Genomic DNA, 71,866 nt, shown 5'->3' on the forward strand with positions numbered 1-71,866 from the left:
GCTCATGTTAATTGAACTTTTTTTAACGTTAATGAGTAAATTGGTTGAACAATAGAGCTAATGCCTGCTGTCCCAGATCTGCTCCCTCTCTGAGGGCCGTGGGGACAGCAGGAGAAATCACAGCTACCCTTCAGCCTTTTCCCACATCAACACTGGCAGTAATGAGACTGGATAAGGACACGCAAATCCTCCCTCTGAGACCACATCTAAAGTCTCCTCTCCTCATCGAGCACCAGTCCCTCAGCACTCACAACACGAACACTGTGTGCTTTTAAGATACGCTGAACACTCCCACTCACACACGTTCATGCAGTCTCAACACAAATATAATAACCTGATAGAATCAATACTGAAGTATCAATAGTTCCAATCTAGACCAATCCTTCCTTTTGAGAATCTATCCACATAAAAAATTAGTACCATATATATATATATATAATTATGTTTTTTCATATCATTTTGTACATTGAAAGTCATGCATAGCTCTGTCTTGGTCATGTATATTATACATATAATTACGTATGTATGTACTCACTGAGCACACTGAGCACTTTTTAAGAACACTAATTCATACTGGGTAGGGCCATCTTTTGCTTTTAAAACAGCAATTCTTTGTGACATGAACTCTACAAAATGTTGAAACATTCCTTTGGCATTCTCCATGTCCATGATAACATGATCATATCATGCAATTCCTGCTGATTTTTCAGGATTGGATTTATCTATTGGATTCAGATCCGGTGACTAGGAAGGCCCTTAAAGAACACTGAACTCATTGTCATGTTCATAAAGCTAGTTTGAGATGACTTTTGCTTTCTGACTGGGTGCATTATTATGCTGAAAGTAGTCATTAGAAGATCTGTGTAAATTTGCGTAAAAATATGTATATACATATATATATATATATATATATATATTTGCAGACACCTGTTCATCCAACATTTTTCCTGTGAAATCATGGGTTGTCCCCTGCAGTAACAGTCTCTGCTATTCTGGGAAGGCTTTATACTAGATGTTGGAAAACTGCAGTGAGGATCTGATTGCGTTCAGCCACATGAGAATAAGTGAGATCAGGTGCTGATGTTGGATGATTAGTTCTGGATCACAAATGCCAAGTACCGAAGGTACTGAATTTAGCTCTATTGCTCCAAAGAATGCAGTTCCACTCCTCCAAAGCCCAATGCTGGGGTGCTTTGTTATGTTGTTTGATTTGCCAAAAAACAGGTACACGTGCCCCCCAGTGCACTTGTCTTCTCATTCTGAACTAGGCATCATGCTGGACTTTAAAGAAGACCTTGTAACTTGTTCCACTGGTCACAGACTGGTACGAATGGTGGTGAGACTTTATCTATTTCATGCTCATTATGCTTAAAATTAAAGGGAAAAACACTCTTGTGTGATCGTTTGTGATCAAGTCTATCACTACAAGGTTGTGCTCAGCCAAAGCATTAAGGCAATGTGAACAGATATTTAAAACTAAATGTACAAAAAAGAAAGTACAAGTTACTCATTCAAAATCATGTACACAGGCATAAACAACAAACAAACTCATAACAAATGAAGGAATCAGCTGCCTCAGTCAGACTTGTCTGACATCATTGGCAGAAGCTATTTGGCTAAGAAGTTAGTTTTTATCACTTATCATATTAAATCAAGTTAAGATATTAAATATTTTAGCCACATGGCACTTTAGATTTTTTAAAACAAAACAATAGAAATCCTAATTTGATTAGATATTACATTATGAAAATGAAAAACGAAAAAACTTAAATTTATACAAGGTGTCAGTACACTAATTCTTACCACTTCAGTACAAGTTCTGTGGCATTTTTCCTTCTTATACTGGATTAAGATGTGTTTTGCTCATGAATGGGTTAAAATCCTTTGTTATACTGCCATCTAGTGTAAGTAAAACTGATCTCTCAGAATCATTGTGTTCCTTTTCAAATATTTTTTCACAAGTTTTGGGTAACTAAATGGTAAAAATATAGTCATTATAGTCATTCAGAGTGTTTTGATGTGAGAAATTCAGAATTGTTCACAGTGGTGGTGATAGGAACTAGACATCTAATGCTTCCGAAAGGTCCCTCACCCAAAGTTACTATTATGTGAAATATTTATGTTTTGGCATAAAACCTCTTTTATTATTCAGGTGTACCACTATTTTATCATTATCAATATTATACACAATCAGCAGTAACATTAAAACCACCTCCTTGTTTCTACACTCCTTGTACATTTTATCAGCTCCATTTACCATATAGGTACACTTTGTAGTTCTCCAATTAGACTGTGGTCCATCTGTTTCTCTGCGTAATTTGTTAGCTTCCTAACTGTACACTCTTTTAGACACTCCTACCTCTCTCTCTCTCTCTCTCTCTATATATATATATAGAGAGAGAGAGAGAGAGAGTGAGAGAGAGAGAGAGAGAGAGAGAGGTATATATACACACAGCACTTGTACCAGTGCAAAACACACTAACACGCCACTACCCAAACGATACCTGCTCTGTGGTGGTCGTGTGGGGGTCCTGACCGTTGAAGAACGGGTTGAAGGTAGGATAACCAATTATGAAAGGAAACAGATGGACTACAGTCTGTAATTGTAGAGCTACAAAGTGCACCTCTGTGGTAAGTGGATCTGATAAAATGGACAATGAGTGTAGAAACAAGGAGGCGCTTTTAATGTTATGGCTGATTGATATTATAAACAAATTAAGAAGATGTATAAGTTCACCAGTCGTTTTGGTCAGGAGATAAAATGGCTACATTTGTGTTGTAATCATCATGAGCCCTGGTTCCCATCACCACCACTACAAAGAAATCAGACAGCAGGTTTCTACATTTCACGTCGAAGCATTCTGAATGACTGTTTACATCACAACGATTTAACTAGGCAGAAATTTGCCAATTATTTCTAAAGCAAATACACATTTTTTGCAATGGGAGCAAAAACAATAATGGCAATGCTGCCCTCTAGTGGAAGAACATGTTAAGAATTGATCTTTTTCTCACCGAAAATGCAGAGAACATGACGAATAAACTTTTGGAAACATTTCTTTTATTCAGGTTTTGATTTGTGATTGTCAGTGCACCTTGGGTTTAAGCATAGTTGTGTATCTGTGTTCACTGTGTGGTTTGATAGCTGGTTTATTGAGGTCTATTCAGTGGAATGTGACAGTGGAAAGGTCACAGTCTGTAACAGGGGTCAAACACAAGGTGCAGCTTTTTTTTTTTAAGTCATCATTCAAATAGAACACATCAATACTGACAACACTCAAACTGACCACTTTTTCAATCACGTGTCTACGATCACCAATCCCAGTTGTAAGGTATGAAGATGCTCCTTTCATCCAGTGTGGGACTATATCAGTAAAATAATCAATCGTAGTTAAATAAAACTCTGTTTGGATAAAATACTGTTTGGACAAGGATTCTCTCCTTTGGGGAAACAAGGCTTTCAAGCATGGCGAAATACTCAGGATAATGAAAAATAACAGTAAAGCAGACACTGCACTGGACTGAACTAATTATGAATTTCATGCATCTTGAACACGTCCCAGATCTGTGTTCTCCTCTGAGATAAAACCCTGTTGTGAGTGATGGGGGGTACTAAATTATACCAGCACACATACATGCACGCACAAACAAACACAGACACACACACACACACACAAATCTCTAGCCCTGCTAACAGTGCCCTGTGCGTTGAGCATATAGAGACCCTGGGAAGAGTGTAAACTTTGACTTGTGTAAACCTGAGGTCACCCATTATCAGTCTGCAGAGGCCAGAGGAGTTAAAGTGCCCTTAGCAGGTTAAGAATGGGGGCAGAACAGCATTTCTGAGACTTTTGGAAGACGTGAAATTATTTGTACCAGAGCAATGGCCTGCTACAAGACACAACCGCACCTCAGCCTGAAACATGGGCATCTAGGGCTACGGTCACATTACAAGCCTTACTGCTCAACTCCATTTTCAACCTGGATGGTTCACATTCATGTTTCTAAGTGACCCAGATCTCTCTTTAAAGGGACATTCTGGCCTAAAACTAGCATTTAACACATTATTTGTTATGTATTCTGTAGCACAGAATTATCCCTCTAAGCCTCATCAGATTGATGGAATTAATTAATTTTTTGTGTTTTTGTCTATTACTCACTCACTTAATATCCAACATGCTTCGCATAACGCAATGGCATCATACAATTTTTGGGAATCTCTACGCCGCTCACGTGACATAGCACTAAATGTGGTTGTTAAACCTAAATTAACTTGGTTGTTAAAATTATGTTTAAGAAATCATTCAAATATCCACAGCAAAGCACTTGTAGTCTGTCAAAATGCACTTCCACCTTCAAGATACATTACAAAAGGGTCTTCCTCATCTTTGGACAAGTAAATCTCACTTTAGAGACTACTGTAAGACCACTGTCAGGGTCAAGTGAGCATGTTTATAACAGGTGTGACGATACATTTTTCATTTTGGCCGGAGTGTTCCTTTAATGTGAACAAACAACATCTAAATCATAAACAACGACAAATGAAAGAACTAGCAGAACAAGCCTTCACCACAAAACCTACTCGCTCTGAAAAGCTAGTTTGCTGTTCATAATCAAGCTGAAAAGGCCATAAAAAGGGCCACAAGCATTGCTTTAAGAGCCATTATCAGCACTAACTTCAAGCTAGGTGCTGTTGCAGCACTCCCAACACTGGATGATGACAGTAACGTGCACACACAAAAACATAAAGTCCGATCTGACCTTTCTTATTATGGTCGCATGGTCTTGAGTCAGACATGTTTCCGATCTAGAATCGCATATGAAAGCGGTTCTGATCTGGATTGCAACAATCAGATTTTTGTGTTCACACAGCTCTGAAAAACCACATCCATGTTACACTAAAGCAAAAAAAATGGATTTGTGCCGCTTCTGCCTGGTAATGTGAACGCAGCCCATGTCTACAGTTGCAACAGACTGAAATTGCTACAACCAAGACTTCTGAAGTTGGTCGTAGTCTCAGACATAAAACTAAGGAATGTGTTAACTGGGTGGAAAGAAGATAAGCAAAACCAGTTTCAGTTCGAGCCAATTTTTAGTGGCCTACAATGGCAGAATAACTCAGGATTAATAGTAAATGCATACTCTTATTGGCACGATGCATCAAATATCAAAGAACATGTAAGCCCTGATAAACAATCCAAAAGAAAATTTAGCAGATGTGAAATACAGTCATGACAACAAGCAGGAAAAGGTGAAAAATGAAATGTTATCTCTTTCTGTTAATATAAAAATATGTTAAATTGAGGTCTCTTCTTTTGCATGTGAGGTAAAGGAGAGCTTATCTATCTTTACACCCTGTACTTAAAAAAGCTTTCTCATGTGATCAGCTTATCTAGGAAAAAAATAGAGATGCACAGTGCAAGGCCTGCGTTTGTACGGGTGATTTAGTGGGTGAATGTGTTTTTTTTTCAGCTTTAAGGTAACCAAAACAATCAAATACTATCAAGGAGTGCAGTGAAGTTTAGATAAAAATATATACGACTCATTTAAGATCAATGATAGCACCACGGAGAGCAGAGATATTAACTAAGCACTGGAATAGTACATTCATTATACTAGTCATTGTATTCATATATGGGATTCCTATGCCATTTTGGAGCATGACACAGTGAAGCCTACTTACATTAGCTGTGAGCTCTCCAGGATTCAAATCATATTTGTACATTAAAATAATATTTATATATATAGTAAATATACTGCTATATGTGAAACAGTTGTATATAAAAAAATCTGACCTTCGGTCAAAGTTTAGTAACACAATAATCATGTAGAAAAATATGACATCTTGACTTTTTCAAACAACTACTGTATATACGGCAGCTACAACTTCTATTCTCATTTAAATGCTAAAACAATCATAATAATACAAAGAACAATCTAAAAAAATTAAATAAAAAAAAAAAGAAAATCACAAGGGCTACATTACTCATGACTTGGCAAAGCCCTTCGACCCAAAGCCGAGTTCAGCCATGTTTAAGCTAGAATCAGCTAGTACACACTCGAGTCATTGCATCTCTCAGTTGAGCTACAGCTTAATTCTAGTAATGCTTATTGCTTAAGATGAGTGTTGTATTGGGGGGTTGTCTTGTCTAGTGTGCAGAGTGAGATGAAATCACAAGTATGTACTGAGAAAGCTTTAGTGGCCATAGATGGGTAAAAAGGAGGGAGTGCAACAATGGACATTGACTCCACAGATTAAAGGCCAGATGATAGATCTACAGAGTAATTTCCTATGAATACCCATATAGTGACTGTCCAAAATAAACATTTTTCCCTTTGTTTTTTTCTACAGAATCTGAACACAATTTTGATTCCATAATGGATGGACCAATAGAAATGCTCCAAAATTATTTTGCAAAAAAATCTTGTTGCAATAACTTCCATTAAAAGTTAAGAGCGTTTTTGTCTTCTCCTATAAAGTTACTATATTGGAGTTTATTTTTGGAGCATGACAATATTCTTCTGTTCAGTTTTGATCATGTTTCTGCAGCATAGCTTTTGATTTCAGGTCTTGAGACTTCTGATAAAACTAAGACACAAAACAAAGCGAAGATGTGAGTGGACTCACCAGTTACTGAATAAGCATTTGGAGAAAGTTAGGTATCATATGGTCATTCTGGACTCAAGAGGTACTTTCGCTTTCATTCTGCTCCACAGATTCCATCTGGCACTGTCAGAATAGGCTACATGGGTGATATCAATGAGTATGTTGGTAAATCTAGCTCTTGCTGAACCAATCGCAAAAACCAATATACACTATGTCCAAAAGTAGACACCTGCTCATCCAACGTTTCTTTCATCACAGCACAAGAGCAATAGTGAGGCAGGAACTGATGTTGGATGATTAGTTCTGGATCACAAACGCCACTCCAACTTATCCCAAAGGTATTGGATTGAGCTCCATCACTCCAGAGAACACAGATCTACTGCTCCGCAGCCTCGTGCTAGGCTCTAGCTTGGCATCGGTCACTGTAACCTTAGGCTCACAGGCAGTTGCTCCAGAGCGTCCCATTCTATTAGCAATGCTTTTTCATGGAGACTGTACAAGCTCTGTGTGAACAACTAGACACCTGTGTCAGCAAAGAGTGCACCTTAAAGAAACTCAATTCACTAATTAGAAGGGGTGTCTGAATACTTCTGGACATGGTGTACAGTCAATAATAAAACTCTGTTAGTGCCAATCTCAAGTGCTTTGGGCACTTCTACATTTTTTTTAATCAACCTCCGTGTCCTCTACTTCAAATATCACTAAACATGAACCACTGCCCTTGCAGCTCATCAGAACATGTTAATATGGCTTGATTAAAGGATTACTATTCGGTCAGTGCCAAACTGAATCCAAGAAGGAAAATGGGGCAAACCCTTACAAGATTTGGACCAGGCTAACTCAGGACAGTATTCAGAGGTAGAATCCACATACAAAGTTAACTGTGTGCATACTCTAAAGAAGCAATGGCAGATTTGCATGTAAATTACGGCATGTCTATCTACAGTATGAACACAGTCGTGAGATAGGCACTGGTCTCCATAGCACTCCTGTCCTGCTTTCTACCCTCCTGTGGCCACCTCATCAATCTATGGGCCCCTGGAAGATGAGGCGAGTGAAGCCGGGGCTGCCCGACAGCGGTGCGGAGCAGAAGGGGCAAGCGGGGCGGAAGGCGTGGGTCCCGTGGGGCAGGGGTGTCTCGGCCCAGTACCGGGCCGTCCTCTCTGAGCACACATGGCCGCAGGGCACGAAGGCATGAGTGGGGGCGCCAGCGTCCATGTAAAAAGCCGGTTCGCAGCCAAGCCACAGGGGCACGTAAGGCCCCACTGTTCGGCACAGGGGGCACTCCCGCCGCCCGCCCGTGCCCCCGCTTGCCCCTTCATCCCGGTCGCGGGTGCGTTCGGGCCTCTGGCCCCAGTCGTGTCTGCCATGGACATGGCCGCAAGCGAGGTAGGCCCAGGGCTGACGCTCCTCCAGGCTGTGGCTGCGGGGCAGGCTAGGGAAGGCCAGGGTGCTCAGACCCACAGGGCACTGCGGCCGGGCTGCGTTCAGCTCTAGACGCAGGGCGTCCAGGTGGCGCAAGGTGGGTGCTTTGAGTAGGCCTTCAGCAGTGCGCCACAGCAAGGTGGCTCCACACAGGTCCACCAGAGAGCCATCCTGCAGGGCACTGCTCTCACCCAGGGCCTAGTGGAGGACAGGAAAATTGATTGACAAAAACACCCAACAGCCAAGAAATTGCAATAAAAATTCAACACAGACCTTTCATAATATCTGTGGCAATTACAGTAAAGAGAACTGCTGTGTGTGCTGATGGGGGCATGGGGGGTTGGGTTTGAGGGGGACTGCTCTACAATCAGCTAACAACCTTTCTAGCGAGTCATTCTCAAAAGGATATAAAACTGGTATTCAGGGAATAATGCTGTGCTAAAACCTAAAGTGAAGGTGTCACATGAGCTGTTTTGCTATCTACCAATAACAGTGTTCCAATATACATACAGCCAATAGGAAGTGAGGAAGCCTATTGGCATGTTAAATCATTGCCCACAGCTTCATGTAAATACCAGCTATGCTTTATATGTATAGTCATACACAAAAGTTTGGGCACCCCTGGTCAAGTTAAATATTTTGTTGATTAAAATAAGTTAACACTACACAGAACACCCTTTTGCACATGTTAACACACAATTACTGTTTATTAGATGAATGTAACATATCAGAATACATAAAATGTGCCATGTGCAAAAGTTACGGCACATTTCATATACTTTTTATATTCCCTGCCACCCCAATATGATAAAACCCACAAATAAACAGTAATTGTGCACTGAAACTGCAGGATGTGTTAACTTATTGTCACCTAGAAAATCAACCGAGGCTGTCCAAACTTTTCATTACAATTTTATATGTGTGAATGCTAATTAATGATGATTATTTATGTTATTACATATATCTGCATACACATATATAAAATAATAAAACAATATAAAAATGATAAAAAACTTCCATGGGGTACAGTTAAATCACAAACATTAGACAAATGTAATGGATGAGTTTCTTTTTTTTTACTTAAATATTAATTTTTTTAACTGTATTACATTATGCATGCATTATGCATACGATGATGGTTGGCCACAGACACTGACTAAAGGTGTGATGGCATCTGACAGTCAGCTTGCTGTATCAGGGTCCTTAACCCAGTGAGGTTAAACTGTTTTTGACACCAGAAACTCAGTGTAAACAAAATTAAGGCCTTAGAATGACATGTAACTACATTTAGAATTAGGCCTACAACAATTTTTTGAGAAGAACATGCAGCCAGGTTTGTTTTAGAAGCTTCCGTGCTTAAGCTACTACTGTATTTTTTAAATCCTTCATTTCTGTAATCACCAAATATATTTTTTTGGGCTGTTTCTCCGTGACCTGTTTCTACACAGACCTTTAAGGGACAGTATTAAGGGAATGAACGTATTAACTAGGTTGTGACAGTGTTTACCAGTTGTCCACGAATGGGGCCGGATCTGGTCTCTCTCAGGGTGTAGACGTCTCCACAGACAGAAATCTCTCTCCACATGCCCTGCTTTGACTCTTCTGGGAAACCCTGCGGATGCATCACCAGCACTCCGTTGGTGGTGAGCCCATCCATCTGACCATCTGCGTTCTTCCATTTGGTGGCTTTTTCCTGCAGGAAGAGATTGATCATTACGTGTACAATTATAGACATGATGTTTCAGGCACTAGCATTTTATGAAGTAAGAAGCAAAGCTCAAAAATGACACAACGTTAAAGTTTTTGAAGAATACCAACCCCAAGGAAAATGTTTTTAGAAGAGTCAAAGCCAGCTGCATAAATACGGGCAGTGTAGGGGGGGTTCCGTTCACAGACCACCCTGCAAGCAAAGCGTGAGATGGTGCTTGGGGCAACAGAAGAGTCTTCACTTTCTTTCGATCCACCTGGTGTATCAGTCACCACAAAGTCTATGGGGCTTTCAGTGGAGCGGCCAATCTAAAGGCAAAGACAGGACAAGTGACTTCTTACCATTTTCTAAAAAGCTTATAAACTGTGTACTTTGCACATATCTTACTTAATAGTTGATCTCATCTTTAAATCTGCCATCTTTGATGAATGCATCAGAGTTTGTCACTGAAAATGTCGACCAAGTGACAAAACAAATTCTACATGAAATGTTTTGAAAGTACTGTGTGCTGGTAACCTTCACACCCCTGGAGAAAATTAGTTAAGATTTATACTACTATTACTACTACTTCTAATAATAATTATAACAATAATAATAATAATAAAAATAATCTTTATTTATATAGCACTTTTCATGCCAGTGGCAGCTCAGTGTGCTTTACAGACAGGTGATTAAGCTTAACAAGAATAGAAGAAATTATGAGTACTAATTTAAAATCATAAGAAAGACACAGGTCAAATGAGAAAGACAAATACCAAGAGACGTAGAGTTTTAATTAAACGCTTCTTAGCTTCTTAAAAGTGTCTAATAAAAGGTGAAATTGAGTCCCACAGTTTAGAAGCATAATAACCGAAAGAGTCTCTCCAAGTTTTCTGTATTTTACAAAAGGTATTTGCAGAAGGTCAGTATCTGCAGATCTAAGATCACGAGCTGGAACATAAACAGAACATTCTATGATGTAAGCAGGTGCATTAAGGTAATTTAGAGCCTTAAAAACTAGGAGCTGAACTTCAAATTTTATCCTGAAAGATACAGCTACCCCATGCAGCTCTTTTAAAACACAAGTAATATGAGCTCTCTTTTTTGTTTTTGTTAAGATGCGTGCTTTTATTCATTTTAAAACTTCTCATCCAGCAACTACTATTTCTTAAGTAAAACATTATTTGTTCAAAAGTATCTAGATGTCTTATCAGTGAATTCAGCTACTTTAAGGTGCACCCATTTATTGATACAGGTTGCAGTCTGCATGAACTCCACAAAACAGCACTGGCAGTAGAATTGGACACTGGCGCAGCTGCACATGAGCCTAAGGTTACCATGCTCAATGCCAGGAATGAGCTAGAGGGGCATAAAGTCCCCCTGCACTGGGCTGTGGAGAAGTGGAACTGTGTTCTCTGGAGTGAGGGTGCACCATTCAGTACCTCTGGGATAAGTTGGAGTGACATTTGTGATCCAGAACTAATCATTCAAAATCAGTATCTGACTCCACTGAGGCTCTTATGGCTAAATGCAATCAAATCCTCACAGCAATCTTCCAACATCTGATGTAGAGCCTTCCCAGAACAGAATAGCCTGTTATTGCAGCAAAGGGGACAAACTCCCTATTAATACCCCTGATTTCAGAAGAATTTTTGTATAAGCAGGTGTAGTAAACTTTTGGGCATTTAGTGTATGTTGAAACCAATAGGTGGGTTACAAGCAGAGGTGGGTAGAGTAGCCAACACCCACACTTGTTACTTCTGTGAAATAATAGCTCAAGTAAACAAGTCCAGCAGAAGATTGAAAGTAGCACTAATACTACTTAGTACATCCAGCATCTATCAGCACAGGAACTAAAGTTTATTATGTGCTGTTCTTCTCCTTTTGAAGAACTGTGGGTTTAAAATTAAATAATACATTTCAAAATGCACTTTGTGACAAATCACAAAGCCGTACAGATGCTGGCAACGGTGTAACATAATGAAAACTTAGTGACTAATGTAAAATGTAACTGAGTGAAAAGTAGATTACTTTCCCCTCAAAAAATGTTTCTTCTGAAATATGGTCTTAATATGGAGTTTATCCATCCCTTTGCTGCAGAAACAGCCTCTACTCTGGGAAGACTGTAGAGATAGGAACATTGCTGTGAGGATCTGACTGCATTCAGCAACAAGAGAAATCATGTATCAGCAATGTTTAAAGCACTTTGGCACTTTAAAGTAGCTACATTACACTAGGTATCTGGATACAATGCTTAAAGCAAGGAAATATTCTGTGCCTGAAATGTGTTCAGGGGTTAGGAGAAAGTATAGAAGAAAGGGGTGTTCCCCCATGTTTATTAACAAAACAAACAAATATACAGCAACAAATAGTACAATAAGAAATGTACCATCAACGTATGGTAATTGTATCCAAGTCCCAGCACAACTCTGAAAGCCATAATGAACATCCAATATGTGTATTCATCAATCATTTCTGTAAACAGCGTGGGCGGCCTACTGTTGTCAAACAATTGCCAATTCAGTCCAAAAGATTGCGACAATGATATGAAAACAAAATGAATCGTTTATTAATTCCAGGGCCTTTTTAAAGTAGCATGGTTCTTTATGACTGGATACATACATATACAACCATATTGTTGCTATGAGACAGTTAAAAAATACACAAGTATATTTTCCATAGATATATAACTTTACTTAAGCAATAAGCCATGAGAGGTCGTGCTTTTCTGTGGTTTTATCACAGGAGGAAGGTGGCTCACAGCGCAAAGCAGAGTAGTAGAATGTTTGATCGTTTATCACTGTATATTGAGGTCATTTCACAAACTTTTAAAAAAAAATTCATATAATAATGAACATATTATTGCATAGCAGTGTTTAATGCAAAAACCTTTGCTTTAGGAGTACTTTTTGGTCATCAAATTACTACCACGAGTCTTATTTAGCACCAAGCTAACAGCGCCCCTTTTCCTACCCTGGGGCTGAATCTTAACAGCTCCAGCAGGAATTGAAACACTGGCTTCTGCACACCAACAGTGCATAATATAGCTAACAGATAGCCATTTGGGATTCAGCCACATCCATACTCAATAAACAAAATATTAGAATTTAAAAGCGTACATAGCACACTATTTAGGGAGGATGAATCTGTTTGAGTTTAACGTTACTTAAGGTAGATCTGACTGAAACACAGACATTTGAAGTGTTAGCCATTCAAGTGACTTATATAGTCGTTGTACAGTGAAGTATATCATAAGTACTTTAAATTAAGACTGTGACATTAATGCTGGAGTTTTTTAGCGTATTTGCTGTATTTTAGCTGGTTAGCTCGATGACCAGCCTAGTTCTAGTTAAGAAAGTGGGTTGTCAGCCCCTGGGTTTAAACAAAAATGGGTTTTTACATCATCAGTATGCTTGGTGCTCAACATGGGCAGCATTACAGCCAAATTAATCCATTAACAGCACAAGGGTTTTTTGTGAGTAATACAAAATTCAGCTGTTGTGAGGCAGTTGTAGGTGCACATATATTGAGTATTTTTAAAACGGCTTCGAACATCTCAGCCAATCAGATTTTAGGACCGGAGCTAAAACATAGTGTAATACGTGCCTGAGTAACTGTAACTAGTTACTACCCCCTAAAAAAAGACTCTACCAAGAATAGCCTGTGCACACCAATAATTCAGAAATTAATGTTGCTCAGCAGTTCTCGGGCCTTCCGCCTAGTGACTGCTGGGATAGGCTCCAGCTCCCCCCGTGACCCAGAAAGATAAGCGGCTTAGAAGATGTGGTGTGTGTGTGTGTGTGTGTGTGTGTGTGTGTGTGTGTGGTTCTCGGTGTCTCACCTGGAACATATCTGTGTCGTTGTCATGGCAGTATTCCACCACCACAGTCTGATTCCTAGAGAGGGTGAAGGAGATACTGTGCTGACCCCTGCTGTTCACCGCCTGAAAGAAAAGGTCAGACCTATTCATTAATTAAACTCAGCGCTATAGTATACACCATTATAGCCAGAAGATCATATACATTCTTTTAAAAAAGGTACAAAATGACTGATTTAAATAGGCAAATAAAACAGCCTTCAAGATGTTCAAACTAACCTACTAACCTATTCATTCTACTTGTTTATCTACTCTTGTAACATTAAGCCACACACCTTGCTGTCTTGAGGGTTGCTGAGGATATGCACAGTGCTTGGTTTGACACCATTAGCCTTTGCTCTCCTGTACAGAGCAAAGCGACTCCTCTTCCGACCCTTATCTCCACCAGGAAGGGAGCCATTGTACCTGGAGATCAACAAGAGACACTTATTTAGATAGATATTTAGACTTAAAGGAAATTAGGGTGCTAAAGTAGCAGAAAAAACTGTATATTACATACACATAATAAGTAGACACAATTACACATACTACACATACACATCTTTACAATTTATTTATAGTGAAGTGTATTTACCCTTGGCCATATAACCAACAACAATAAATAACATTTTTTTTCAATTAAGAGTCAGAGAGTTTTCAATAAAGAGCCAGACTATTCTTTGTCATTTTCTATGCTCATGTATCAGTACCTATTAAGTAAACATTACATAAACTCAACAAATAATATCTGAAATCATAGAAATACTATAAAATGTTATGTCACAAGATGTTTTATTTTTTTCCAAAGGAATGGCATTTGGGTTTCTCCTTTATACAACTAAAATCCACTGAAGCAGACGTATATAAAAAGGAGGCAGTCAGAAACGAAAAAAGGCTGTTATTTTGTCTTTAACAACAAAGCCTTTGTACTATAACACGTCTTGGGTGGCGTTACCTGGCCAAGCAATGAATGCCACCACACATGGTATTAGTAGAAAACATGTCTGATCTAGTCTTAGGCTCAGTGGTTAGACTGCATACCTTCACAGAGTAAACAGGGGGAATTCATTGCCAGTTCTTGAATAATAAGGCTATGGAAAACTTTCAGTTAAGAGGTTTTGAGATATTTTGAGCCAATCAGATGCACGTGGCACCCATAATAGGTATAGAGGGCTTCAGTGTCCCACGCGCTCCACTTCTTAGAGGGATCTGAATGCTTTGTACACAGTAACTCAGTTTGGCATCCAGTCTCTACAGCCTGCAGTTTGCTGCTGATGCCACAGAAAGACTCTTTTGTTCTTCTTGCAGCTATCAGTGACAAACAGCACAACTGAGGCAAAGCATGGGAAACTGATGAGATATTCACCCAGTTAGTACTTTAAGGCCCCTAGAGACAATCATAACCCTGCCCTATGAGTTAACATATTTTTCCAGTACATTTCATGAAACAAGTTAGATTCCAATAATTAAAAATCTGATTGATAAACAGAAAATGCAAATGTCTGAAACCATTTCAGGTAGGGCTAGGCAATATGACGATGTGTAATTGTTACCATGACAAATTTAATTTTTTGAGTATATCACGGGCACCGGCAATGCTTTTTGAACAACTGCATGTATAACAAACACTTATTTAGAGCAATTATAGAGAACCTGTAAATAACAACAACATAGCAACTTCATAAACTGCATAGTAACAAACACTTAACTAGATGTCAGCCTATAATGCTGTCATCTTGTTTCATTCATTTTTATAAAATTTTCCTCCTGTTCCTTCTTAAATAGCGAATTTTTGGAAATGCTGAATTAAACAAAGTCACTATACTTTTTAGCCCTTTTTAAAAGGGCCATTATCATGGGAAACTGTGTGTGTGTACGTGTGTGTGTGTGTGTGTGTGTGTGCTCAGCTTACAGAATTTTAGCCCCATCCATTTACACTAAAGTTTTAGAGAGTGTTTTAGCCTGGCTTTTTGAATCAAGCACAATACAGGGCAGTCAATCAGAACAGAACTTATTTACATACGTCAGTGTTAAGGTCATAGTAATAAACACAGCCTGTTCCATTCTAAGAGATATAGAGAAGTTGGATAATGATCATGTAAAAATGAAATAGGACTGTATTTGGCCATGAACTCATGCAAAGTCCTAAGTGGACATCAGGGAAAACAATAAAATATAACAAGCCTACAGTATATGGGCCTCTAATTTGTCTCTTCTGTTTTGCTGGTGCATTTTATCCATTCCAACTTGTTCACAAACCTCAGAAAAGCTAAATATTGTGAAACATACTGTGCACTGTCAAAATGTCTCCATGTATTGTGATGTTCACTCTTAGTTTCAGGTTGCTGGCTGTGTGACTGAACTAAAATGTCTGCATGGTTTGAGGTGAGCAGTGGTGCAAATACATTGACTGTGTCCAGACTGGTCAATGTGCCAGTTCAGCAATGCACAGTGAGACAGCAGAGACAGAAGAGCGGCACAGCAGAACTAGTGCTCGCATGAGTGCGCACGCACGCACACACACACACACCCAGAATGAAAAATTCAAATACTTTCTCCCCTGTATGTCCATGCTGACCTAAAACACTTGAGATGTAGCAATGTGTGTCACTTGTCTGATGCAAGTGAATATATCCTATACCAATACCTGAAAAGCCAAAATCATTGTGATCTATAAAGGCCGAATTATACCTCTGTGTTTGCATGTCTGTGAACTAGTGCTATCAAGGTTAATGCATTAATAATGTAATAACTGATTAATAATTTAGTAACACCAATAATAAAGACAAATGTGATTAATTGCAATTAACTACAACAAACTATTTACAGATCTGCTGCGAACACGTGGAGAGAAAAAAGCCTGTTTCTGCTCTTCTTCTGGTTTGGGTCAAATGTGGTTTAGGTCTCAATGCTACCCTATCAGCATTTGTTTCACTCAAAGCTTTGCAAATTCACACAACATGTAGTTAAAATTTTGGAGATGTGCAAGTGGTGATCTTTGCGAGCGACGCTTACCCAGGAACGCTTTATCTGCACCTCATCACGGATAAGTTTGTGTGCATCTTCACAGAGGTAGAAATCAGCCTTATTTCAGACAAAGACCAGACAACTAGTGCAGCCTCAGGGGTCAACTCACATAGAAATATTCAAACAAACTTGAACACTTAAATTTGTAAAACCACTTAATAGGAATGAAAAATCGAAATGTTTCACTGCTTTGTCAAATTCAAGTCCACATGGTACTGAAACCTCTTTATATAACATATAATACATCACACCAGTGCAAAAATCTATGACCTACATGCCTGCTTAAAGTTGTCATTACTGCACCTCTCTTTCCACAGAACAAATTGAAGCACTGTGTGCCATCGTAATTAAACCAATGCAATTATTTGTACATCAACTGATGTACAACATAGTCAAGTGACGCAGAGCATGATCATTTGTCCTTTTGGATTTGCTCTTGTTTCATGTTAAATTCTATGAATGTAGCTCAAGTATAACTTTTTAAAAGGGCCGTGCATCCTACCAAAATCCAGCACTCACTCAATACACAGCATCAACCAATGAGTCATTAGTTTCGATTTCTGCTCCACAGTATTGCTTGGACACGTTCCAGGACATAACTAGATTCAGGCTACCGCTCGAATCAAACTCACTTTACAATTGAGTTTCAGGGACCGCATGGTCTGATCTTGGAATACTGAAAGTCTGGCAGATAACAAATATGGACGGCTGTATTATTTAGAATGTAACACTACAGTGTCAGCACTACATTAACCAACAAACAGCTGCATAAAGCTAATTAAACTCACAGCAGGACTTGAACCGAATCCTCAAATTTTAACTGACTCATTTTTATTTGTGTTCTTTGTGAACTGGTTTAGTCATGTTTTTTACACCTTGAAAGATAAACAGTGGAAAGTAAACATCACTGCTAGCTTGGCACTAACATAACACTGATATTTCCATAGAACCGCAAGCAGAAATTACTACCATCACAGCAGTCATAATCAAGCAAGACATAACCTAACAATGTCTACATAAACACTGTTACGTAACGATAGGCATGGTTCATGAAATGACTTCCCAGATTTCTCAAAATGACTTCAAAAATGACCTAAAATGCATTAAATGAAACATCAAATGAACATTTTTATGCCTTTTTTTTCCACATTATTGGAGGAGGTTTAAGAGAATATAATCATAGGCACTCCAGCCCAGACTACATCTGAACTAGGGATGCACTGATACCTACTATTTTTTTGGACCAAGTACAAATATGTTTTTTAGTACTCGCCAACAAGAAGTCCGATACCATAAGTGACCTAATAGAACCTAAAGATTGACTGAAGCTGGCCTAGTTCTAGGGTACGACTCTATAGAGAAAGCATTTTGATTAAAAAAGAAAAACAAAGATTTCCAGACAACTAACAATAGTGAATTTCAACACCATTCATGACCAAATAAAAGAGCTAAAGAAATCTGATTTCAAGAAGCCTCAACAAAAATTATGTAGCGACTAAAGAAACTGATGAGAAGTAATGAGATGTATTTCCATTCAGTTCCACTCTGAATAGAGGAGCACTCATGTCTTGAGTTTTACAGCTCTAGGAAGTTATGGTTTCCTGTTTACTAAGAGACATTCATTTGCTTATGCTCCAGGAAAATACTGCCTAAAGTGTAATCAGGCAAATATTAGTTGTTGATTTTACACGAAATACAGTTTTTCCAAATATATATATATCATTATATAGAGCTTTCAATGGGATACAACAAAGTAAGCAATCATTTTTTTGAATCATAAAGGAACATAAATGAAGTGGCTTTGTACCATTGATAACGATGTAAATGAATAAAACGTAAAGCCATTACTTTGCATTACTTTTTTGCTTCATAGAAATAAACATTAAAATCATTATGGACACACTTTTGTCACACACATCTTCAGACCAGATGTAGCTATAACTACACTATTAACACATATGAGCTAATTTCTCCAGTGTTGAATGCGTCACAACATGACAGACCTGGCCAAAGACCCAACAACAGGCAGTGCAACCCATGAAGTCTGATAACTAGTAGGACTGACAAACAGGGGCCACACCAACAGGAAACTTATACATAGTTAGAACAGGCCGTGCTGGCCTATGAACACAATAACTTCAGAAACTCAAGTGAGCACCTTAACCTTAGTATTAAATCACTGCAGGTTTATCTTGTTGTGCGAGATGAACATCTATAGCAAACATGCTGATACCAAAGGACAATTTTCTTTCAAGATCCCATCAGATGCATATTTCCCAGTATAGAAGAACATTTGTCTACCATTTCCAGGCTTGGTCTCATATTTATGATGCAGAGTGAGAACACTGATCTAATGTTTTTCTATTCTGTGTTAAATGTAAGAGGCCTAAACTGATCCCAGATAAGCATCTTGATGAATGTGGGTCCAGGATTATGTCCCAGTTTTGTACTATGTAGTAGTTTGTGCAGTTATGGGTGGCTTATATAATGATATTTCATTGTTATTGGGATAATTATGACACAATATACTTTCCTGAACATATTGTGGTTATTTTTATTCCAAAGAGAGCATAAATTAGTTATGTTTAACTCAATTTGTATGAACCAGTATTCTAAATGTAGTGAAATTGTGTGTACAATTCAATTGCATCAGTCTGTAAAATAAAAATGAATAAATGAAAAAAAAAAAATGTACCAATAGTTTTGATACCTTTTTTAAATGTGGTACTACTTATGCGTATTTGTCTGTTCCAATTTGTAAATAAACCTCACAGAAACGAAATATCATGAGGTATATTGGGTCTTAGTGTACAGTGACAGTATTTCTTTGCCATACTGCCCACCCTTATGTGTAGAATGCTGTAAAAGAGTGTGGAACCTGAACCTTTTTCTCTCTTGAGTTGATGTTATTTTGAAGCCCACAGTATTTTAGTAGGCAACCACAACTAGAACCTGATCAATAAGTGCCAATAGCACTAACACCAATCACATTTTTTGTTCCTTTAGAGAACCCAAGCCTTTAGTAACTGAGCTACAGTCTACCATTTACCATCACAAGTGCAGCTCAGCTGTTCTTGCTCAGGCTACTTCTGAACACGTTGCTAGCTAACGTTACAGCCGTCTTTCCTGAACCATTCCCTGAACTCTAACACAGAGGAAACCGTGAACCTCAGAGGATCCTCTAGAGCCTCTAAAGGAAGGCTAAGACACAGGATAGCCATGTGCACCCCCGAAACTAGCTCCTTACTCACCCGAGTATCACCAGTTCGCCGTATTTCACCGGATCTTTAGAGCGGGCATGTTCGTCCTGATTCGGCGACAACATGGGACTGAAAAGCGTCGCTTTCGTTCGCTTTCTTTATGATAAACGACCCAATTTACCGTTTAGAGCCACGAATAAGTAACTTAACGTGTCGAGTGGCGATGGTCGGCGTCCGTTTTAAGAGGAGGATACGCTCCAGATGTGGTAGGCGGATTTCTCTGGGCACATCTCCCTTTATGAATTTGTGCGGGAAACGTGGAGCAGTTGAGCAGCAATATCCGAACCAAGTCCGTCTCAGCGGCGGAGGAGGAAAAAAAAACAGCTCGGGGCAGAGTGGACTGTACCACTCTCAACAGAGGGGTGCTACAACAATGAAATCGTCTTCTAGAAATAAAATGCTCATTGTTAAGCCATTGTTAACTTTGATTACTTAAGTACACACATACTACCAACTCCACCCGCGTTGTATCAAGAGACAAATATCTCTATACGTTATTTTAAAATATTTCCCAGCACGAAGTGTCCTTCTCTAGTGGACTGAATGTTGAGGTCTGAGTACGAAGCTTGCCTTTAACCATTACGTCAGTCTGAAATAGTAAGCTTAAGCAGTGGAGTATGTGATAAAAACGCTGCGTGCGGTTGAAGAAATCTTTAATGAGAGCGAGTAAAGCGTGAGCTTAGCTGCTTTATGCTAGCAACATGTTCAAGCAACTTTAAGTCTCTCGCTTCAGTAGTGGCTGCATTGGTACGTTGAAAACGAGGAGGTCCATTCATAGAATCATAAAAGGGTCATCCGGGATAAATGCTGCATTAGGAGAACTTCTATGTCTACTCTAACGCAGAGAGGCTGATGATTTTGCCTTAACGCTACAAATGGGTGTTTCTGTCGGTTAAAGCTGAGCCAGTTACTTTGATAGTCTGATCTCATCTTGTATCAGGGCTACCCGTCACAGCTAAAGCTGCATTTGCACATGAAAAGAAAAGGTTGTCCACTGGGAGGCGCCCGAACTGATGAACGCATAAAGCTCTCAATGTCCACGTTGGACACGTTGACATTCACTCTCTGCTACACACTGGGCTTGCTTTGTGCTGCGTAGTACAAAGAATGAAGGCTAGTAAGTGATTTTCCTAAACAGGCCCATTACATCTACGAGTGAAACAGTATTAAGTGATGTAGCTGGGCCTACACTGCTCACACTCTATTAGTGGGAGGCCTAGGAGGGATTAAGTCCTTCTTTCAGTTTTTATTAATGATGTGCACACTGAAAATGGTTCATGATACAAATGTATCAGGTGGTTGCAAGTGAATGAAATCTGTTGCATTCAACACAATTGATATCTTTCAGTTTCAGATTGCTTTTCAGTGCAGCAGCAAAAGCCTCATCAGGTGACAGAGAGGTAAAGTATTAACACAATAACTATTATTGGATGTTGATCACAGTATCTGTTGATTACAGACATTTACAATTAAGATGCTGTTATCATTCAACACATAAGCAGCACCAATGGTTTGCTAAAAGTCAAGTTATGGTTACTATAACTACATGAAGATCCATATGCACATATGTTCATTTCATTAACATTTTATTACCAGTTACATTTTGTCTTACAGAGGGTAAATATGAAAACTAGTCTGAAGCTGATTATAAGAATGATATATAACATAGAGGCAGAGTTTGTAACCCACTTATCTATTACAGTCAAAGCTATAATTAAAAGTACAAAATTTGCGTTGTCCTCAGTCTTGCATGTCTGGTGTTGTTTCTGCCCCAGTTTCAGAAATTAAAGCCAGGAAAGAGAGACATGCTGACATCATGAACAATTCAGGGCTTCCTACTTTTCAGAGGTCATGACCTTCAACATCCAAACAGCATTCATCCACTTTGTTATTTCTAAAGAGCCAACCCATAGACTTCAGCTCATTCAGTTACCTCATGATGTGTTTAATAGACAGTAAAAAAAAAGAAAGACTGAATCAGATGAACCCTCTGAACCACATTATTTTGAGGAAAAATGACATGAGAATGTCTTGGGGATCTCTCAGGAAACAAATAAATGATCTTCTAATTAATGTATAAATAATAGATAACCTAATAATAAATAGTCTGCCCTTGCAGTCAGCAGACACAAGCAAACATGGAGACTCAGTACATGCTGCACACGCTGGTTCTGATGACTATATTTTGTGAAAGCAGACCCTGTATAACCTTTATGATACTGTTATAATTGGTATGAATATTTGTGGTAAGTGGTACTGTGCTGGCGTCCACTATGCTGAATTATGAAATTATGAAATTATGTTTTAGATGCACATAGTTATAAAGCTCTTGGGTGCCTCCTGTTTAGTTTTGTAGCTTATTATTATATTAAAACATTAAAAGGAAGAAACAACTTCCCCAGCAATAGAATAGTAAGGTACATACACTATAAACCCAAAAGTTTGTAGACACCTGCTGAATTCAAGGTTATTAAAGTGACACTCTACCCAAAATGAAAAATGTAACCATCTCTACGTCTGTTGTACACATGCCTACTCTCATCTCCTCCTGTGGTGCCTCAGTAGTCTCTGGAGTGGGGTTTTCCGGTTTGAAGACTAGGGAAACCCCATTTTGGTGATGCATCTTGAAAGTGGGAGGAACTTTTGAACTATAAGGGCCTCGGGGTGGGTACTTGAGGATGGGCTGTTAAATTTTTCTCACGAGCTGGCCAGTGAAGAAGGACATCAGATAGCTAACTCACCAATTGGAAGCCAAATATCACTTGTATTTACTAACCTCTATGTTAGTGGCTGTGCTAGCAGTCAGAAGTTCTTTTTTGCCTTGGGGGCATCCCCAGTGGTTGTATGAGATATTTCCATAATGCATGCTGAGATACTGTAGTATAAGAACATTCTTAGATGAAGACAAAAAATAAGATACAAAATCATGAATTTTATGAAGCAGTTGAAGCTGAGGGGTACAATTCTGCCCTAAAAATAAATTAAGCAACATGACAAATAACATATTAAGTGCTAGTTTTAGTCTGAAAAGCTCCTTTAATAGGGAGTTGCTGCAGTACTCTTCTGTGACGGATTTACACTAGATGTTGGAAAGTTGCTGTTAGGATTTGATTGTATTTAGCCTTTAGTGAGCATTAGTGAGGTCAGGTACTGATGTTGGATAAATTTGTTTTGGACCACAAACACCACTCCAGCTTATCCCATAGGTATTGGATGGAGCTCCATCACTCTAGAGAACAGACTTCCACTGCTCCCCAGCCCAATGCTTGGCATGCTTGGCACTGGGCTTGGTGACCTTAGGTTACATCATGACTGTGTAACAGTAATTGTTACTGTGGATATATAAGTACAGCTATACAGTGAATTTAATTTAACTGAATGGTTAATGTTGTAATAAAATATTTAGTGCAGGCTCAGGACTGGACATCACCTGAATGGTCACTCGTCCTCGGGTTCCTCTCCACTGTTGGCTTTACATTATGTTGGCTTTAAGTGAATGGCTTCCATCAGTCACCACTGAAAATGTGGGTCCAAGGAAGAACAAGGAAGCTCTTGGTTACTACAGTTTTCTTTTGTTTGGCTTTCAAGTTGATTTACAGTTGACTACAGTTCAGTGATTTACTATAACTATTTAGCTATACAGCATGTCAATATTTAATGATCTCTCAAAATCAAGCTAATGTTTTAGATGCACCTGAACATTTAAAAAACACATAAATGAATTAAAATAAATTAAAACGTTAGAAAGTGTAGAATAAAAAAGAACTCCTCAAGCATTTGAAATAATATTCTTATAGTTATTATAATGTATTATATTATTATTATTATTAATATCGTTATATTATATAGACTATAGTCATTCAATACTTCCTGATGGATAGAGACTGGAGGTATTTCCTGTTTCCCACGCTAGCACCCACTGTAGATTTCATTACATCCTTTTGCCACTGTTTTTTTCAGTTGTATACTTTAAACATTTACCAATGCTTGCCTGTCTAAAATATATCTTTCTGCATGATCAGAGGATTAGATTGCACTTGAAATTCCACATGCGAACACTCAATTTATTAAATTTACTTTTTCATTGTAATGTGCCCCATTATTTGTGTGTTGTCACAGGGCTGTTCTAGGATCTCAGCATATGTCACCTCACAATGCAAATCAACTGCAATTACACTGACATCCTGGCCAAAATGAAAAATGTATCTGTTGTAAACATGCCTACTCACCTACATCGAGCCACAGTAATCTCTAGAGCAAGATTTCCAGTCTAAAACCCACCAGTACTTTTGAAAAACAGCTTCTAGTTGAATTTGTAAGGATTTGGATTTTTTTTATTAGCTGGTGAATGCAGAAAGAAGGCAGATAGTACCTTAGTTTGGCTTCTTTCCTCTGGCTGTGAGGGTAAAAAGCATGTCCTTTGCATATATTTTGTGCTAAATAATTATATAATCATTGTTTTTGTATAGTTTTGTATGACAGCTGAGGTAAGAGTTACTTATTAGCCTATAGATCAGTGGCCAGCTGTCAGGAATGGTTGAGACCCCAGTGATTCTCAAAGGTTGTATGATGCATTTGCGAAATGCATGCTGGATTTTGTAGTGAGAGATCACTGACAAACACATACATGAAAACAATATGAGTTGTCAAATGCATGAGGCTGAGAGATATAATGCTGTACTACAGAATACTGCATAACACGATAAATAGCATATAAAGCTCTAGTTTTAGGTTGAAATTTCCCTTAATTGTTAAAATTTTTTATTCAAACCTCATTGGCTAATTTTTTGAGTGTACAAAATGAATGAATGTGCTCAGTTGGATCACATAAAAAGAATATTTTCAACAAAATGATTTTCATGGACTGCTCAATGTGTTAAGCTTTACTAAGGGGAAACATTTGCCATCACATGCAAGCCAACACAAACTGTCTTTTCATGACCAGATGTTGTCTGTCGAGCAAAACTGACTGAGAACAAATGAGTCCATCTTGAGAAAACAAATCCCATTGTGTCACACAGGGTGGAATCTGAAACTCAGTTTTCAGCAATCAGTCTTGTTTGTAGGACGACTAAGACCAAACAGCTCAACTGCTCACAAACAATGAGGCTGGGAGGGGTAGCCAAGAACCACTTTATGCACCTGTTAACAAGCTCAAATACTTGATACTCAAGCTCACATTTTTTGCCACTAGTGGCTCTTTACAACATTTTTTAAATGCTGTAAGACATACAGTATTAGAGAAATTTGACCTATGTTTTGCACACATTACTATGATGCATTTAAGAATGGATTATTCCATATTTGAAAAAAGGTTCAGACGCTATTACGCAATTTAAATGCTTATAGTTAAGGCTATCCAACTCACATATCCAGATTCTAACAACTTTGTAACTTCTTAACAAGGCAAAGCTCATCTAGTGTTTCTTCTGAAATCAAAAGTATTAAAGTGACACTCTGGCAAAAAGAAAAATGTAACCATCTCTACATCTGTTGTACACGTGCCCACTCTCGCCCTTTTCCATGGTGCCTCTAGGGAAACTAGGGAAAGCCCATTTTGGTGATGCATCTTGAAAGTGGGAGGAACTTTTTAAACTAAATTAAACTACAAGGGCCTTAGGGTGGGTAGTTGAGGGTGGGCTGTTAAATTTTTTTCATGAGCTGGCCAGTGAAGAAGGACACCAGATAGCTAACTCTTGGAAGCCAAATATCACTTGTATTTACTAACCTCTATGTCGGTGGCTGTGCTAGTAGTCCGAAGTTCTTTTCTGCCTTGGGGGGATTCCCAGTGGTCATATGAGATATTTACATAATGCATGCTGGGTTACTGTAGTGTGAGAACATTCTTGGATGAAAACAAAAAGGGGATACAAAATCATGAATTCTATGAAACCGTTGAGGCTGAGAGGTACAATACTACCCCTAAAGAATATTACATAGCTATAACATATAACATTATTATAGAGACTTTGCTGTAGTACTCTTCTGTGACAGATTTACACCAGATGTTGGAAAGTTGCTGTTAGGATTTGATTGTATTCAGCCTTTAGTGAGCATTAGTGATGATGTTTGTATTGATGTTGGATGATTAGTTCTGGACCACAAATGCCACTCTGAGTTATTTCAAAGGTACTGGATGGAGCTCCATCACTCCAGAGAACACAGGTTCACTGCTCCCTAGCACAATGCTGCAGGGCTTTATACCCCTCTAGTTGACGCTTGGCACTGGGCATGGTGACCTTAGGCTTATGTGCAGGTGCTCCAGAACGTCTCATTCCATTGCCATTACCATCTGTCTCAGCATTAGGTGCACCTTTAAGTAGCTGAATTCAATAATTAAAACGTATATCTGAATACCTTTAGACACCTAGTGTCCTTTTCATGTGTACAGAATGAGGCAATCATAATGACCATGTAACAGTTCTTGTTACTACGGATGTATAAGTACAGCTATACACTGAGTTAAATATAACTATAACTGGACATCACCTGAATGGTCACTCGTCATTGGTTCCTTTCCACAGTTTGCTTTACATTACGTTGGCTTTAAGTGAATGGCTTCCATCAGTCACCACTGAAAATGTGGGAAACAGAACAAGGAAGCTCTTGGATACTGATACTAACAACTTTGTAACTTTTCAACAAGGCTTTCAGGCAAAGCAAACTATTAATGCCCAGTTTAGGCCATTTAGTAAAGTGGGTATTAACTTAGTCTGCTCAAATGCTGCTTGTGCAATAATTGTGTCATAAGCAATCTATTAATCAAAGCAAATACACTAATGAACACTCAGTAATCATTTCAGAGGCTTAGACCTTTGGCCTTCGGCCAGCATGAGTGCAAAAACAATGCTCCCATCTGTCAGAGCTCCTGACCATGTGTCCTGCTGGAAGCACACCCTGCACATCACTTCCTGTCATACTGCATAATAGCGCTGCTCATCGTTCCTTTTAAAAGCAAAGCAGGTTGCATCACTTCCTCATCTGTTAGGTGTCATATGCCTTACCCACTCACAAACGTGCCCCCACCACCCCATTCACATAGACAGTAAACTGTCACCAGACACAAAGCCCTGAAGGCCCTTTAATTGTTAGCATGTGGATTGGGGAAAGGAAATGCTTTATGTGGCAGTTTCTAAGTGTTTGTTGCAGCCTTGAGCAAAAATAAGGCAAGCATAGTGAACAAACAGAATGCAGGCTGTTGCATGGCTGTGTTTCAGTTGCTGGACTTACAGGCAGCACAAGGGCTTAAAGCAGTGTGCCGCGCCCTTGTTAGTTTGGCTATACTGGTATCTCTACTGTATGTACAAAACTATCAGGACTCTTTTTCTAATTAGTTTGTTGACACAGGCATCCAATCGCACACACACAGCTTGTATAATCTCCATTGAAAAGAAATAGCAATAGAATGAGATGCTATGGAGCAGCTGCACATGAACCTGATGTCACTATGCCCAGTGCCAAGTGTTAGTATAAAGACACCCAGCAGTAGGCTGTGGAGCAGTGGACCTGTGATCTCTGGAGTGATGGAGCTCCATTCAGTACCTTTGAGATGAGCTGGAGTGCCGCTTGTGATCCAGAGCTAATCACCCAACATCAGTACCTGGCTTCACTGATGCTCTTGTGACTGAATGCAATCAAATCCTCACAGCAATGTTCCAGATCTAGTGTAAAGTCTTCCCAGAAGAGTACACTGCAATTCCACAATTTGTTTTAACTCAAATTAATTAAGTGTGTTACGCAAAAAACTGAATATATTCCACGTTTTACTTAACTGTTTTACATTAGGGAACGTTTTTGATGATTTCATACATTCGAACGGTGAAGTTACTTAACAAATATGTATAACTGAGTGAAACTAAGTAAGCTGTGTTGTTTAACTAAAATACAGTAACATATTTGATTTGCTAACACAATCTTGTTGGGTGAAACATTTCTTTCCCGTTGGCTCATGGCTCTTTCTGTTTGCATATTGGGTGCCTCTTTCTTTTTGTTTTACTTACCATCAACATATTTTCATTCCACCCAGGCTGTCTTTCCTCAGGCATATACTTTTCATACATGTTTTACTAAGCTGCCTGACCTTGTGTTGTTGACTAAGAGGGTGAGTTATCATTGTCTTTGCTGCTGAGTGCGGGTCTGTGCTGGTGGATGACCAAATTCACACTAAGGGTTAACACTAAGTGTTTGGCAGAGTGGTCAATATCACTTAATCAGAAAAGGTTTCTTAATTACCTCTTGAATCCTATAATTAAATTGGGATTTTAGGTCTAACTCAAAAAGTTCAATTAAAATAGCATTTATTGCACAAATGTGCATTTATGTTAATCTAACACAAAAATTTTAGTTATTCTAACATGCAGTGTGTAGTATCTTAAGTCCATTGAACTTAAACATGCTGGTTTGTTCACTAGTGCTAAAGTAATTTTTTAGAGCATTGGGTTACCTCAATTTTCTTAAGTTATGTGAACTTATTTGGGCTTACAGTGTAAAGCCTGTAACTGCAGCAAAGGGTAGCAAATGCCTTATTTGTATTCTTGATTTAGAAAGAAATCTATACACCGTTTTATTTTTTCCTCCTGAGGTCAGTTCATTTTTATGACCATTTCCAACCTCCATTTATCCTTTACAATTAAACAAGCAGTTTTGTTACTTTAAGACTAATATAGTTAAACATGCTCTGTCCTGATTTGCTGTCCTATGTTAAGCATCATTCAAAAAGCAGTCAAGACTGAAATACCTCTTATAACTTCAGTGTAAATGGGCGTGGCTAGACAGCTGTAGGCTGAATGGGCGTTGATAAATGTATAAGTAAATAAGTTGATTTTTGTGACATCACAGAACCAAAAAATTCAAAGCAGGCTGTTTTAGCAGATTAATTTCCATACAGGTATAGTAAGAACTTTGGGTAAATTGTATGTGCCGCAATTTTAGCAAAGTTTACATGCTACAATAAATGCTGTATTTCAGAAAAGTGAAGAAAATTCAATTTTCCACGATATGGGCTCTTTACAGTGATGAAACTGACCTGAAATAACTTGCTGAACTGCTATACTAATACACATCTAATACATGTTTTTCTACCACAGGCTGTTTTAGGAGCCCAGAGTCTGTGTAGAAAAGAGTTTTCTACCATCCTAATGCATGAAAGTTAATTAATTTCAGTTAATCTGAAAATAAAATTATCAAACACTGCTAGAATTTTAAAGGGAGTTGTCATTCTGTTTCATACAAGCAACATTTTTAAATGTAACATCAGACATAAAAATATCCTTTTATTTGTTATATAGTGAGTGTCATTTGTCATTTGAGTCATTTGTCATTTGAGTCATTTGCTGTCATTTGTTCATCTTGAAGCCATCTACAACTGGAATTGAATGTGAAATCTGGTTGGAAGTATTAATCTCTAGAATTACTTGGCTATAAATTGATCCACAATTTCATATGTACACAGAGTACACAGATGTGCATGATAGTCTCTTTAGCAAATAATTTGCGAAAGCCTATGGAGGGGTGGGGAGTTGTAACTTCCAGTGTCACTCTCAAAGACTCACAGATGAAACTGTGTTCTGAGAACAGCAGATGTACTTTAATGTGCTCAGTCAGCCTTGCCTAGTCTTGCGTCTGGCAGACATGAATCACTCCCAGTGCTGCAGTGTTAAAAGTGAGATAATGTGTGTACACCAAAGCCAGTGCTGTTGTACTAATGTGTGCAGTGTATCCTGAGTTAATTAGGCCTAACCATTAATGACTGAGCCTGATTTGCAGGAAGCTGGTTTTCTGACTCAGCATTCACAGGCACTATGGGTCTCTCCCTATGGACACCACATATGCAGCTGTGCAGACATTGCTAATTATAACAAACCGATTTGCACACAGGTTTAGCATCTGATGAAAACAAAACTTTTTTTATGAGGAACATTGTCAGGTGCTGCTGTGTTCGTCATAGTTAGGGGTGTAAGACGACTATTAGAGCTAGGCCTTCAGTGTGGGCAACAGATGTCAAACGAGGAAGAAAAATATGTTGACGATAATGCTAATTTCTGTGAGCTCCCCTATAGGATTTCTGTAGTCTGTTGCTGCTAAGCTAACAAAATATTCACATGAATGTTTTTTGACTGTTCTAGCTTAATTATGGACATTTGAAGCCTGTAAAGGATGTTCCTTGTTTTGGTTGAAGCTTGTAACATGCATATTAACATATACTTTACCTTGAAGCAGTTTTACAGTAACACCTTCAGAGCCCTGGCACAGCAACTGCCACTGTTTTCCATTTTAAACAAAAGACTAAAACGCACTGGTCAGGCTAGCACTCATAATCATAGTCAGTAATGTATCTAAGACTCACAAAATTGGCCCCAGCCATCAAAAAAATGGTCAGTGGATGAAAACATCAGTGTCAGTTCCTAATTATGTTGGTGGTTAATCTGACATGTGCCAAATGAGAGACCCTTAGAAGACCGATGGTATAGTTTTATATTTCAATTCACTGCTTTGAATGTTTCCTTTTTCCTATTTTCAACACTGTACTGAAATCATTACACCCTTAGTCACTGTATATGAGACTAGTAAATTAGAATCACTTTTTACACATAATTGATTCCTAATTTGCATAATTCACTTACATTCACATTTACAATTACATTTTGCAGATGTGCTTATCTATATTGTTGCTATTAACTACATTATAAAATGTCTAATGTAGAATTTATGTAGCATTATGGTCCTGCGTTTCTACTGTGTCGTAATTCTGCTTGCACGTTGAAGGCAAGATTAAAACTAGGAGGGAAGCCTGAATAAACAATACAGGGAACTTACAGGGCCCATTTAGCCTTATTGTTTTGAGAACAGCCATCTCCTACACAGTACACATATCCACCCTCCCTCATTAAGCAAAATGAAACAGTTCCTGCTGATAATGTTCAGGGACCTGTGTCAATTTGGCATTGTATTGCAAGCAAAGCAGATGGAGAATCTTTTAGCTATATTAGTCAGGGCACTCCTTATTCTTTGTAATACATGCAAAGGCATGAAGCACGAGTAACCACTGTAATACAGACTAATCTTTTCACTGTCATTTTAGTTCACTTGTAATTATTTCATAACCTAGAATTAGAGTACAATGAGTCTGCATTAACTGGAATTCACTACAGATCTTAGCCAGGCGCTTATTCACTACATTATTATAGCTAATAACCCTAAATCAAAATTAAGAAATTTGTGTGAACAAATGTTAGTGCTACACCCTGTGGGCCTGGGTTGAAGCAGGAACTGCATTAACTTTGCTCCTGTATACAAAAAGCTCCATCCAGCTTCAATTCAAGGATTAGCAATTGACACAGAGGTGTCTCACATATATGTACGCACAGTAAGGTCAAACCCGGGATGACTAATCATCGCTTATTTGATCTGTTTCGGAATTTATTAACCCAAAAAAGGCTGAATGTCCTTCATCTAGAGCACAATCTGGTCAGCATAGCTGTTTCAACACAGTACCAGGTCAAACTCCACAGTAACATTCACTAAACAAACAAACATGTTTTGTGTCAGGCAAATATGGGTAGGCTTTCCCTAACTAGAGCTGCTGGCTATGAGATTATGAGTGGCTAAAATAATCCAAAAAAGACTGCAAGGCAAAGATTTTCATACTTCTGTCATATCACGCTGTTTTAATAAAAGTATTCGCTAAAACATATCTTCATTTTTTAGCTATGATGCCATTTCTGTGAAAGCATTTGTGAGAGCATTTCTCCTTCTAGCAGTCCTGCATTTAGAAAATGATGTCATCTACAGTTCTTTCATTCTTCTGTCTCCTAAGCTGCTCTAAGCCACTATTTAGAGTAACAGAATATATTTAGGTATCCATACAGTGCATCTCTTGATGTTAAACATTTCTCTTTTCTACAAAAGCACTACACTGTGGTATTGCACGATACACTGATATTGTATGTGGACCTACAATTTTGTGACATTAGCTCTTTACTCCTCAACTAGGAACCAATGAGATTAAGAGCTGATAGTTTTGATTTGTATGAAAACTAATGCAAGGCAATATTGAAAGTCAGAATACTCATTCATTGACACAGATTCATTGATTGATTATTGACTTTATATACAATAGAACCATGTTTCAGTATCAAAAATTTGAGCATTAATTACAATATCCAAAATTCCTCAAGACATCTAACTTTATGTAATGTGTTGCCCACCATAAAGATCAGTAAATGATAAGTTTTCCTCTTGTGCTGCTCCACATTTTTCATTGGACAGTATGAATTCAAATCATGATGACCAACTTAAGCTCTGAATGTTGATGCATTAAACGATATAAATGACTGTGGCTTTAAAGACAGTTCAACTGGATAACGGCTAAAATAATGAATGGGTATTCTTTTATTCGCAGCAAACCTAAAAAGAGGTGTTAAAATGACAGTTATAAAACTTTTGGGTTTATGCTGAACAGTACTCCTTCAAATCTGCAACCACACCTCTCAAACACTTCACATCAAGTGAGTCAAAGCAGTCCAACCCTGACCTAATACTACAGGTTTCCCTGCCTTTCACAAAAATGCTTATGTTGCTCACTACATTACTTAAAAAAAGCAAAAACAAACTAACCTCTGTACCATGTGAAAAGTAAAAAGCATAACTTTAATTTTCAAGAAGTTGCAATTTCATCAATGAACTAGATATACTTTTTTTTATTATTTCTTCAGCATAACAAATTGGTCAAAAGAATAAAACAAAGCATTTATTGTTAATTTATTAAGACAAAAATAGTTTTGTCTGACTGCATTGCATGACTGTGCAGCTGATGGGTGCTGTACTTGCAGACCAGGGTCCAGAGCACCATGAAAGATCCAGGTGACTGAAGGGAGTGGGATTTAGCAAACACTTTCTGGTGTCCAAAATCAGTCCAGAAATGCTCAGTTTAGTCAGTGGGTACTTGTCCTCATTCCCTCAGTAACGTTACTGGTAATTCTCTCACTGTATGACTGCACAGTTCTATTTAACGTTGACTCATCTCTTGTGAAACACCTCTGGCTTGCACTTCACACGAAAAGACCAAAGAATATTGACACCCAAATACACCCCCCCCCCAACAAAATAAAGGAAAAGTTAACAGACCGAGGGGGGAAACTCATATAAAATAGTATCTCAGACTATTTGTGAGCATGAATGGAGTTCCCAGAATTATGCATTGCTTTCATGGTTAAGCACTTTTCACTCACAAAGGCTGATTTCTCTCTTCATTTTTGCATTCTTGTAGCACAATGGCAGTTGAATAGAAGTTAGCAGATATCTTGCCATTTCTAAGACAAATACGTGGATAACACATCTGTAGAGAGAGTCCTTGGAGTGCGAGTGAGCCAGCGAGAATGAGAAAGGGCACGTGGGGCTTCCATTTCATTCATGGGCAAAATCTGGCTTCCAAGAATGCAAAATGCACACTGAATACCAACTTACTAACAATAGTGCCTTGGTTGAAAAGAAAGATGATCAGTGAGCAAACCAAAACTTTCCAATGAATTAAAAAGAAATCGCTCTTAATAACAGGAAAAAAAAATCTACAACTCTGTAATACCTCCAAAACAATACTTTATGTAATATTATGAGATGGTAATTGTCATTTGAATGTAATAGAATTATCATAGTGCCAAAGCAAACATAAGAGCCAGCCAAAAGGATTGGTACAGAATATAAAAGAAAACTGTTACAGGGAGTCAAAATCAACAGAAAAAGATGATAATCAAACTTCTTTTTGCTGTCTGATCTGAGAAGCCACTTTATTTGTTAAATGCTTCTGTTTCATATTTTCCTTGCTTCATCATTTTTTTTCCTTTTTGCACTGACCAGTTCAACTGAACAGTACATTAAGATTTATAATTTGAGGTGAGCCAGGTCAGCCCCTCATACAGTCCGTCACCTGTTGTAGCACAGGAGGGCTGAACGTACCAATTTCTATCTCGGATCCGGGTCAAGCCGAGCTTCTCTTGGATCTCGTGTGGTTTCATTGCATCAGGCAGGTCTTGCTTGTTGGCAAAAATCAGGATGATCGCATCCCTCATCTCTCGGTCGTTGATGATGCGGTGCAGCTCCTGTCGAGCCTCATCTATGCGATCTCTGTCAGCACAGTCCACCACAAAGATAAGCCCCTGAGTGCCTGTGTAGTAGTGCCGCCAAAGGGGTCGGATCTTATCCTGACCACCGACGTCCCACACGTTAAACTTAACATTCTTATAGGTGACGGTTTCAACGTTGAAGCCGACAGTTGGGATGGTGGTGACAGACTGTCCAAGTTTCAGTTTGTAAAGAATGGTCGTCTTTCCAGCTGCATCAAGTCCAAGCATCAATATTCTCATCTCCTTGTTGCCAAAGATCTTTGAAAGCATTTTCCCCATCTTGTTGGTCGTGCATATATTATGGTTATCAAGGAGAAAAGGAAAAAGTCCAGGCTTTTTTTTTTGGTTTTGTACCTTTGGCTAGATTATGTGCTACTTTAATACTTCTGGGTGTAACACCACAATGCTTAGACACTGTAACAGAATGCAGAAATATTGCTTCACAACTCTGTCAGTCAGATCTCTTCAGCGACCCAGGGCAGAAGCTTTTGTGCTATCAGATGGAAGAAATAAAAAAAAACACCTCAGTGGTTTAGCTAAGCTAAACTGACTGCCATAGTTAGACGAAACTGAAACAGCAAACCACGAAGTTAAAATGTGCTCAGGGGAGGGTGTGGATTAGCAGCCTTCTTCTTGAACCTGTCGCTGAGTGCTGGTAGCTCATCAACAAAAGGGCACCTTACGTTTATTTGGTGTCAGCTAGCCAAGGGTAGGTCCTTTCCAGCTCTCGGAGCAGCGCCGTCGCCTTCAATGCAGAACTGCTGAGGAAGAGGTGGACTATCTTAGACTTCAAATTAAAACAGCGGCGCCGAAACAGGCCCTCTCGACAGCCCGCAGCAGTTCAGACTTCCTCCTTGTACGCCGGCTGTCCCCTCGCCCGATCCAGCACATTCAAGCGGCGGGATTCGCCTCAAGAGTTCATGCTTACAATTACAGTCTTTAATGGCGTACCAGCGAAGTGGAGGCTGTAGAAAATTGCCCGAGAGAACTCCAGAGGTCATTGATTCCTTCGAGTTTTCCGTCCTCCCTCTCTCTTCTCTTCTCTCCCTGAAACACAAGAGCGGTTGAGAAAAGGGAGGGGTATCAGACAGACAGACGGAGCACAACTTTAATCGGCCACTCTGTTGTCTAGTTTTCTCGATAAACGGAAAATCTCGCAGGAGCCAGCGCCGCGGCGACGTGGCTCCGGCTACAGAGCGGGCGAAAATACGGTAATTACCTTCAAAAAGCGGCGGGCACCCGCTCCCCAGACCTTTCTCTCCTCTCTTCCCCCTCCGAGTCTCTCTCAGTCGCACAGCCGTGGTGCTGTGTTACCGGAAAAGGTGCGGACCTGCTTCACCCGCCACTTCCTCTGCTCGGAGCACACTCGAGTCTGGAGCTGAGCGAAATGGACGCCATTCAGGCTCCAACCACCTGGAAGTTTCCGTTTTTCGAAAAATAAAAACAGGGACGGGGAAAGGTTTCCGGGATTTAAATATACGACATAAACCAACTACGTGTTATTTTTTAATAAAAAACAAGAGGCGTAGAAGCTCATTTATTTTACACATTTATACCACAGGGGGCGTCCTGCTCAGTGGCGTCATTTTACGTGAGAGGGCGGGAACAATGACGTGCAGACGATTTTAAATAATGCTGCACAGCCCAGGCTTTAAGACTAAGGCTTTAAAGCTACAAACGTTAAATCGTTAAAGTGTCGTTTTGCTAAAATAAAGCTGTGTTGTTGCTTTATAATTCATAGATCTAGATATGTGCAAAAATATCCCGACACCCTTTCTTACTTAGTGACTACAGCAGCTGCTTTAAGGTGCATCCTTTGCTGACAAAGGTGTTCAGCTTGTATAATCCACATAGAATGTCCATAGTCAATAGAATGGGGTGCTCTGGAGCGGCCGTACATGTAGTTCTCCCAATGCCCAGCGTTGGCTAAAGGGGTATAAAGCCCCCCAGCATTGGGCTGTGGAGCTGTGGAACTGCGTTGATATACCAGTTTACCAGTTTACACAATCCAACCCCCCCCCCAACACACACACCACCCCAAACATAAAAGAACAACCAAAACATGTTTAGTGTACAACATTTGTTTTCATTGAAAACGATGAAATAGAAGTTCACCCAAAAAAAGCTTTGGTGACATAGCTGTTACATATAGCTCCAGTGCAAAACTAAAGAAGCACACTTTGGACAGCAAACATGCCTTGACTGATCTGCTACATATGGGGTAAAGGTAAAAGGGTAAATTGTGTATATTTTTTTCAGAGAACTGTTCTTTTAGTACACCATAATTTCAAAAGAAATGTTCGATACAAACGTTTGGACGTGAAAGAAGACGTTTCAGTAAAAAAGAAGACACTGAGCAATTACAAATTAGATTACCAAAAAAAGTGAAGTAGCAGATCTGTCCAGCCGCCCAGCTTTCACAGAAGTTCAGTAAACATTTTGGTCATATTTGCATTTTATTTGCGTTTCCCTTGGTCATCTCACTGCTGGTCACACTGAATGGAAAGTCAGAATGGAAGCCTTATATAAGCCAAAACCTTATAACATAAATAATATTAGTAATTTTATGATTAGTAAAAATGTACTATTAAAAGTATGTTTGGGGAAGGTTTCTGAGATTTTGTGAGGTTATTGATTGCCTTATTTCAACTGTAAACAGTGAGGCCTGCTATAATCTGCATGATTAACTCGAATATGTAGAATATGTAGTCTATTTTGATTACTTTCAATAGGTAATGGCAGTAAGGTATGCAGTGACAGCTCACTAGTGTGCCATATTTTACATTTATGTTTCGTTTGGGTTCAGAGGAGGTGTGTTACAAATACTCCTATACCATGTTATATGTAACCCTAATTTTTCTTCATTTTTAAATTTATTTTTAACTTTTATTTTTCTGCCTTTTCTTTCGCTACATGTATTAGTGAGTTATATAAATCCATAAATCCAAAAACTGCTCTGCACCTGAATTGGCTTTACAGTTTGTACCTAACTGATGGCCTGCATTTCAAAAGTTCAGAAAGCACAGTGTCCTTGTTTGTTACATTTCTGAACTGCAAATTGTAAATAGGGCAATGGTGCAGTGTATAGCGCTGTTGCCTCACAGCAAGAAGGGCCTGGGTTTGATTCCCGGCCGGGCGACTTTCTGTGTGGAGTTTGCATGTTCTCTCTGTGTCTGCGTGGGTTTCCACCAGGTACTACAGTTTCCTTCCACAGTCCAAAGACATGCAGTCAGGCCAATTGGATGTGCTAAATTGCCCCTAGGGGTGTGTGTGTGAGTATGTATGTATGTATATGTCTGTCTGGCTGCCCTGTGATGGACTGGTGACCTGTCCAGGGTGTATCCAGCCTTCCGCCCAGTGACTGCTGGGATAGGCTCCAGCTCCCCCCGTGACTTTGTAACTAACACCTAAAGCCTCCTGCATAACAAAGAGCTGAAAGTGCAACTGCAGTTGAATATGTATGAAACTTGTTACAATTTGTAGGCCTAAACTGGTGATATGATAAAAGAGGAACATTTTTTAGTTAAAAGGCCCATATTCTACATTACTCATATTCATTTCTGTGCCAAAACAGGCATAATTTGTTTTTTTACGTAATTCATTTTCTAGTCTCTCTTTGTTCCTTAGAATAAAATATACTTTTTTGTTGCTGTACCTTGAAAGGTGGTACATGAAAATGAGCTCGGTTCTGATTGGCTGCCCTGTATTGTGCCTCATTTGAAAAGCAGTATGTGCTGAAACACTGTTTATACCCTCAGTGTAATGGGTGCAATGAAACTGCTGCAGACTGAATAAGCAGATATATGTAAATGAGTTTATTTTCGTTACATCACAGGAAGAATAAATTCGAAATGGGCTGTTTTTGCATCTTAGTATCTAGATATGGACTGTAGAGACTGAGGAGTAAACAACGTGCTTTTTAAGTGATACAGTGCTCACTTTCTACATCAAACATATGATAGAAGTCCTTTTAAGCTTACAATTTATGGTATGATAAATCTAAAGGGATGAAGTTTTAGAAGTTTGCAGCTGTAGAAACAAAACATTATTGTCCATGTAGCCTATTGGAAGCTAACTACATTTAAAATTAGGCTTTATAGAAAAGATGGGCGCCTAGTAAAGCTGCTATAGATCCAGTCATTACATTCAGAGACTAGAAAATGTTGTCTCTTTGCATAATGCTATTATAATTAATTAGGAAAACACCCTGTTATGGGTGTATGGGCGGTTTTAAACCGGACCCAAACGGCCAATATGCTCCAGTAGCGCCAGCACATTCACACCTGGGGCTGCCTGTCCAGTGCGCATGCGTGGAACATTCTTGCCCTTCAGCGTCGCCGTGTGTAGAATGAGAGCTCGGTTTGTCGACCACATGTTGTCGGACAGATAACTTCGAACAAGTTTAGATAAATCCTCTTCTAAGCAACGTTTCATGGAACATTCTGGTAAGTAAGCACCCAGCATAGACGTTCCTTATGTTTTTTTCAAGAGAAGCTGCTTTTCTGCAGTCTTTGCTCAGGCGGTATTGACGGTAGTACGTGTTAGCTAGTGCTGCTAGCGCCTAGCTTTGTAAGAGCGGAGTAGGCCCAGAAAGAAACCAAGGTTGTTCATTTACTTGTTAGTTCCAGTCAAATTAAACTGCTTTTAAACTAACGAAGCACACGTAACAAACATGTATATTTACTACAGGGGACGTTTAAATGTGTCAAAGCACGGCGCTAATACTCGGTTTGTTAGCTATTGAGCGACGCGTTAGCTGTTTAGTTAGCAAGTTAGCTAAGTTGGCTTGGTTAACAAGTTGTGTAACGATAGTTAGTAAGTAGCTTGTTAGTTCGCTATTTACTATTTACAAAATGTCTCTCAGTGAGATTAGTACATCCATGAATCTTCTGGAACTGGCAGTTATAAGCGAACTGTTTTTTGTCCAGCATAGCGTGCAGTTAAAAAAAGAGCGCACCCTTTCAGCTGGCTAGCAATGGCTGACGCGAACCTACAGAGCTGGCGTTAACCTAGCTTACCTAGTGAGTTAGCAAGATGTTGTTTGGTAGTTTTTGTTAAGAGTTGTTAATCAAGGTTTGCAGAGCACTAACTGCGTTATGAATTGCTTATGGATTTTCTGCACGTTTATGTAGGTTAATCAATCGTAGGTAATGTAAGTTTACTTGTGCGAACTATTTTAGGAAAGCATGCATGAGGTCAGATTCCCAAACGAGCACGACAGCTGTAGTTACCGATAAGGTAGCTGGTGAAGTATTTCGCTTTTGAGTTGTTTTGTTTTACTTTGTAAGGTGACTTGTTACTGATGTTCTAGTAAGTATTCTCCATACGTCCTGCGTGGTAACCTTACAAACAAAACACATGCCAACGCATAGTGTCTTAATTGCTCGACAGACTTGCAAAACCACAGTCTCCTCGAGCAGGGATGTTGAAGTCTTCAAAGTCGTTCTTGAAGGGTCGGATAGCTACCCAGTTTGCCCACACCTAATTAAGCTCCTCTGTTAACTGCCAGGTTTAGTGTAGTTATTTGTTCAGGGAAATCCCTGGCCTGTGCTGGACGCCAGCCCTCCAGGACTAGAACACTGTCCTAAAATCACTTTAATTGTATATTTTAAGTAAGATCTGCTTTCATCTGGAGTCATTAAATGAGTTTAAGTCTGAGTTGTCTTTTTCTTTTCTTTTAAGACTTGGATCTCTCAGACGAACCAATGACAGGAATGGTTGATACGAATACCCCCGACAATGGGGACTCTACTGCTATGGAAGGAGCAGGAGATGGTTTCATTTCTTACCTTCCTAATTTAACCCAAGATGCTCAGTGGACAATGGACCAAGTACCTGATACACTTGCTGACCTTGCAAACCAACAGAACTTAGACCAAGACCATGTGCAACAGGCTGCTGCAGTTGAGCAGTTCTCAGTGGATGGGAATTCAAAATCAGTGGAGCAGAAGTCTGGTATTTCTGAAGACAGTGCCACAGAACAGCCCGAAAACTCTGCACATGATGTTGGAAGTCAATTAGAAACGACTGAACAGACAGCAGATAGCCCTGATTTGAAAAAACTGAGCTCGCAAAAGCAGGCTGAGTCAGGCAATTCAGAAAGTCCTGCCAATATGGAGCTTGAGGATGCCTCCAAAGAGGGAAGTGAGGATGGATCAGGTGATGTGTCTGTGCAAAAGCCTTCCCTTCCTTCTGAATTTGAGAGGCTTTATAAAGTAGTTGAGGATAACCCTGAAGATTTTAATGGATGGGTCTATCTTCTGCAGTATGTGGAACAAGAGGTGAGTGCCACATAGTCTAATGAACAGATTAAACAGCAAGCAAGCAAAGAGCCATGTAAAAAATGTGGAAGTTAAAACATTTGTATGTCTATTCTAGAACCACCTGTTGGCTTCAAGAAAGGCATTTGATGCCTTTTTCCTACGCTATCCATACTGTTATGGTTACTGGAAGAAATATGCAGATATTGAGAAGAAGCATGGTTGCATACAGATGGCGGATGAGGTAAGGGATGTTTTGCCTGTACATACAGCTTAGTTTTATTTGCCATTTGCAGCTCCATGGGAAACAAATGTAGACTTGCTGCTGCATTTTTCTTTCCCTTTCAGGTATACCGTAGAGGTTTGCAGGCCATCCCACTAAGTGTTGACCTGTGGCTTCATTATATAGCTTTTCTAAGGGAGAACCAGGACACCAGTGATGGAGAAGCTGAAAACCGCATACGAGCGTAAGTAAATTCTTCCATTTTGTGCCTTTCCCCAGTACAGAAAATAAATGGCCAAATGTAGTGGACCTGGTTGCATGGTGATTGTATTTTTGTGTATGTTCCCTTTCAGTGCTTATGAGCATGCAGTCCTTGCTGCGGGTACCGACTTCCGGTCAGACCGTCTGTGGGAAGCTTATATTAACTGGGAAACTGAACAAGAAAAGCTGGCCAATGTTACAGCTGTCTATGACCGTATCCTGGCTATTCCTACTCAGCTGTACTCCCAGCACTTTCAGAGGTTTGTGTTATAAATAGTATATAAATTGACTGTTTTGATGGACATCCAAGGGAAGCGCAAAATGTGTGTGTAATTTCATGTTTGTGCATTTGTTATTGACTAGTACTTTGTCTATTCTTTTCAGGTTCAAAGATCATGTGCAAAACAATAATCCCAAGCACTTCCTGTCTGAAGAGGAGTTTGTTCAGCTGAGGTTGGAGCTTGCTGCTGCCAATAAGCCCACTGGCGATGGAGAGGAAGAAACCCCCAGTGAGGAGCTTCCACCAGGCACCGAAGACCTTCCTGACCCTGCAAAGGTAAGAGCCCAACCCTCAGTCTGTGTGGGTATGAAACTTGACAGAGACAGGGAGGGTCCTACCTGATGCTGGAGAGAAGCAAAACTGTACAGGTTTGAAGAGGTGTCTTTCCGTTAGCAGCCAGTGAATACCTGAGGATTCCAGTTGGCATCCATTCAGGGACTCGATAAAAGTGGGACGGGACCGTGACGGAATGACACGTCCCTCAACCCCTCTCCCCCCAGCAGCACGGCTTGGGCCACAGCTGATGTGCAGGGTGCATACCTTACTTATCCCAGCGCAAGATTCCACTTGTTTCTCTCGAGCTCATGGTGATGTAAACCCTTGGTAGCTGGACATGCAGTTTGCACATCACTCGAGATAAGTTGAATGTGTAATTATAATGTGAATTCTCATAAATATGTCTTTTATCCTCTAGAGAGTGACAGAGATTGAGAACATGCGGCACAAGGTGATTGAGGCACGCCAAGAGATCTTCAACCACAATGAGCATGAAGTCAGCAAGCGTTGGGCCTTTGAGGAAGGGGTAAGTGTTATGTTTACTTTCATACTAATGGTTCATTTTGTTTCCTGAAGAATAGCATGTGGTTTAGGTGAAGGAGCTTTTGCTTTAAGAGGAGCTGAAAATGGGAACAGAACTTTTATGTTTAATGTAAGTTCAGAAATTGTGTTCTGTAGCTTCAATAATTCTTATTCACCCTACCGCATAGATCAAGCGTCCATATTTCCACGTAAAAGCCTTGGAGAAGACACAGCTCAGCAACTGGAGGGAGTACCTGGACTTTGAACTGGAGAATGGGACACCAGAGCGCGTAGTGGTTCTGTTTGAGCGCTGCCTGATTGCCTGTGCCCTTTACGAGGAGTTTTGGATAAAGGTAAATAGAGCTCCCTTCGCAGAGACCTTTCCTCCCTCCTTCCCCCATCAACGATTTCACTTCCTCAGTAAAACTTCCTGCACTCTTTGCGTGTAACGTTGATATTTGACTGTATTTGTTGTATTAGGGGATGGCCAGCTTGCCACACAAGATTTGAGTCCAGCATATGCCAACTTCGTTGCATCTCTCCGTCTCCCACTACCTTACAGAAACTTATCTTATTGGTTCCATAAAGGTGCTGATGGGTTTAAAACAGAAATTCTCAAAACGATCTTGTCAATGGAAATTCACTGGTGCAGGAATCTGAAATGAAAGCTTAATTTCTGTGTGTTTTTTCCCTGTTTTCTTTTATTTCCTCTCTGTGTATCTCCCTCTTTTTCCTTCTTTACTTCTGAAGTATGCCAAGTACTTAGAGAGCTACAGCACAGAGGGAGTGAGACATGTGTACAAGAAAGCATGCACCATCCACCTACCCAAGAAACCTACAATCCATCTTCTGTGGGCAGCTTTTGAGGAGCAACAGGGTAAATTTCTTTCACCACACCATTTGAACTGATGTATTCAGGCGAACTTCATGCCGTACTTCTGTAGCTTTTCAAACTCCCATTCCTGGCTTTCTTTAATTTCTATGGTTTCATTTTGTTTCTTCAGGGAACATTGAGGAGGCACGAGGAATCCTGAAAAGTCTAGAGGAGGCAGTTCCAGGCTTGGCCATGGTGAGACTACGTCGGGTGAGCCTAGAGCGTCGACATGGGAACTTGGATGAAGCTGAGGCACTACTGCGGGATGCCATGAAGAATGGAAAAAATGCAACCGAATCATCTTTCTACTCTGTGAAACTAGCTAGACAGCTCCTCAAAGTGCACAGAAGCGTTGGCAAGGCTAGAAAAGTACTGCTAGAGGCCATCGAAAAAGATGAGGTAAGGCTGTTGTGTGAATTTCCACCTCAACACCCCACAGATTTATTTTAAGCCTGACTCGAGACATGGTAGCTCTGTTTTGCATGTTGTCTTTGTGGTGTTAAAGAGGTAATAAAAGTAAAAAGGATGCATGTTTGTTTTGAAAGGAAGTCTGACTTGTGTTTAAATATTTTGTTAGGTTTATACTTCCCTGAGTATTTTCAACACTTGTCTTGTTTGTGGGTAAAGAAATCTTAGTTACATTTGTCATTAAATGTTACTATTTTCTTTTCTGACTTTTACTGTATTATTTTGTAATATGTTTGTAATGCTTTGTGACTGTTCACGCTTCCAACTTTTGAAGTGAATAGTCTTTGGTTCCCATGCTGAATGGCCTGAAGCTTAGATTTCAAGTGTGGGGTGTGTTTGGTTTTGGATTATATTTATTTATTTATTTATATATTTTTTTTCTTTTAAACCAGTTTCTATTTGTTAGGCTCATCTACCTTCCTCTGCTTAGTTTGTCCTTGAAATTGCGTATGTAAGCTTAACTAAGTCATCTGTATATGTGTATTTTAGACCAATCCTAAGCTGTACTTGAACCTGCTAGAGCTAGAGTACAGTGGGGATGTGCAGCAGAATGAAACAGAGATCCTGGCATGCTTTGATCGAGCTCTCAACAGCCCAATGCCTTTGGATTCACGTGTGACTTTTCTCAACGGAAAGTGGAGTTTCTTGAGGACTTTGGCAGTGACATAAACACGTGAGTAAAGAATTTAAGTTTTTGTCAGTTCTAATAATTTCTTCCTGTTAGTGTTTAGTTAAACTTTGACTAGCTGGGAAGCAGTCAGTTGAACTTTCTGGTTGTGCTTTCCACTGCAGGGATGTGGACCTGTAATGAAATTAAATCCCATGTAGCTCATTTAGCTGTGGGCTGATGCTAGCAAATGCATGACAAATTGAGCAGCCTTAAATAGCTGTTTTGCTTACTGTTGAAATTCAAATTACAGATGTTTTTAGACTTGAAAAGAACAAACGTTTTGTTTACTGCTGAGGTCTTTGCAACTTGACATCTAAGCTTAGAAAGAACAGACTTGATGACTTTGCAGCTTCTTGGTTTCACTTGGTTATTTGATTGTAGATTGTCTTGCTCTATTGTCAGGTTAGTGGAAAACCCACCTGGAACGTGTCAGTCTGCCTCGTTCTGGCTTCTCTCTGTACAGGTGGTGCTATTTCTGATACCATGTAGAAAAAGTGAAGTGTTGTTTCTGTTCCCTGCTTAGGCTTGTGACTGCATATGATCATCATCAGGCACTTCTGAAAGAACAAGAATCAACAAAGAGAAAAGCAGAGAATGGGTGAGTTACCACTGAAATCTTTCTCATCAGTTTTCCAGGGAAATGGCCTTAGCAAAAACAAAATCCATTTAACAGTCAGAGGCTGTAAATGGTGTTGTCTGCAGGTTTAAAGGAGAGTTCTATTGATTTTTAAAAATTTCTGCACAAAAATCTTCAAGTTCATCAAGAGCGGTTTCATGTGAAATGTTGAATTATAGAGAAAATGGTGGTGATGGGACCCATGTGGGTTGCAGTGTCCACAAGTGTAACCATTTTATTCACTTTCCAAAACGACCAGTAAACTCACTTGTGTAATGTATTTTCAATCCCAGTCCTGGGGACCCAACACCATGCACACGTGTGCTTTGTCTCATCCAGCACACCTGAAATAACTAAAGTGTGACTGACTGGGTCAGATATGTAAAGAAACCACAAAAATATGCAGAGCAAAGGGTCACCAGGACTGGGATTGGGAACCCCTGTTTTAGAGGCATCTCCTCAGATATTTGGTTCCTCATCTCCACCACTGAGAACAATTCTGACTTGGTAAGATAAACAATACTATATGCGTACACCTCTGCAGGTCTCAAGAACCAGATTCAAAGAGACAGCGTATGGATGATGGCTCAGCAGCGTCAGGCCAGATGGTGCCAGACATGCAGGCCAACCATGGAGCATACAACTATAACAACTGGTATCAGGTCAGTGTTTACATAGCTGCTGCATGGACTGCACTTGTTTTTGAAGTCTCTTTGTCTTCTAAATTTTCAGGTGTCAGTCTGCAACTAATGATCTTGCATGAGTTGTAATTTTGTTACCCCACATTTGCAGAGTAAATATGCTAGTAGGAAATATGCTGCAGGCATATTGATTTAACTCTCAGGCTTTCTGAATACATGCTTTAAAATGGGGTCGTCAAACACTGGTCCTGCACGGCTGGTGTCCAGCACAGTTGGGCTCTATTACTCCCTGATATAATAACCCTGATAATTAAATAAAATCAGATGGTAGAAAACTGTGCTGCGCTCCGGCCTTCCAGCACTAGAGTTTAATGTAAGTGTTTAAAATGATCTGGTTGCTGTTTTGTAAAATCACTTTATTTTTGCATTTTCACAGCAATACAACTCATGGGGAACTCAAAACTCCTGGGGCCAGTACAGCCAGTATCAGTATAACCAGTACTACCCCCCACCCCCCACATGATGACCTGAAGTATGATGGAACTCTGATGTCCTTTTTATCCATTCTTACTGATTCTCATTGACATTCTCAGTCGTTTGACAGTTTACTTTGTTTTTGAGCATGTGTGTTGCAAATGAGTTTTCCTTCTGTGGAAAAAGTGCAAACAAGTTTAATTTTAGCTTGATTTATAGTGTGGTCTCTTTTTGGAAATTTAGTAGTTTGAAAGATTTGTATGGAAGAACCTGAAATCTTTAATTCTTTAACCTTATCTCTGCTCTCCTAAATGTGATGTCATCTTGTTTTCAGAGCCAAAAGTGAAATGAAGGCTTTTTATTTTGACTTTTGAATTTCATAATAAAGAGATTGGTATCCTTGACTGTGTTGTTGTGGCTTATTCAGAACTTGTGCTGAAGGTGTAGATCCATTCTGGCTGTGTCCCAAATACATCTCAAGTCTTGGCGTATATAATTTGTTGGTCGCCACTCATGCTTTCAGCAGTGACCACAGAACTGCTGGGTATTTGAGTGGTGGACCTCTCAGCCTAGCAGTGCACTACCATGCCAGCAGTGGCCCAGTGGTCAGAAATTGATTCATGTAGAATAGAGTGGAGGGTGGCTGACAAGCTAGATGGGCACCCATCTGTAACTACATTCACAGTAGATTTTGTAAATGATAAGTTGTTCAAGTGTACACCTAAATGGACATTTGTTTTTGTTGTGTTTTCACCACACACCAGTCTTACATCTTTAATAATACCCTCTTGTTTTCTGGCTGGTATTTAAGTGTATTTTATTTGTAAGCAGTTGTGCATTTTCTTTTTTTTAGTAAACAGATTTACAAGGGCTTGAGCTATGTGAAAATAAAATATCAACTCATGGTCCATTTTATTGCTTTTCAGTATTGACTGTAGCATCTAGTTTATGACTGAAGAAGAACAGTGATCATTCCTCTGCCCAAGAAAATAGTATTAGTTTTGATATTGGTATTGGGTTGAAAAGGAAAGAACATATGTCCTTTCTGTGTACTGAGATGCACTCCTGCATTATACAATTAAATGTCTATAATAATTTGATACACATCTGCTCATCCAGTGTTAAAGTAGCTCAAGCCACTAACTAGAGGAGAGTGTGGATACTTTTGATACTGAAAAAACAAACATACAGCAGTTTAAATTTAATTAGATATACTGGAGATGAGACATCTTCCTAAAATACATGATTTAACAGGTGTTTTAAAGAGAGCTGAATAAATAACTGATAACTGATTTTTTAAAGGCAACAAAGAACTATGTACAAGATTAATCATATAGGAAGGGCACATTTCTCTGATTTTCGAAAAAAGGGAAAAAATACATATATGTACACACACACATACATGCGCATATATATCTATATCTCTCTCTCTATATATATATGGTTCCATAATAACACTTTTCATCTATATTATATTCAGCTCGGTCGCACTGGTGGGTGTTGTCTACACGTGACGTATCCGCTTCCCGGCATTCTTTTCCTCGAACATGCGCAGATCGCGCTCTGCGCAGGTCCTTTTCTCGCTCACTGTGGAACGACGAGCACCGTGCGGCGTAAGGCCCGTCTCTTACTTTACTCATTTATCAGCTTTATTCTTTCACTGTGGCACCAGAATAAGACTGTGATTCAGTGTTAAACTTTAGAATATGTGTTTGGCCAGTTTTCCGGCTTATGTGCTGTATATTGAGAACGTTTGGCTTCTCTTTTGACCGCGTGTCTCCGGCGAGTGCTGCTAGCTAGCTAAACGCTGTTAGCGAGGAGCAGCTAAAGCTAAAGCTCTCTCTAACTTCAGCCGGCGTGCAGTTTTCTAACGGGGGATACGAGAACGTTTATAAGCAGTAAATAGATCTGAGTTGTGTTTATTTCACAGAGACACGCCGTTTACTTGATGCAAAATGGAGCATCTGTTAGGAGAGGTCACGTAACTTAGAGATATTTTCTTTCACCCAACGTTAGCCAGTTAACGTTAGCTGTTAGATGTATTTATGGAATATGAAGTTAGAGTAAGATAGCAGCAGCATAAATGGAGACAACTTTGACACCTTAATGTTTATTACTTAGCATCGGTTAGTAGTGACTTTCAGCGAGCTGACTTGCCGTTACAGGTTTCTTAACGCTGGTATGGAGTTAGAAAGCACTCGTTTCTAGACTAAGCAAAGCATACTGCTGGTCCAAAAGTGTCCAGACAACATTCTGATCATCGTTATTGAGCTCATCTAAGGTGCACCCATTGGGTTGTGCATACCCATCTTAAATAATCTCCATAGAAAAGCATTGCCAAAAGAATATGACGCTCCCTAAAAGCCACAGATTGGCTCGAGGAGTGTAAAGCCCCCTCAACGCTGGCCTGCTGGCCTATGGAGCAGTGAAACTCCATTCAGTACGTTTGTGATGAGCTGGAGTGCTGTTTGTGATCCAGAACTAATCATTTAACATCAGTGACTGACCATGGTAATGTTCTTGTGACTGAATGCAATCAAATCCTCACAGCAGTGTTCCAGCATCCACTGCACAGACTCCTAACTTTGGTCCTGGAGCACCCATTGCCCTGCACATTTGTTTTGTCCTGCTGCAAAACATCATTTCACATCAGGAAGGGCTTGGTAATGAGCTGATTAGTGGGAACAGACTTGTGTTCCTGTGTGCAGGGCAGTGGGTGTTGCAGGTTGGGAAGCATTGTTCTAGTGTAAAGGCTTCCCAGAAGAAATCCCCGATTAATACTCTTGATTGTGGGGAAAAATGGGTGATGAGCAGGTGTCTACAAACTTTTGCACACAGTGTGTCAATTCAGAAAACAGTTGAAAAATGAAACACTTGTGTGTAAATTACAAGGAAGCACCTTTAGAAAATTCTTGCAGTGGCTGGAAAATAATCACTTTTTTTTCCCTCCCAAGAGATCAACATGCAGCTCTTCCTCCGTGCACAGAACCTACACACCCTTGAGGTGACCGGACAGGAGACTGTCCAGGACTTAAAGGTGATGAATTTAGTTTTTGATGGTAGTCCAGACTACATTAACTTAGGTACTTTTGTTAGTATTATCATGTTTATATGCAGAAAACTGACTGAAGCTGTTCTGTTTTATAGGCCCATGTCCAGACCTTGGAGGGTCTGTCTGTGGAGGACCAGGTGCTTGTGCTGGCTGGTACCCCACTCGAAAATGATGCTGTCCTTGTGAACTGTGGCATTTCAGAGCACTGCACCCTTGAGGTGGTTGGCAGACTTCTGGGAGGCAAGTTACACACATTATCAAATTATTTTAACACTCATTATAAAGCATGTTCTTTGGCTAAAGGGAGCCTGTCTTAACTTTCTTGTCTTGTTTCGCTGTCTTTGTTCATAGCGTTTTTAAATTAAAAGAGAAATATTTGCTCCATTTGGACTAACCAGCTGTATTCTGGAATAGATAGGAATATTATTCATTTATACCCAAGCTTCCTTACTGTGAGGTCACTTGAATTATTGTAGTAATGCATTATTTCAATTATCACTTATTTTTTTGCAAGAATGTCGCTGGAATGAGCTTTGCTTTCGTTTGTTCTCCTCCTAGGTAAGGTACACGGTTCCCTTGCTCGTGCTGGTAAGGTACGAGGACAGACACCCAAGGTGAGTGTAAAAGCCATGGGCACATATTTTCATGCTGTCTTTTTTTTTATTTTTATTTTTTAAATAGACAGGTAGCACTTTTATGGTCTCAAGTTACCTTTTTATTCTGGCAAGAGGGTTGTAGAAGTTTGCATACATGCGTTGCTTTGCCAGATCCCCTACCAAACAAAACTAATGGAGCTGGCATGCAGGACATATGCTGCATGAGTCATAGAATAAGTAGTAATTTTCATGTGAAATGCCTTTTTGTTTGGATTCTATTTAAGTTTGACAGACATGGCTTTATAAAAGTGTTTTGAAAACAATATCAACTCCTGTTTTTAGGTGGACAAACAGGAGAAGAAGAAAAAGAAGACGGGCCGTGCTAAGCGCCGCATCCAGTACAACCGTCGCTTTGTGAATGTGGTGCCCACCTTCGGAAAGAAGAAGGGTCCCAATGCCAACTCCTAAAGTCTTATGGAGAAACTTGTTCATAATAAAGTTGCAGCTTGAACATAAACACTATGCCTCATCTTTTAGCTAAATGAAGGTTTTCAGTGGTTCCTCACACCAATTTTATATTCACTTGTCTTTGGATTGGCATGGTTTGTAATAATTGGAGGGGAGGTGTGGTTTAAGGAAACTATTTAGTTCAATTTCTTTTATTGTAACGTTTCAGAACATGCAAAATAATGTCAGGACACCAAAAGGGAGGCACTCCTCAGTAATATGAAGAGGAATTTTTTGCTGCTTTCCACAGTAGTACGTTTTAACATGAAGGCCAACACAAACATGACCTCACAAATAACTCCTGTACTAATGGTTAGTCTTTCTCTGTTGAAACGGAGAACATGGGGCAGCTTAACATGTACAGTTCTTGGCCAGTACGTGCATGCTAGTTTATCCATGTATTAATCAATGGATACCAATTCAACCTCAAAAATAAGTTTAGCATTTGGTGGAATTCTGGTAAAAAGCAGTTAAGAAAAAAGGCACAATGTTGAAATATTAACTTAATTAAAAATTAAACATTCATATGCACAAACTGAAGGCATGCAGAAATGATCAAGTTGTGTATATAAAATACAGTATAAAACTTGGCTTATGCTGTAATCCTCAAATATTGCCCTTATATTTTTAATGAAAGAAATTACTCGACATTTTAGTCAGTACTGAAACTGCAGTTAATCAACCTGTCTAAGATCAACATCAACAGCCATACAGTGAAAACACTAGAAAAGGATACTTAGAATCAGGAAGACCCTTTTTACCGTAAGCCCACTCTGATTCAATTTCCAGCCGTGCAGTCTCGCCTTTACTCATGGTCAGGAGACCCTCATCCCACTGTAAATATGTATGAAAATAAATATTAAAAAGCTGGGGCTGAAATTCTGCATATTTTTATTAATAATAATAATAATAAAAATATTTTAAACGATGAACAGAACACCTCACCCCTCTGATAACTTTGCCCATCCCAACCTTAAAAGAAAGTGGTTTGGCCTGTTTCTTTTTCCGTGCACCTGCAAAGATGATAGTGGAAATTACCATTTGTCCACCAAATGCCCAATCAGGGCAATTATCTTTGCGTGATTGATCTAAATCACTGTTGTGACAAAATCTATGAAACGGTAACTTTTTAAAAGAGGGTAAAAGTGTTCAGCATTTCCAAGTAATTTTAGACTGTTTCTATTGATTCTTCACAAATATTTCATGCAATGTAAGGACAGTTGGTGTAAAACATGACGGAGATAATTTTGTTCTCCTTTGCATGGTATTATACTAAAACATTTTTAGGTCCAACATAAATCTTGTAAAGGCATACAGTAATATAGTGTGTGTGTGTGTGTGTGTGTGTAATATATATATATATATATATATATATATATACACACATACACACACATACATACATACACACACTTTTTTTTTAACTCATCAAAATCAATAGAAACTGTGTACTAAAATTTGTAGAAAATGCCATACTTAAGTTTGTTCTCTGTAGAGGTTGTGCACCAAAAATATCAATAAAACAATTTTACAAGAAGTATTTGAACTTTTGCATATGACTGTATATATATAACGCATTTGGGAGGGCAGTAGAACACATACCAGTAGGGATGTTGGTGTCAAAGACAGTGCCATCCTCAAGTGTGCCAGTATACCAACATGCCACTGTATCACCCTTTTTGGGGAAGTTGGTCTTATCTCCTTTCTTTATCACTGTCTTTGTGAACTTGGGGGGTCCCTGTTCAGTAAAAATAAATCAATTAATAAATATATGAAATAAACATTAAACAACCTCTAAAGCTATGCAGCATGCTTAAATTAGAATAAATCAATTGTAACAGCAAACAGCACACTGTAAATCTATTTTATCCATGTCAGATTGTTTCATGCCCCAGTTAGATACCTCATCCACAACTTCTGCAACTTCTGTCTTTGTTTCTTTGTTCTTGTCTTCAATTTTGACAGCTTTCACATCCTGAGTCACCTCCTCCACTTCTGTGCCTTTAAATCTCTGTCGATGGCAGAAACAGTTAGCTTGGTCATGCTCAGAGAAGCCATTCAGTTTGGAGGACAAATCTTGAAATTAAACTTAATCAAATAAGATCTAGTCATTTCACAGTGAATCACTGTCTAATGCTTACCTTGCTCTCGAAGAGCTGATTGTAGGCTACAATGAGCTGCTCCTTTTTTGCGGTCTTTGCGACATTCTTGATATTACCCAGAAGTTTGTGCTCGGCAAGAAACTGAAAAAATATACAAAAATATTGCACGAAAATCTGCCCACTCACACTTAAGTTCCCATCTTTTTCGAATTTTTCGGTTCCACCTTAAGTGGTCCAGCAGTTGAACCTTCTGTACAGGCGCCAGAGTGGAGCTGCCGTACCATTTAAGGAGGAACGGAATATTACTAAGATGCTAAGTTTAGCTTCGTTCACACTGCTCTCTACTGGAGAGACATTATAAACATTTTCATTTGGCAACGTTTAGTAACATGTACATACACTAGACTGCTGGGGCTACAGCCAGTTCTATTTTTATCTACAGCCAGTTCTATTCTTTTTTTTTTAAGGCAGGAGAATCCATTCAGAGGACTCTCCTGCATGTGATCATCTGTTACAGCACGTAGGCTATCATGCAGCTGTGGACACCAGGCTAACCTTTGCCTGCTCTCACGCCTCAGCGGCACAGCAGCTAAAAAGACAAAGAATTCCTCGGCTGGGGTATGAAGTCTGCATACCGAGTGGGAAGCGTTATCCTGGATAAACTTGATAAGATCTTTTTTGGGCACATCGTCATTTTTCAGTTTCTCATCGCTCCATTCTCGTGTTGGTTCAGCAGCCATTTTCCTCGCAAACTTCACGACCTTTCACTCCACGCGTGATTCTAAGAGCCAATCAGCGCGCTTTATGCTGCCCCGTGACTCAGTGCTGTATTACAGTCAATTGTAGTTTATTGTCATAAGCACTGATAGTGTTTCATTTTTGTGGAAAATAGCAGAATATCAGAATCGTAAAGTAGTCCTGCGCACCAGTTCAGTCACACTGCCTGTCTGTGTAGACACGGTGGTATATTGGTGTCTGTTTTGTTGATTATAATCAATAACGTCTCTGGTACAACGTGTTTTTAAATGAGTCCCCAAGTCAGCATACTTTGCCATGGATATATATAAACCATATAAACCATGAAGTGTTTCTGTTGGTTTTGTAATATGTTTTGGCCTTTTTAATGGGTTGACATCACTATGTAAAGGATTCTAATGGTTTAACAGGTGATCAATGGCTGATTCTAAATGCATTGCATGGTTTCCTAATGGAATCCAAAAGTGTTCTACAGGAAACTAGTGGTCAATTCCCATTAGAAAGCAAAACCATTAGGTTTTAATCCTAATGGTTTCTAATTGTCCTTTTTTTCAGCAGGGTTATCTTCTCATAATGATGGTTTAGTATCTCATAATAATGACTTACCATATCATAATTATAACTTAGAATCTCAAAATTATGAGAAAATTATCTCATCATTATGAGACACTGGGTCATTGTTATGAGATACCAAGTCAGGAATCTCATTATTATGAGATAACAAATCATAATTATGATATGCTGTGTCATAATTATGAGATATTAAGTCATAATTACAGAAGACATTCTAATAATTATGACTTACTAAATGGCTGTAAAAAGGCTTCCATAGAAGCTGGTCTAAAAGGCCTTTGAAAAGAAAATGAAATCATAAAAATAATGAAATGCAGTTAAAGCACATTAAAGTGCATTCGTTCATGTATCAGGTGTGCAAGTTGAAAAAAAAATGAGAGCCTCAAAACTGAATAGTTGGACTGGAATGTGGGTGTTGGTTTTATAATTGTCAGAACTTTTTTTTTTAAAGAACATGCTTTAACATTGTGTGAATAGGATGCCATTTGTGCCCCAGTGATATTAAAGTTACAACTGTATGTAAAGATAAAATACATTTTAAACCTAAGTGTCCTTAACAACAACCTATGTGCATGTTTGAGATAAATAACGAATCATATCATTAATAAAACATATCTACAGCACTTAGAACTTAGCCTTTTGTCTGCCCCAGCTCACTGTAACTACTTTATCTTGAAATATAAGTCCTTCAAAAAACATGTTTTTGCATTAATGTATGAATCCATGTAACTTCTTATGCTTGAAACACCTTTTTTCAAGAGTCATCCAAGCTCATCCAAGCGTCATCCAAGCTCACAACATTCACTCAACCCTGTTACCTGAACACATTCACACCTATGAAATATCTGGAAAATTCACAAGTCACATGGTCAGCAAGAAGCTGATCATCCAAGTGAAGATCATGGGAATAACAAAAATCTCATCCTTTTTTCTTTATTTTCAGTGGTATTGTGGTATGTTGGGATGATGAAAGTACAAACCCATATTAAAGCTTGAAAGTAAATTATTAATTAAAACAATAAATTATTAGAATAAAATGTTAATCATTAGGATGCCGTTAATGTGATTATGCCATTACCTGCTATATAATTTAACCACATTTTGTATGCTAATTCTGTGCTGCTAATTACTTTCAGTGCTGTAATCATTTAAGCTACGGGTCAGCAAAGAAACCTAAAAAATTGAGCTATTGTTCCTGAGCTGGATTAACACATAAACAAAGTTTCATTTGTAAGAGTTAGAAATAGCACCCCAGTTGTGGAATTTCCAAAAAAGTTTGGGCACCACTGGTCAAAATACATGTTTTGTTGATTTTGTTGAAAACACATCCACTACAGAGAACACAAACAAGTTTGAAAATAAAACATAAAATGTAAAATGTGCCACAGTAACTTTTGCACAGGCCACATTTTATGTTATATTTTTTTCCAATATGTTAAATTCAGGACATAAACAGTAACTGTGCATTAAAATATGCAGAAGTTTGCTCTATATAGAGGATGTATTAACTTATTTTCACTGAGAAAACGAACAAGACATCTAATTCGCCCAAACCTTTGCTTTTTTTGTCTTAGTGTTAAGATTGGGTATTTGCCCAGAACATGCTATAGTATTCACATTGGATCAACAGTTTAAGAGAAATGTAGGCTATGGCCTTAACTTATCCATCTATCTAAGAGCAGGTGTTATTTGAGTGGGTTTATTCTCAGCATAGCAGTAACACCAACAGGGTAGCGGTCCGGTAGCGGTTGTAGCACTGGTATGAGAATGGTCCACCACCCACATCGGTGGACGTGATAGAGGGGGCTGATAAGTTGTTCAGCAACAGATGAGTGAAAAAGGCAGCTCAGGGTGAACCGGAAGATTTCACAAGGACAATCACAGATCATACAAGATTAGACTACATTATTTACGTCCAGACGTTATTGCTATTTTATGATATGTATCAATTTTTCTATATTTATTTTATGTTCATATGTTCTAATTGCATATTATTAAAATGCTGCCAAGCTGAGAGGGTGAAGGCTACTACATGCTTCATCTGAGACATGTGAAACACCACAGTGCCTTTTTGAACTGCTGTGCAACATCATTTGACAGCTCAACACGCTTGAAGAAGAATGCTAACTGCCATTCTTGAACATTAGCTAGCAGACACTGACACTGGCTACCATCACACTGCATAATTTGGGGGAAAGGTAGACCATCCTACCTAGATAGACCAGATATACCCTCTTGGAGACTGAAAGCTGTGGCGTCATCGGGGATCAGACTCACAGTCTCCTGGTGAGAACTTGATGGTTGCTCCACTTGGGAGCCCAGAATCAATCATCATATCAAAATGTAATAACTGTATAATCATTATAATGTAATGTAACTTTTGCCCGACTTTGAAACATGATCTGAGTTTGGTTATGTACACCACTGGGTGGGGAAAAAGAAGGTGTTTCACCTCGCCCATATCCATCATCACTCAGCTAGCTCAGAGATCCAGACTTTTTTTAACATAAAGTGGGGGTGGGGTGCAATCTGGGAGACTCTCCCTTATACCATGTTTGAAAATGAATTGAATGAAAATATGTTATGATTTCTGATTCACATTTACCCTAATGCCAGGGAAAATTTTAAATATTTCAAATATTTCAACCTTATGCTCAAAAAGTTAAACCGTCCTGACCTAATTATCAATACTTGTAGTTGAAGAAGAAAATTATAGTGCTTCTTCACCTTATCAAACATATTTCAGCAGCTCTTCTGATTTCTCAGATCATTTTCACACTGACTAATTCCAGCTCCACTTACAACAATTATAAAAAATGCACTCCACCCATATTCACAGACACCATACATACATCAGTTCCTGGTGCCTTATGCTGCTGTTGGATGGCTAAAGCACTTGGGGGCAGTAGATACACACAAATATTTAGCGCACTGAAACATTCTTACTGAAGACTCACCTTCTGAGGGTGAGAGGAGATGATCTTCATTTTGTTCAGTGGACATTAACTGAATCACTCATCAGTGTTTACGCCTTCAGCAATGACTCTTTTAGAAAGTCCAGCATGCAGCTTCCTACTGAGCCATGCCAAACCTTCAAACAAATGCATTTCTTCCTCCTTCAGTTTATTTGAGCACAGGTCACTGTCTTTGGTGAACCTTGGAAGAGAATTGGAGCAAATATTGTCATACTTCAGTGGTTTTGTAGCAAAACAATGCAGTGTGTGGATTCAGTGACTCCTGACCTTGACCTCATGACTCTAACTCCATCAGCCTGCCTGTGTTGAGATTCTGAAGCTGAGAACTCTTGCTGTGTGCCAGCGCTGCTTAAGGCTTGAGAAAGTGAGGTTGGAAAATTAGCATTAAAAATTCATTATCTAAATTAATTACTACCATGTGGTTCAACTAAGAGGTAGAAATACGAACACCCCAGGGCCTGGAGGTGAACAGCAGGTCTGTAATAAATTTGGACTAAAGCAAGCTATTACAAACAAACCTGAAGGGAACGGAGTGTAATTTTCTTACTGAGGGCCATTTTCTGTGTTTACACAGGTTGTTTAGCAATGATTTACTAGCACGCATATGGCTTGAAATTTGTGCAAACACTTGTGCTAATATGTTCAGGGATTTTCCTCTTAAAACTATGTATGCCCAGACTTGTGAGGTCATTCAGTTTTGCTTTGCTTTGAAAGTTGCAATGAAAGAAATCATGTTGTATTTTTAGGTGAGACTATAATGTTTCCTCAGTGACAATGTAATTACTCTGTAGATCTATGACAATTAAAAGCCTTCAAAGAACTTTTCAAAACTTGTGTGTTATTATCTTTTAAACAACAGTTTTTTTTTCATCGAGTACACTAGTCTTAACTGTTGAGTGTACTTCATTAAAAGAATATAAGCTCAATTCATGAATTATGTACCTTGTTACATGTGATTAATTGTTTATCACCTGTTTTTTCATATCTGTACCACACTGGCAAACCATGGCTATTAAAGGTAGGGCTTCAGTTTGGGCCATAAATGTCATAACTATAACTATTATCATTTTCCAACCTCTTGTTATCCCTAAGAATGAAATAAGCTGTTTTTGTTACTGTACCTTTAAAACTGATATAAAATAAATCAGCTCTGTTGTGATTGTATGCATAGCTTTTTGAATAAAGCACAACACAGGGAAGCCAATCACTGGCATATCTAGGACTTTTTTGTGGTGCTGTCTCAGATGAAGCTTTCTCTCACAAAATTAGTCACACCTGTTTAAAATCAAAACATGATTGGTTGATTCCTCTGTCAGTTCGGAATTATGCTGATGGTTAATGTAGCGTTCGGGTTTCTCTTCAGCTCTTGAAGTTCTAACCAATAGGAGAGCTTGTTTAGCTATATCTGCCATAGAGGGAAACAATTCCTGATTGGCCAGTTTTCCACAGTTTTTCAATTGTTTTAAGAATTTAACCCTTTTGTTTCAATTCAAATCTTAACAATAAAACAAGAGTAATACTGTAATACTTTCAGGGTTTCTAAACAAGCATGATTCTACTGAATACAACTGAACTAAAAATTACAGACATGTACTTTTTACTCCTCAGAAATCATTAGCCCTTTGCTAAACACCTAGAAGACCATAAGGATTCCCCTCTGCTGTACAGGGACAGTTTATACTTTCAAACCTATTAATTTCAAACTAACAAGTGAAAACAGCAGGACAAAATCTACAAAGTTTGCTTAAATGTCAGACTATTGGCTGTTAGAACCTAACATTTCTTTTTGCCAGGAAATACTCCTATCAGAAAGTCAGCTAAACTGCAGAAATGATAAAATCCGGGTAACTGTTCCATTTCCTTCTCCTTTTCCTTTCTTAGGTAGACACATGCAATGGCTTCGCCTATACAGGGGTTAGTTAATATTTTTCAAACGTTTCCAGGTCTTGCAGAAACCTTGAAGCTCCCATCTCTGTGCAGAACCACATGTTCTATGTCAACGCTAATCCATGCCCACCCACCATGAAATGGGCTTATTAAGAGTTCAACACATTTCAGTCAGATCCACATAGACCTGCCACGGAATCATTCGCAGGCCAGATGCAGTGTTTCTTTACTTTTCTATCCATATGCTTGCATTGACAGATAGAAACTAATTGGAAGCCAAAATGGATTTTGAGTTGGAACCCATGTACTAGAGCTATGAGCCTAATGTAACTAACTAATGGTTGTCTAGACAACCCAATTTTTTTTGAGTAACACAGGTTTCTGTTTTATTGTCCTCGTAGTTTCTCTGTAAAAGTAAAGAAGGAAACTTTGGATGCAAGACAAGTTCTGGTCGATCAGTGTTGGAGGCAGAGGGCAAACTATGCATGTTTGACTTTACAGTGAACTGTTTCTTCATAGATGTTTAGGTCTTCCACTCAAAAGAGGTTTCCCTGCTAATCAGACCTTTTTCATCTCAGTTAACTCCACACTATATAAGCACTATACTAGGGGTGCCCAAACGTTTATCTTAAACGTTTATCTGGGAGCTGAAGTTCAATGTTTGTGGTGGGCTAAGGACCAAAAAACCCAAACAAAAATACAAAAAAAAAGAAAATGGAAAATTTCATTTAAGTGATTCAGTGTTTTAAAAGTTAGTAATCTAGTTGCTATTAAGTCTCATATTCCACATTTTTTCTTGTACTGTATTTTTTACTTCAAGGTCCACATAACATTTGTGTATTTTTATTTACCAAAAATAGCCATAATTCAGTTTTAAATGACCGTTTTCCAACCTGTCTTTATCTTTTAGAATTAAACAAGCTGTTTTTGTTACTGTACTGTATTGTTTAAAAACAATAATCTGTATTTTGCATCTTGCTGATTTATTATTTGAGGTTTAGTTATATCAAAATGTTAAGGCAACCACATTACTAACTTTTTCAAGTTAAAATACTGAACTATATTTTGCTACTATTCTTCAAAAAGACTTTGGGTTTAAATAACTTTGTGGTGGGCCAAATCAGATGTCCTTTTTGGCCAAATTTGGCCTGCACTTTGGACAGCCCAGCACTATACAAAGAGTTTACCTAAAAGACTATCTAGCCTCCATGTATGAAACACAGGGCCTGTGGGCCAAGTTAGGCTTGTTCCACAATCCTATTAAGCCTGCAAAATGATTTTAGTTTTCTATTAATGTTAGCCCATGTTAACATAAGCTGCACTACACTTCCCAGGATGCACTGCAATGTAATTTGTGCTCCCACCCCCTCATCAACAGTGATCTTTGGGACAGCACCACAAAAAAGAAAAAAGTTCAGTGTCTAGTTCAAGCAAACATGCAGTTTTAAAAACCCTACTGTACATTGGGGACATTTAAAGAGGTTTAACAGTTAACTGCAGCTAATGTAGTCTGTTAATTTATATAAAACTATTTGTTTTTATTTCCCATTATTTTTGAATCATTCAAGTATTCAGTGCCTATTTTTGCTGTTGTAGTTTTGGCATATTTTAAATAAACAATGGCCAGTTCGGGTCACTGCAAAACATTAAGTAAAAATAAAATAAAAACACAGCTGGCCCACTGATTTGTTGATTTTTTAATATGGCCCTTTTAATGGTTGAATTTGACACCCCTGTGCTAGACCATCTATTTAATTAATGCATCGCAAATTAAATAAACTCAGGCTTCACAGAAAACTCTCACTGTTTCTGACTTTTGCATTATGAATTACTGACTTCTACCACAAAATTTGCTTGATCTATAAAATCAAAGTATTTTATGATTTTACTCAGTTTTCTCTTCACTATCTAAAATAGATCTTTAGGTAAACAATATTTAGAAAAAAAAAGAAAAATAAGTCATAGAAACAGGGCATTTCTTAGACGTCTGTGAGGGAGAGGATTTGGCATGCTGTCTGAGAAATGTGAGTAAGATTGTAATGGTACTGGAATAGCAGACTTGCCTGTCATATAACCTTTTCAATTTTCCAAGACAGAGTTTACCTAAAAGAGTTTAAATTAATGATAAGCATAAGTCACTTGTCAAAGTGTGATTTCTCAGCCGAAAGCTAGGATTTTTGGACCTAGACTCTGGATCCACACAGCAGGTCCAGGACTGATTTTTTAAAACAATGGCAGTGTAAACTAAGACTGCCCAAAGAAACCTTCTGGGCTAAAAAAAGATACATCTCTTAAAATCTTCATCTTGTTCCCCATAAATTGGATCTGTCTTTCTTGCCCACAGTAGGTGTCAAAATGTAATAAGAAATTTTTCGAGATTTGGAGGAATTGTACATTGAAATGTTTTATATCAAGAGCCCAACATTACTTTATGTAACTGGAAATGGGGTTGTGTTCAAAGGGGATTTCATTTCATTGATCTACCACATCAGTTCCACTTCACAGCTCACAAAAGATGTCTGAGTTAGTCATAGTTCTTAGTTTCAAACAGAGTGGGGTTTTAAAGGTGCTCTCGAAATTATATTCTGTAATATAACGTATTGACTCTGGTCGTTACAATTAGAGTTTAAGGTCTCTCTCTCTTTCTCTCTCTCTGTCTGTCTGCTCTAGTTGGAGTGCTGAAGGCAGAGGAGAGTTTTGATTCCACCTGTGTTTCATCTCCAGAGCTTCACACATGGCCCCTATGCAGCCTGTATGAAACATCCGCCAGGCGGGTGCCTGTGTTCTGCTGTGCTCCGCCAACCGTGCTAACACGCCTCTCTCCCAGGGCCCTATTCACTTCAATTACAGCACATGCCAGCGAGAGCTGCTCTCTCCACCTCCCTCGCATTCTACTGAGGTGTTTTTTTTTTACTTTTCCCTTTTGAAGTGATATAATCTCCATATCAATGTTTTATAGCTGGTGTGAACCTAAAAGTAGCTCCTGGCAATGTCTCTGTTTTTCTTTTTTTTTTCCAATTATTTGTTATTTATTTTTATTTCCCCAGGAAAGATTGGCCATAGGTGTTGCTTCACTGGAAGTCAGCAGAGGGGAAGGCCAGTTTCAACTTTATCTGCAGTTACGCGGTGCCACGGGGGAAAAGCAGGAAAAAGATATGATAGTCTCGCTTGACAGTGGGAAATATTTCCAAAAGAACAGGCTTTTTTTTTTCAATAGAACATTATCAGAGTTGCCGGCGTGTCTCTCTCCACCTTGTAGAACACAAATGAAGCAGCTCAGCTCGCTGATAGAAAGCTAAAAATAGGAAAGAAGAGAATTTCAAGTGAGCACACAAAGCTTCAGTCATTTTGCCATAGTTTATTGGCACTTATTACACATCTCCGTAAGGCATGATTTCAATACCCCGAAAAAACCTGAACCGCACTGCTGGTGGTTTTGATCATTACTCTCTCTCCTTGATGTTACTCAACAAATGCATGTGAATGTTTGAGTAAAAGTGAGTCAGCTGTGTTGTTTTAGTTAAATACAGTGACATGCCAGGTTCACGTAAAGGGCCCATATCATGGAAAACAGATTTTTCTTCACTATAACATGGAAACAAAACACATTTTGAATTCATTGTTTTTGTGATGTCATGACTAACACATTTACCTATTCTGCCTATTCAGTCTTCAGCAGTTGCTGTTAGGATTTGATTGCATTCGGCCACAAGAGTACTAGTGAGGTCAGGTACTGATGTTGGATGATTAGTTCTGGATCACAAACCCCACTCCAACTTATCCCAAAGGCTCTGGATGGAGCTTCATCACTCCAGAGAACACAGCTCCACAGCTTCACAGCCCAATGCTGAGGAGGGGGGCTTTATACCCCTCTGGCTGACGCTTGCCAGTGGGCATGGTGCCCTTAGGCTCATGTGTGGCTGCTCTAGAGTGCTCTATTCCATTGGCAATGCTTTTCAATGGAGATTAGGTAAGCTGTGTGAATGCAGTTCAACGTCAGTGTCAGTAATGGTTGCAGCTGAAAGTACATTCAGAAAATGAACTAAAGGGGTCATTTGACTTACTGAAAACATGTCAACATTAAATAAAATAGTAGTGTTGCTTTTAAGTAACTGGGTTATGTGAAATGGACAAAAAATAATGAAAGTACACTGAATGAAAATTGTTTATTATTGTTCAATTTTGTTACATCAACAACTAAATATTATGTCACACATACTACTCTATTTGATTGTAAAAAGCTTGGCATTAAATTAAGTTTGATCATTTAATTTTTTGAGTGTAGTTGAATTCCGAAGGGGTGTCTGGTTACCATGTGCCCAGCTGTTGAGTTTGTTTCTACACTGGTTGTGCAGTGCTTAACAACTTTGTTATGCACATCTAATTTAAGTGTATTAGCTTGTATTATTTTTATTTACTTTAATGGGTTAAACATAATCTTAAGTTAAATGAATGTGAGCAGTATACAAAAAATGACTAGACCAGTTATTTTGCATTTACTTAAATCACTTTTATGTGATTTCTTTGAATTCATAGAGTACATAATACTCAGTCAAAAAGCTACTCTAAGGAATTGTATGATGAAAAATGATCAATTTACATAATTTTCCATTTGTTCGAGATGTAGTTGGTGTCCAAATTGTGCTTCTTTAATTTAGTGCTAGAGCTATGAGGATAATGTTGCGAACAAACAAAATTCTGTAGACACTTGAATCTTTTTTCTGTTTTCTGTTGTTTGTTTTAACATATATCGAAAGTGAAAAAATCCAAGATTTACAGTTGCTTGTAAATAGAAATGTAATCTGTGGTGTCCATATGCGCATGTGAAGAGGAGTTAGAATTTGGCACAATCTCTATTGTCTAAAATAGGTTATATATATATATATATATATATATATATATATATATATATATATATGTGTGTGTGTGTGTGTGTGTGTATACATATATTAATGAAGAGCTCGCTGTAATTTGAATGGGTTGAGTGAAGTCTGGGGATATATTTAAAGGAAAGATTTGGGTGATTATTGGCTTCTACACTTTGTTATCGATGTTAGCCTCATAGCTTTGGTATAAACTAAAGAAGCAAAATTAGGACACCAAACATGTCTTGGCTGATTGACTACATTTTGGCAAGTGGAACATAATGTAAGTTTGATATTTTTGCCAAGCCATTCCTTTTACATAGTTGTGTGCAACCTCTTGCTATAACATTTATAAATACATGTCACATTTTTTGAGTGTTGAAGAATAGAATAAAATGAATAAGTAAAATATTTTTTAAAAAAAGCAGAAACCATATATGAATGATATACATTTCTCTATGACATGCTGTATTACATCACATTGCAAATAGTGTTTAGTTTAAGTGTAAGTATAATGACATCATAAAAGAACAGCCTCAGATATTCACAATGACCTCTAATTTATGATAACACATGTTTGTGGAAGAACTTTTAATTTTTTTTTTTTATTTTGAAATATGTGCCTTCCAAAAATAATGCAACAACAAGTAAAAACAGGAATTGGTTAACTTTTTAACATCTCTGAATTCTGTGAGAAAGTTTGTTCAGAGAAGGTCTATGGCTAATGCATGAAAATTAATGGAAATGAAAATTTGCAAGCTATGACAATTTTTTCCTCCCTCTGCTTTTCTTCATTTTCACATTTTATATTGCCTATTATGTGCTTTAAAGGTCATTTTTTTCGTGGAATCTACAGAGACAAGTGCATTCATTTTCAAGGGAATGTTCTTGAATGAAGTGGAAACATCATTATCACACTCCTATTATGCTGGAACTTTGCTTCCAGTTATTAATAAAAAAGACTTACACAGTTTTTTTGTGCAGCTATAGTTCTTTCCAGAACACACTGTGAACTCTTCATACCAATTGACAGTAGCTTTAAACTGTCGCTACTCATGCATTCAAATAAGAAGCATTAAAATGATGTGGTGATAAAAATTATGGTGAATGAATTGGTCATTCCTAAAAGGCTCAAAGGGCACCCAAAGATCAACTTGGTTCACCACTAATTTGTAGGATGCCAACAAAATCAGCAGAAATGTAGTAAACACTGAGCGCATCTCTGACCTTGCGATTGTATTTATTTTATTATTTTCTGATGTGGGGTTTCTGGAATTTGTACAGTGGAACTTTGACTAGGAGTGCTGCTGTTATTGCTGGAGTAAATAACGGCTTGAGAGTGGGTGTGGAGTGCTACAGAACTCAATACTTACTCGCAATCTCACTCCTCACTCCTCATCACCCAAACCCAGTTACCTTCTGACCTTGTGTTTAGAGTTTGGCAAATGGATATTAGACTTAAGAGAGTGGAACAGAAAGATGTAGCTCTGAGTGGTTGACCCCTGCTCCTGAACCGATACTGCACTCGGTCAGATGAGCTTCCAGTGCATTCTTAATTATTTCTTACTGATGGCCTAATCCATCAAGTGAGTTAGTGTGGAAGAGTTTCAGAGAAGAAGACAATCGGAGAGGAGTGTGCACCAGATGGAGGGAGAAGTGAGTGTTTGTGTGTTGGTGTTTATGGGTTTGTGTATTAAAGTAGTGCCACGTGAACTTCTCTGGGCAGGAGACAGCTACTCTTCTTCTGAGCTCAGATGCTGATATCAACAGTGATTAACCCCCTAAAGTCATAAAAATCCACATTTTCCCAGGGGTCTCACATTGTTAGGAAACTCAACTCTTTTACAGGACAAATTCCACATCAATTTCTATGACTTATATATACTGTCACACACTTGTGCATGTTTTAATACACACTGTTTTTTTAGCTGAATTTAACATATTGGGATTTTTTTCCAATATGTTAAACTCAGTAAATAGATAGAAATCATGAACATATGTAGGAAAAATGCAGAAAAATGCCTTAGTGAAATTTGTTCCCTGTAGAGGATGTGATAATGTATTTTCACTTTGAAAATCAACATGTAATTTGAACAACAGGGGTACGACAGCTGCTGCTCACAAACAGTCATCTTAAAATGACGCACAACTGCCGGCAGCCCCTAACAACCCCTTACTGACTAAGCAATATACTGAGACTAAGGCAAAAAGAACATAATTCCTCACCAATCATCATTCAAACATAACTTCTACTAAGCATTACAAGTGAACATTACAAGCTCCACAAAGCTGGCCTGTGATAATGACCACATATCTGTCCATGTGTAATGGTGGCATTCTAAACTATATAGGTATAGGTAAAATAGGTGTAAGGTATGGGTCAATAGGTATAAATAAACACTCAAATTGGGCATTAGCAGCTGATAATATGCAACAATATGAAATCTAGGTGGCTTAACAGCCCAGTTTTACACTTTTTAAAATATTTCCATGACATTTGACATATTTGACATTTGTATTCCAGGTGTTTTCCATGACTAGTCTACAAACAAGTCTATAAATGACCAGGTTTTCCAGGGCATGTGGGAACCCTGTGTCTTTGCTTTTTTGAAATAAGAATCTTTGATGTACCATATAAACATTGTTAAAGTGTCCTCAGTCCAAACATTCCACATAGAGCAATAAAGCTAAATTTGTTTACATATTGCTTTTGTAATGTCGCAAAACCCATGTATTTACAAAGGTTCTCTTTTTAAAAAGCTTTGACTCACTACTCGGAAGTGTGTCACACCTACATTATATAATATAATATAATATATTTATATATAACATAAATAATATATACATTTTATAAATAACTTTGTTTGCCGTTTTGTCATACCTGAAAAAATAATTGTGTAAAATCGCAATAATGTCTGGGCAAATTCTGCTGCTGAAGTCAACACTGATGTTCACTCCATCCCTCACCCCTCCAAAAGGTCACAACTAAGCTAACAAGGTCATGGAATGGCCCCTGGCATTCGGGATTCAAATGACAAGGCCTAGTCAACAAAGACATGCTAAAATGAGCATTGAAACATGTTTATATATATCTACCTATTAAATTTACAGCAGTTTAGACTCGCCCACTACAGCCTGGATTGCTTTTTTGAAGGCACAACACATGACAACCACCTGAAACGCACAGTATCAAAAAAGCCTTTGAATTTCTAAGATGTCAAGAGATGTTATGTTAACTACGATGACAACAACAACAACAATAACAATAATAATAACAATAATAATGATTATTATTGTTATTATTGTTATTATTATTTATGGCATAGTGCTATAGGAAAATTTAACATGGTTGAGTCTGTTTAGCGTTTAAAGATGCAAACTCTAACAACCCCTGTACAATGAGCATTTGACATATGAGAGAGAGAGAGAGGGCAAGAGAGAGAAAGAGAGAGAGAGAGAGAGAGAGAGAGAGAGGGAGAGAGAGAGAGAGAGAGAGAGGGAGAGAGAGGGAGAGAGACTGTAGCTGCATTGCTGCATTATATTCAACACAAGGCAATTAGCTGACAGCTCTAGATAGGGAGGTGGTCATCTATATTCACATCATGCTTTTACACTGCAGACGTCCTTTAGAACATTGGAGCAGTGACCTTCTTTCCCGTCTGTTCTATCTAGTTAAGGTTAAAATGGAGATTATACCTCATTCTAAACTGCTTCCTCAGATGAGCCTTATCTCTCTCACACTGTTTTCTTCTCTCTCTCTCTTTCTCTCTGTCCCTTTCTCTGTCTCTCGTAATTGTCCACCAGAGATTAGTTATGGGCCACATGAAGTGACCTAAGGACAGATCCATGTGTGCTCTCAACAAACCCATGCTGACTCATGCAATCTTCGTCTGTATCTTTGTCTAGACAATACTTATGCTAAGTGAAGCCCTTTGCCTGCTGGCTTACTATTCACTTATTTATCTTTTGACATATTACTACTGTAACTTAGTTAGAAACTACTATGAAAGGTTTCCGCTACTATAAAGCTTTCTTCAGCTTTATAAACAGTTGAGTGGGTCGTTGATACAAAAACTACAGACATCAAAATAAAAATGTCTTTCTTAAAACTGCACTATTTTGTTGAAATTTAAAGAAGTTGCTTTACTGAGTCAGGAGAAAAAAACACACTAAAATATGGTGAGCGTGTGCTACTGAAAATGTCGGGTGGGATTTCACAGGAGTTTTTTAGGCCACATCATAAGTCTTTACGTATTAACATCGCACACACAGGCTTAAGAAGAAGGTCCGGTTCAATGTGTAGGCCTTAAATGCAAAATCAATATTGTACTGATATAGATATGATGACAACAGTAGATCATTCACTTACATACTCAAGAGATGTGTCTTTTACCAAGTTTTGAGTTCTCTTTGAATACTCTTTCAACATGCTCGCAATTATCAGATTCATCCATTTTGAAGGGTCCGAATCACAACTGATGTACAAAATGTTATTTTGCTCTTCCATTTGGAGAGACTTCTTAAAAAAAAAAAACAAAAAACAAAACAAACAAAAAGAACCACATAGTGTAGCGTTAAGATAATCTTCTTTATGTCTCAAGAGAAATGAAGCATATGGATAGATAGATCACTTAATTAATCCCAGAGAGAAAGTACAGCACCACAAAGTACACTAAAGAGCAAAACAAGTGCAAAGTATTACTATATATTATTATATAGATACATAAATAGAAGTAAAGCTATATAATGAGCATAATAAAGCAACAATAAAAAGTACAATGTTCAGTAAATAAGTAAGTAAAGTCGCATAAATATTATGCAGGTTATAATGCAGTGTTGTATGTCACATCCAGTGAATCATCTAAAAATGTCCAAGTAGAAACATACAAATTGTGAAAAAAAAAAGTGTCTATGCACTGCAAACGATAGTACAATGACACATATTAGTGGTTGTGCTATATGTATAGATGCATAAACAAAGTGGCAGTGTGTCGTAATATGAGTAGAGAGTAATGTCCAGCTTGTGCTCAGTGAGCCTGTCCTGTTAGTGGCTCAGTATACAATAATGTCCTGGCACAGTGGAGAGGGTTGTACAGCGTTGGTACAAACAATCTCCTGTACTGTTCCTTACTACAGCAGTCTGCTGCTGAAAGTGCTCTGCTGTCTGACCAGTAGGTCATTGAAGGGGTGTGATGTGTTGTTCAGGATAGCATTGAGTTTATTAAGTGACCTAGTATATATCTTGTATATAATAATATATAATTAATTAATTAATACTGTATCAATGAAAACAAACTGATTTCTGAATTCTTTCATTAATTCTCTGAATCCTCCTAGTCCCCCTCCCAGGAAAAAAGGAGACTTAATATAAGGAGGAGATCTTATTTGTAATATTTCTTTTCTCTGGTAGCGGTTGCAGTAAGGCTCAGGATTGATATTCATTACTTCAAATAATTTACCAGCTATATAGTTTTGAAACTGACTGCCTTAGAAAAGCAGATTACATGTACTGTAGATTTTATTTTTCTTGATGTTTTAGAAGTTTTTCTACTTTCTCTTATAAAGCACTTTCATTTGGCTTTGCTCTGTTGAATCTTTCAAGCTCTTCAGAGTTATTTTGGTCAAATTTGTAGATGTGCATCCGAAAGTGTTTGACTATGACTAGAATCAGACCAGTTTCATTTCATTTTCATTTCAGCATGGTTGCTGATGCGCTAAAATGAAGTAAACGTAGTAACACGAGCACCACTCTGCCTCTTTTTATTTACGCCCAACATGTGCAGATATTTTCAAATTACAGCTTGGGAAGGGAACTCTGCCCCCATTTCTCTCCAGCCCTCCGGTCCCCCACTCATCCTACTCTATGCTCTAATCACAGCAATTTCAGCAGCGGTGTTGGGAGGGGAGATTGCTCCACTCCAGTTTGTGTGTGTGTGCATGTGTGTGTGTGTGTGTATGATATGAGATAGTGGGGGGAATGACACCCCTGAGAGTCAATACACAGCCCAGGATGGATGCCTCGTAGCTCTGCTCAGCGTTTCTAATGCAAGCCAGAGTGTGTCAGCCACTGTACGCCATCATTTCCTCCGCCACTTATTTTTCCTTCATTTTTTTTCAAGGTTAGTTCTTAGAGATTAAGCTGCGCTGAAGCCGGAGATGCCAATTATCCTAAGCAGGTACCTTCACATTCTGTTTTTCACCCTACATGTAAATCACAGGACTTTTTTCTTACTGTTGACATTTGAAATGTAAGAGGAAAAAAAGCACTGTGTAGTGCACAAGGTACAAACAATAGAAGCAAATGAAAAGGTTTCAACAAAGGCTTGCTTCAGAAGCTTCTGACTGGTCTCAAAGGGCTCAGAGGTCATTTTAGGACACATGCTCATTAATACTTAGTTAACAAGACTATGATGTGACATCATAGCTACACTGAGTCTATGAAGGTGTATTCACACTCAGATTTGAACTTAAAATGATTTTACATCACCATCTTCCATGTTTACTTTAGCTTACCTGCGGCAGAGCCTTAATGTACAAAAGAGAAATTAAATATAAAGCTGACTAGGAGAGAACGTCAATATTTTAGTCTTTTTTCGTTTTTCTTTTTCAGTTACATAAATCATTAAAAGATTTAATTCCCTGTTGACTGCTGTCTAAACATGCTGCAATGTCTATAATTCCCTCTACTGCACAGAGGAAACAGTCAGCACAACACTGCTCATTCGAGCTGAATGGTATTAGTTACAGAATCACCATTAACTCTTTAAGGTCAAAGCAAAACAGCATATGTCTTCCATTTCATCTACTCCTCTCTAGGAGTGCACTGATATGGGAATTGAGGGCTGATGCTGATGTCCAATATTTTTCATGTACATGTACATGCACATGTTTGTGAAAATAAGATAACACATCCTCTACAGGGAACAAACTTAAATATGACATTTTTTTGTTAATTTGAGTGCAAAATGTCGATTTATTTGCTGAGTTTAAATTATTGTAAAAAACCCATAATGTGCTACATCTTTTGCACAGGCTACATTTTATGTTTTTTTCCCCAAATATGTTCAATTTCAGCAAAAAAAACAGTTAATGTTCATTAAACTTAGCAGAGACGTGTTCTCTGTAGATGATGTGATGTATGTAACATGTAATTTGACCAGGAGAGCCCAAACTTTTGTGTTCAGTTTTATCTGCTCATGCAGATGCTGACAAAGAAACATTTATCTAGCTGGATTAGCACCATGAGGAAATGTAACATTTCTTCCTATAGGGTGATTTTTAGCACAGTAACTCAGCATCACCTAAATGTTCTGAATCTTTGGAGTACAATAAATATGGCACGTTTTTTTTTAAAGGAATTATCAGCTGATACTGATATGATTCTGATATTATTATGCATCTCAATGATATAAACACCTAACAAAGCCAAAAAGACATATTTTATTTTCATTTTTGTCAAACATGGTTACAATAGTTGAAATTTTCATCACCTTTTCAGTTTGGTTTTTGACTCAGTTTAGTTTCTGTTAGTTTAGTTTCTATTTAGTTTCAGCTTTCATTTAGTTTTTAGTATTATGTTTAGTATTATAAGCACAACTTGACACTGTGTTTGCAATAACATTAACTTCAATTTTACTCTCCGAACACTGGGCAAAAACACAGAGTGTGTAAATCATCACAGATGCTTTTCATCAGGCATCACCAAACACTTGCAGCATACCCGAACATGGAGAAAACAGATGCAGCACTAATAAGTCAGTGTACAAACACAAGGCATAAAAAGGACATTTGAAAAAAAAAGAGTACAATATTAAAATCAAGGAAGCAAGAAAATTTGGAGAGCTGAATTAGGATAAATTGGAGAAGGAAATTAAGCTAAATTAACTAAGCTGAATAATATAGGCTGGTTATTTTGTACCTGATTGTCCTCTGTCAACACTTTCAGGTGGGCAGATGTTTTGTCATTACCAGTGTTAGATGTTTGTGAACAGATTTTACATTGTCCCTTGTTTTCCACTTTGTCCTAAATTAAATCCAGCTAGACTGTTGCGTGTGTTGCAGAAGGACACATTTTTCATACAGACTGTCTCAGACTCTCTAGACCAGAGATTATCTACAGAGGGCCAATGTGGCTGCAGTTTTTCATTTGAAACATGCAGGAGCACACTTGATTCTACTTGTTTAATCAATTAGTTTCAGTATTGATTAAACAATTGAACTTGTGAGCTCCTGCTTTGTTGAAGCAAAAACCAGTAACCACACTGGCCCTTTGTGGATGAGATTGGAAACCCCTGGTCTACACTCAGCGAAGGGTACTTAGGGCAAACAAGCATGGGCAAACTTGAACATCACTGTGTGAAGTTGAGTTCTGAGCTTGGTAGTCAACTGTCGATTCCCAAACGCCTGGAAGAGATCGAATTCCAGCCCTATCTTTTATATTTACTATGATTAACCCAATCAATAATGTTTACTGATGTGAATTTCATTTGTGTGTGCTTGGTTGCTCGCAAGTAAGCTCTTGCTGTATTTCCAACATCAAATTCAAGCCTTGTGCTTCTTTAATATAGAGATAGAGAACATGTTATAAATGTTCTGGCAGCAGATTTAGAGGAAACAAAGTCAAAGTCTTTAAATGTATCATCGGTGAGGTGTTAAAGTTCATAGGGTTAAACCAATAATGCAATCAGAAGCAAGGATGAGCTATTGCATTTTCCCTATTTGTGCCTAAATCTGTTTCCTGTGTTTTTATGCATATTAATACCAGTGATCCATTCAACATTTACGGTCCATACAAGTGTAAACCTCTTCATACCATTGTGTTCTTCATGCGTGAATCTTTGTAAATGAAAAATGATGGATATAAATTGTGGCAAGTTCAGTTGGCAGTAGGTTAAACATGCATTCCATCAAGCTGTCTTAAAGAAATTAGGTATGTGAAATATGCTAAGCATGTCTGGATCCCTTACACTAAATATTCAAAGGCTGGACCCCTAATTCATGTGTATG

General features: G+C 38.5%; 5 protein-coding genes across 5 annotated transcripts; 2 read left to right on the forward strand and 3 right to left on the reverse strand.

Annotated features, from left to right (window-relative positions):
* Window positions 1-5,850: 5,850 nt before the first annotated feature.
* On the reverse strand, window positions 5,851-20,160 carry LOC118815588 (E3 ubiquitin-protein ligase pellino homolog 2). Its single transcript, XM_036581814.1, has 6 exons — window positions 19,854-20,160; window positions 13,872-14,001; window positions 13,561-13,662; window positions 9,851-10,048; window positions 9,540-9,725; window positions 5,851-8,230 (listed from the first exon to the last, which is right to left on the reverse strand). The coding sequence occupies exons 1-6, from the start codon at window positions 19,925-19,927 to the stop codon at window positions 7,631-7,633; spliced, it is 1,290 nt and encodes a 429-aa protein (XP_036437707.1). The 5' UTR covers window positions 19,928-20,160; the 3' UTR covers window positions 5,851-7,630.
* A 12,384-nt stretch (window positions 20,161-32,544) lies between these two features.
* arf6a (ADP-ribosylation factor 6a) lies at window positions 32,545-35,515 on the reverse strand. Its single transcript, XM_036581816.1, has 2 exons — window positions 35,202-35,515; window positions 32,545-35,029 (listed from the first exon to the last, which is right to left on the reverse strand). The coding sequence occupies exon 2, from the start codon at window positions 34,259-34,261 to the stop codon at window positions 33,734-33,736; it is 528 nt and encodes a 175-aa protein (XP_036437709.1). The 5' UTR covers window positions 34,262-35,029; window positions 35,202-35,515; the 3' UTR covers window positions 32,545-33,733.
* A 2,755-nt stretch (window positions 35,516-38,270) lies between these two features.
* Window positions 38,271-45,951, forward strand: prpf39 (PRP39 pre-mRNA processing factor 39 homolog (yeast)). Its single transcript, XM_036581815.1, is given in 15 exon segments — window positions 38,271-38,427; window positions 39,665-40,263; window positions 40,361-40,486; window positions 40,591-40,709; window positions 40,819-40,986; window positions 41,111-41,282; window positions 41,701-41,808; window positions 41,993-42,157; window positions 42,555-42,681; window positions 42,809-43,077; window positions 43,636-43,768; window positions 43,771-43,819; window positions 44,340-44,414; window positions 44,977-45,094; window positions 45,510-45,951. Coding segments are annotated over 15 exon segments (2,328 nt in total). The 5' UTR covers window positions 38,271-38,414; the 3' UTR covers window positions 45,597-45,951.
* A 1,131-nt stretch (window positions 45,952-47,082) lies between these two features.
* faua (FAU ubiquitin like and ribosomal protein S30 fusion a) lies at window positions 47,083-49,712 on the forward strand. Its single transcript, XM_036581819.1, has 5 exons — window positions 47,083-47,160; window positions 48,502-48,584; window positions 48,695-48,839; window positions 49,158-49,213; window positions 49,538-49,712. The coding sequence occupies exons 2-5, from the start codon at window positions 48,510-48,512 to the stop codon at window positions 49,661-49,663; spliced, it is 402 nt and encodes a 133-aa protein (XP_036437712.1). The 5' UTR covers window positions 47,083-47,160; window positions 48,502-48,509; the 3' UTR covers window positions 49,664-49,712.
* Window positions 49,713-49,838: 126 nt separating this feature from the next.
* On the reverse strand, window positions 49,839-52,584 carry fkbp3 (FKBP prolyl isomerase 3). Its single transcript, XM_036581817.1, has 7 exons — window positions 52,440-52,584; window positions 51,844-51,945; window positions 51,606-51,713; window positions 51,305-51,440; window positions 50,648-50,715; window positions 50,439-50,536; window positions 49,839-50,158 (listed from the first exon to the last, which is right to left on the reverse strand). Exons 1-7 carry the CDS (start codon window positions 52,542-52,544, stop codon window positions 50,104-50,106), a joined length of 672 nt encoding a protein of 223 aa, XP_036437710.1. The 5' UTR covers window positions 52,545-52,584; the 3' UTR covers window positions 49,839-50,103.
* Window positions 52,585-71,866: the final 19,282 nt, after the last annotated feature.

This window comes from Colossoma macropomum, unplaced genomic scaffold, assembly GCF_904425465.1.
Source record: "Colossoma macropomum unplaced genomic scaffold, Colossoma_macropomum, whole genome shotgun sequence".
Taxonomy (NCBI): Eukaryota; Metazoa; Chordata; class Actinopteri; order Characiformes; family Serrasalmidae; genus Colossoma; species Colossoma macropomum.

What these genes read in the sequence shown, in the direction of transcription:
- faua (XM_036581819.1), top strand. Translation starts at nt 48,510, where the DNA reads ATGCAGCTCTTCCTCCGTGCACAGAACCTACACACCCTTGAGGTGACC. An exon ending in AGACTGTCCAGGACTTAAAG is followed by an intron (nt 48,585 to 48,694) that starts GTGATGAATTTA and finishes TCTGTTTTATAG; the next exon opens with GCCCATGTCCAGACCTTGGA. An exon ending in GGTTGGCAGACTTCTGGGAG is followed by an intron (nt 48,840 to 49,157) that starts GCAAGTTACACA and finishes TTCTCCTCCTAG; the next exon opens with GTAAGGTACACGGTTCCCTT.
- fkbp3 (XM_036581817.1), bottom strand. Translation starts at nt 52,544, where the DNA reads ATGGCTGCTGAACCAACACGAGAATGGAGCGATGAGAAACTGAAAAAT. An exon ending in ATCAGCTCTTCGAGAGCAAG is followed by an intron (nt 51,714 to 51,843) that starts GTAAGCATTAGA and finishes TGCCATCGACAG; the next exon opens with AGATTTAAAGGCACAGAAGT. An exon ending in TGGGCAAAGTTATCAGAGGG is followed by an intron (nt 50,537 to 50,647) that starts GTGAGGTGTTCT and finishes ACATATTTACAG; the next exon opens with TGGGATGAGGGTCTCCTGAC.
- arf6a (XM_036581816.1), bottom strand. Translation starts at nt 34,261, where the DNA reads ATGGGGAAAATGCTTTCAAAGATCTTTGGCAACAAGGAGATGAGAATA.
- LOC118815588 (XM_036581814.1), bottom strand. Translation starts at nt 19,927, where the DNA reads ATGTTGTCGCCGAATCAGGACGAACATGCCCGCTCTAAAGATCCGGTG. An exon ending in GGCGAACTGGTGATACTCGG is followed by an intron (nt 14,002 to 19,853) that starts GTGAGTAAGGAG and finishes GTTGATCTCCAG; the next exon opens with GTACAATGGCTCCCTTCCTG. An exon ending in GCAACCCTCAAGACAGCAAG is followed by an intron (nt 13,663 to 13,871) that starts GTGTGTGGCTTA and finishes CTTTTCTTTCAG; the next exon opens with GCGGTGAACAGCAGGGGTCA.